Source organism: Abrus precatorius, unplaced genomic scaffold, assembly GCF_003935025.1.
Source record: "Abrus precatorius isolate BTA unplaced genomic scaffold, Abrus_2018 Scaffold153, whole genome shotgun sequence".
NCBI lineage: Eukaryota > Viridiplantae > Streptophyta > Magnoliopsida > Fabales > Fabaceae > Abrus > Abrus precatorius.
Genome location: NW_020874351.1, coordinates 1521052 through 1592215, shown reverse-complemented (window position 1 = coordinate 1592215; position 71164 = coordinate 1521052). Strand labels below are relative to the sequence as shown.

Here is a 71164-nt window from a genome sequence, read left to right as displayed (position 1 = left end):
AGTTCATTGATTAGCCTATCACTTACAAATCCCTAGTGAGATTTGAGCTGCACTCTTCTTTTCATGTGTGATTGATCATATTTTGCTACATTCTCTAGAACTTGCCCTTGTTCTTAATTGAATATGCATGTTTACAGTTTTCACACACATGATGGAGGCCATGTTTGATATACTTAGTGACCTATATGCCTTCCCTTATGCTTGAATGCCCTAGTTCACCCCTAAACCCTAAACCTCATTACAAGTCATGCTGAAAAACCAATTTTGCCATTCAATTAATCAGTGGCATAGTGAGTCTAATCAAGAATGAGCTTTAAAACTAAGTTTAGGGTAGCATCCATGTTGTACTTGCTTGAGGACAAGCAAATTTCTAAGTTTGGGGTAGAGGAATAGCAAGCTATATGTACTGCAAAAAAATAAAAATTATGCAGAAAAAAATTGTGAAAAGAGTAAAACATGAGTTCAAAAACAGAATTTGAGTTGAAAAAAGCAAAATGGAGATAAAAAAAAAAGAAATTCGCAGTAAACTGTTGCAGAGAAAGAGAAAAAGAAATTCAAGGAAAAGAAAAGAGTAAATGAAAGCAAGAGAAGAAAAAGGAAAATAAAAATGTTGCTACACAAAAACTTGTTTGATGCATAATTGAGGGATTTAATGAGAATTGATGCAAAACCAAACTAGTTTTAAAGTCATTCACTCAAAATGCCTCTGATCTTTTGAAATTGCAAATTGTTTCTTATTTTGTTCAGTATCTACCTTATCCTAAGTCTTGTTATAACCGGCAAAAAGCCCTCTGAATGTGTGATTAACTGTACTAAGCAGAGGAGATGGAGAAATTGGGCAAGCATATGGTAGAGTGTAGTTGAATTGATAATTAAAGAGACAAAATGATACCTAAACACTATATAGCAATGAGGGAAACACTGTCTAGTGAGAAGTGATTATGCTTTTTAATGTTTCTCACATGAACTTAGCTGATATATATTCACTTAGATAGCAATTCTTGCTTAAAATTTGATGAATACATTGTGATTGCCATGATGAGTCATTGGATGAACATCTCAATTGAAAACTTATGCAGAAAATACAGAATTGAAAATTGGAAAATCTGAGAAAAACAGTTTCTTAATTCAATTTGAAATTGGAGGAAATGACCTTTGGTTTCATTTGATTTGCTTGAGGACAAGCAAAAATTCAAGTTTGGGGTAGTGATGAATCCATATTTTTACATATATTTTAGCGTAATTCTAACACATTTGATAAGAAAAATATATGAAGAAAGCAGAAAAACTCATAAAAGAGAATGAATTGAAGTATTCTTTAAAATTGTAATTATCTTAGTAATTGTGAAATTTTTGTTTAGGAATTAAGTTTTTAATCTTGTTTTTGAAGGAATAATTCGAGCAAGGTTCATGAAAATGGAGGCTTGATGACAAGGAAGAGGAAAGAAGCAAATCTGGACTCCAAAAACTCAAGAACAAGAAAATGCAGACTGGGCGTGATCACTATTGTCAGTGAAAGTGATCACTCTAGAGCTCAAAGAAGAAGTGAAGCATGGGCGTTACCACTTTTATCATTAAAAGTGAGCGTTCCAGAGAGGCAAAATATCAGGAAAGCTCTGCGTAACCACTATTTTCATCGAAAGTGAACGTTCTAGAGAGCCTTCAACTGGGCGAGTTGCGCGTAATCACTTTTATTCATAAGAGTGATCACGCACAACCACTTGAGCTCTGCGTTGTCACTTTTATCAGCAAGAGTGATAGTTCCAGAGAGCTCTCAATATCAAGAAAGTTGCGCGTGGCCACTTTTTCTTATAGAAGTGTTAACACGCAACCATAAACCTTCTGCGTAGCTACTATTTTTCATAAAAGTGATAACGCGCAAATTTGGGAATTTCTATAAATACCAAAGCGCCCAGATTTTCGGTGCGCAGTTTTATTTTTCCATTTTTCTGTTAGATTGTCGTTGAGATAGATTGAGAGAGAAGATTGGGGTCAAGTCTTGAAGCTTTCACAAAGAGGAATCGAATTAGAGCTTCTGGCCATGGCTTCTTGGAGTTCTTCTTCTTCTTTCTCTTTCTCTTCTCCCATGTCTGAGTAGTTTTCTTGTAGTTAGGAGTTTATGGAACTCAAATTGATGTATTGATTTGATTCTTGCTTTTGAATTTTGAGTTCTTGGATTAATTGAATTGTGAATTCTGCTTTTCTTGCAATCTATGAATGGAAATTCGTATGGTTTATCAAAAAGGAACATTTACCAATGGAAGTTGGATTTGATTCTCTTATCTGAGTTTGCAATCAGAATTTAGGGATTTCTTAGGGATAAGGAGACCTAATTCTGCAATCTTAAGGTTCTAAGTCTTAATGCAACTTGAAATTGAACTTCACCTAAGGGATTAGGGTGGTTTAGTTGCTTGTTAGGGTCAATGAGTTAAGGGATTAACCTTCGGCTATTGAAATGTGAAACTGATTGTTAATTAACCAAATTCTTGAATTTTTAGAAGCAAAATTTAATTAATGTTGACATTCTTGTGAAGTAAATTCCTAACTACTTTTCAATCCATTTCTAATCTCACATTGCATTCATTGATCTATTTTCTGCACGTTTTCTTTACTTTTAATTGTTTTGGTTTATTGCTTTTGTATGTTACAATCTCCTTCAAAATTCGTATGGCTCAAATAGTTACAATTTTGTGAATTGATACTTGAAATCTAAATTCCATGTGGAGACGATATCCTGTTCTTAAAAATTACTCATTACTTGTTGCAATACTAGTGCACTTGCTAGTGTTTAGATTGTGAACAACAAGGTCCCAGATCCGTTTTCCGCAAAACCAGACTCTAGAGTGAAGCCCCTAACGAGATCTTCAAAATGAATCAAGAATCGGCTCAAAACTTGTCCCGCAGCTCGAGATATCCCAGAAATAGTAAAACGGTGCTGAAAGTGCGGCCATGTGAAACAAGTTGCGAAGGCCAAAGCTTTCATCTGTGAGCTCCGTTTTCTGCAAAATCGGAGTCCATAGTGAAGCCCCAAAAAAGAGCTTCGCAACCCGTAGCTCGAGATATTATCGAAACAGTAAACGTTGCTCGAAAATGCTCAGAATCTGGATGAGTGCACTCAGTCGGAACAAACTACAAAGGCTATATCTTTCAGGTCCGAGATCCGTTTTCTGCAAAACCAGACTCCAGAGTGAAGCTCCTGATGAGATCTTCAAAATGAATCAGGAACTTGCTCAAAACTCGTCCTGCAGCACGAAATATCGCCAAAACAAAGAAATGGGGCTGAAAGTGCAGCCATGCGAAACAAGTTGTCAAGGCCATAGCTTTCATCCGTGAGCTCCATTTTCTGCAAAATCGGAGTCCATAGTGAAGTCTTAGAAAAAATTTTCGCAACCCGTAGCTCGAGATATCGTTGAAATAGAAAATGTTGCCCGTAAACGCTCAGAATCTAGAGGGGTGCAGCCAGTCACAACAAACTATGAAGGCCATATATTTCAGGTCTGAGATCTGTTTTCCACAAAACCAGACTCTAGAGTGAAGTCCCTGACGAGATCTTCAAAATGAATCAGGAACTGACTCAAAACTCCTCCCACAGCTAGAGATATCACCCAAAGAGTAAAACGCGACTGAAAGTGCAGCTGTGTGAAACAAGTTACGAAGGTCATAGCTTTCATCTGCGAGCTCCGTTTTCTGTAAAAGCAGACTCTATTGTGAAGCCCCATTAAAGACCTTCGCAACAAAAAAAGAATCGTCTAGAAACTCGACCCGTAGCTCAAGATATTGTCGAAACAGTAAACGTTGCCCAGAAACGCTCAAAATCTAGAAGGGTGCAGCCAGTCGGAACAAATTGCAAAAGCCATATATCTCAGGTCTGAGATCCGTTTTCTGCAAAACCAACCTCCAGGGTGAAGTCCGTGACGAGATCTTCAAAATGAATCAGGAATCGGCTCAAAACTCGTCGCGTAGCTCGAGTCATTGCCCAAACCTTAAAACGCTGCTGAAAGTGCTGCCGTGTGGAACATGTTTCGAAGGCCACAGCTTTCATCTACGAACTCCATTTTCGGTAAAACTGGACTCCGTAGTGTATCCCTAGAAAAGAGCTTTGCAACAAAAAAAGAATCGTCTCGAAATTCAGCCCGTAGCTGGAGTTATCGTTGAAAGAGTAAACGTTACCCGGAACGCTCAGAATCTAGAGGGGTGCAGCCACTCGGAACAAACTACAAAGGCCATATACTTCAGGTTCGAGATCCGTTTCTACAAAACCAGACTCCAGAGTGAAGCTTGTGACGAGATCTTCAAAATGAATCAAGAACCGGGTCAAAATTCGTCCTGCAGCTGAGATATTGCCAAAACAGTAAACGTTGCCCGAAAATGCTCAAAATCTGGAAGGGTGCAGCCAGTCGAGACAAACTACGAAGGCCATATATTTCAGGTCCCAGATTCGTTTTCTGCAAAACCAAACTCTAGAGTGAAGCCCCTGACGAGATCTTTAAAATGAATTAGGAACCAGCTTAAAACTTGTGCCGCAGCTCGAGATATCACCGAAAGTGCAGCCGTGTGAAACAAGTTGCAAAGGCCATAGCTTTCATCTGTGAGCTCCGCTCAAAGTCCATAGTGAAGCCCCAGAAAAGAGCTTCGCAACCCGTAGCTCAAGATATCATTGAAATAGTAAACATTGCCCAGAAAAGCTCAGAATTTGGAGGGCTTCAGCCAGTCAGAACAAACTACAAAGGTCATATCTTTCAGGTTTGAGATCTGTTTTCTACAAAACTAGACTCCAGAGTGAAGCCCCTGACGAGATATTCGAAATAAATCAGAAATCGACTCAAAACTCATCCCACAGCTCGAGATATCCCCCAAAGAGTAATATAAGGCTGAAAGTGCAGTTGTGTGGAACAAGTTACGAAGGTCATAGCTTTCATCTGCAAGCTCTGTTTTCTGTAAAGGCGGACTCTATTGTGAAGCCCTATAAAAGAGTTTCCTAACAAAAAAAGAATCGTCTTGAAACTCGGCCCGTAGCTCGAGATATTGTCGAAATAGTAAACGTTGCCCGAAAATGCTCAATATCTGGAGGGGTGCAGCCAGTCAACAAACTGCGAAGGCCATATATTTCAGGTCCAAGATCCATTTTCTGCAAAATCAGACTCCAAAGTGAAGCCCCTAACGTGATCTTCAAAATGAATCATGAACCAGCTTAAAACTCGTGTCGTAGCTCGAGATATCGCCGAAATAGTAAAACTAGGCTGATAGTGCAGCCGTGTGAAACAAGTTGCAAAGGTCATAGCTTTCATCTGCGAGCTCTATTTTCTGCAACACTAGAGTCCATAGTGAAGCCCCCGAAAAGAGCTTCGCAACAAAAAAAGAATCATCTCGAAACACAGCCCATAGCTCGAGATATCATCGAAACTGTAAACGTTGCCCGTAAACGATCAGAATCTGGAGGGGTGCAGCTAGTCGGAACAAACTGTGATGGCCATACCTTTCAGGTTCAAGATCTGTTTTCTGTAAAACCAGACTCTAAAGTGAAGCCCTTAACAAGATCTTTGAAATGAATCAGGAACCAGCTCAAAACTCGTCCTGCAGCTCGAGATATCGCCGAAATAGTAAAACTAGGTTGATAGTGCAGCCGTGTGAAACAAGTTGCGAAGGCCATAGCATTCATCTGCGAGCTCCATTTTCTACAAAACTGGAGTCTATAGTGAAGCCCCAGAAAAGAGCTTTGTAAAAAAAAGAATCATCTCGAAACTTGACCCGCAGCTCGAGATGTCTTTGAAACAGTAAACATTACCCGGAAACGCTCAGAATCTGGAGGGGTGCAACTAATTGAAACAAACTGCGAAGGCCATATCTTTCAGGTCTGATATCTATTTTTTGAAATACTAGACTCTATAGTGAAGCCCGTGACGAGATCTTTGAAATGAATTAGAAATCGGCTCAAAACTCGTCCCGCAGCTCGAGATATCGCCAAAACAGTAAAATAGGGCTAAAAGTGCAGTCATGTGGAACAAGTTGCAATGGCCATAACTTTCATCTAAGAGCTTCGTTTTCTGCAAAACTGGACTCCATAGTGAAGCCCCAGAAAAGAGCTTCACAACAAAACAAGAATCGTCTCGAAACTCAGCCCGTAGCTCGAGATATCGTCGAACCAGCAAACGGTGCCCAGAAACGCTCAGAATCCGGAGGGGTGCAGCCGCTTGGAACAAACTGCGAAAGTCATATCTTTCAAGTCTGAGACCTGTTTTCTGCAAAACCAGACTCCAGAGTAAAGCCCATAACAAGATCTTTGAAATGAATTAGGAACCGACTCAAAACTCATCTCACAACTCGAGTCATCGCTCAAACCTTAAAACGCAGCTGAAAGTGCTATCATAGCTTTCATCTACGAGCTCCGTTTTCTGCAAAACTGGACTCCATAGTGTAGCCCCAGAAAAGAGCTTTGCAACAAAAAAAGAATCATCTCGAAACTCAGCCCATAGCTCAAGTTATTGTTGAAAGAGTAAATGTTGCCCGGAAACGCTCAGAATCTGGAGGGGTGCAGCCACTCGAAACAAACTGCGAAGGCCATATCTGTCAGGTCCGAGATCCATTTTCTCCAAAACTAGACTCCAGAGTGAACCCCATGACGAGATCTTCAAAATGAATCAGGAATCGGCTTAAAACTCATCCCGCAGCTCGAGACATCCCTCGAACAGTAAAACGCGGCTGAAAGTGCAGCCGTGTGGAACAAGTTGCGATGGCCATAGCTTTCATCTGCGAGCTCTATTTTCTGCAAGACTGGATTCCATAGTGAAGCCCCAGAAAAGAGCTTCGCAACAAAAAAAAAGGAATCATCTCGAAACTCGACCTGCAGCTCGAGATATAGTTGAAACAGTAAACATTGCTTAGAAACACTCAGAACCTAGAGGGGTGCAGCCACTCGGAACAAACTGTGAAGGCTATATCTTTCACGTTTGAGATCTGTTTTCTCCAAAACCAGACTCCAGAGTGAAGCCCCTAGCGAGATCTTCGAAATGAATTAGGAACCGGCTCAAACCTCGGCCCACAGCTTGAGATATCACTCAAACAGTAAAATGGAGCTGAAAGTGCAGTTGTGTGAAACAAGTTACAAAGGTCATATCTTTCAGGTCGAAGATCCGTTTTTTGGAAAATCGGACTCTAGAGTGAAGCCCCTGATGAGAGCTTCGAAATGAATCAAGAGGACTTCTATTGCTATTACTAGCCATATAAAATGTTGGAAACCCAAATCGTGCAAGGAAGGAACCTAATAATGGAAGCAAGACACCCTAATAATAGAAGAAAGGAAGAAACCCAAGTAACTCAATCAAAACCAAGAACCCTAACCCTAATAGTGAAAGACTAGAAACGCATAACACATGCTGATATGTTTAGGCAAAGAGGTCCTTGGATCAGAATGTCATCGCTTCACTAGTAGAGGTGTCTCGCCAGCTTTCAAAAACGATGTCGTTTCTGCCAAGTAGAATTATGATGTAGCACTTAACATGACAACTCAGTCTTCTGTCACAATTTCTTAACGGAGTCTGATGTTATGGACTAAAATAAATGACGGAGAAGGAAGTTGGGGACTAACGTTATATTTTAAAAGTCTCAGGGACTAAAATGTTAGACTCAAACTCTCTCAAAGACTAAAGTGAGCCTTTAGTCCTTTTCTTCTCAAAATAAAATAAGCTAATATTTTCTTGCATATATTTTACCGGTCACAATATAGCGAGTTGTTATAAATTTCATGTTATATACTTCAAGAACTTATTACCTATTACACATTTATTTATTCAATGAGAAATCAAGCATATAAATACATAAAATAAAACTAAAAGTGGGTTATCAAACATATAATTTAACACAAGTATATATTATTCATTTATTTTATTTTTAGAAAAATTTAAAATGTTTTATGTGTAAAACTAAATATATCAAAAGATATTTATGACTTATAGTTTAAAAACTTTTTAATGTGAAAAAAATATAAATTAGTATAAAAGTTTAATAAACATTTTTTTAATTATACAATAAATCTAGTAAGAATAAGCTTTTATATTATGAAGTCAAAATTAGTATTTTCATTCTCTAACTTAAGGGTAAATTTGATTTCATTCTTTAATTTTATTTTGATTTATTTTTGTTCTTATATTTTTTAAAACGTTTCAAATAAGTTTTTTTTTGTTAGAAGCTTAATATTTTTTAATCTTTTTATACCATAAGTATTGTTTTGCACTATTTATAATCTTCTTTTTCAAGTTCATACATTGTTCATCACAATTATTCATAAAGCTTGTTTCTTCTATCGCAAAATATAATGACTATAACAACTATTTATATACATATAACAATGCACTACTATAAGTCAACTCCACTTAAATCCAAACATTTTCACATAAGCGATAGAGTCAAACAACTTTATATTAAAGTCTAATACCACAAAAATATAAAAAAACAAAAATTCTTAAATAATAAAAAGAAAAAAAAACTTCAAAAACATATATTGAAATCCAAAACATTCAAGGAATATGATCACATTCTCATGGATATAAATATAACTAGTGTCAATAAAAGAAGAAAAGATAAATTGGAGAAAGAAAAGCCCTAATTAAAATGTGAATACTAAAATTACCTTCAAATGAGACATTGTGGGACTTGAAATCACCAGAGTAGGATGCATGTAGCATCACTTGATGTCAATCCAAATCAAAGAAAAAAGTAGCTAAATCAAACTCAAAGAGGAAAAGACCTTGCAAGATAGTGTTCATGCAATGCACCAAGCATAACTTTGACTTTTAGACCTTGTGAGACAACATCCCTCCATTGCTTACTCCTTCCATCATCATCTAACTCACAATTTCAATCCATGAACAACAATGATGATGAATTACAAATCCTAAGTGCATTACATTAAGGAAAAAAAATGATAAAAAATGCATAAGGATGATAAAGTGCAAAATAGTTCAAGTGACATAAAAAAAAAAAAATATTAACAAAATTAATGCTTTTAAAAGAAAAAAATTATTTAAAATATTTTTAAAAGTTTAAAATTAAAATGAATCAAAATAAAATTAAATAAACACTAATTTTTCCTATTATGAATTATATTCAAAAAAATTTACATTGTCATACAAATATAAGTACTAATAAATAATAATTATTTTATGTGTAACTAGTTATTATTAATGCAAATATAAAATCATATTACAAATTAATATTCAAATGTATATAATTTAATTAAGAGTTTAAATTTATAATATTTTTATAGTATAATATATACAAAATAAATTTACAATGGAGATATTTTAAATATTTATTTGGAAGTATTTTTTTAAAAATTCGTCATAGCATTATTTTAAAAAATTTTAAAGTACAAATTCAAAATATCATAAGTTCTTTTTTTCTTTTAGGCTATGTTTGGGAGTTGAATTTAAGAAGGGAGGAGGGGGAAGGGAGGGGTTACAAGGGGTTAACTCTCATTTGCGAGTTATTTAATTAGGAGACGGTGGTTTTATAAGATTTTCTAAATTCTCTAAAACTTTCTTAGTTTTTTAAATTCCTTTAATTTGAAGTTTTTTAAAGATTTTTTCTCTCTTAGTCTCTCATACTCTTTCCTAATTAGAATTATAACTTTTTTTAAAATATAAATTTTTTAAGTGAGAATTTTTTTAAAAAATTATAAAAAATAAAAATATTAATTTTAAAATTATTAATTTTTTGAGAAAGAAAAATATTTAATATTTTATTTTTTGTAAAAAAAAATATAAATAAAAGATAAAATATAATAATATCATTTATATAATTAAACTTTCTATTATAATCATTATTTGAGAGTTGTTTAACTAGGAATAGAAAGTTTTGAAAAAAAATTTAAACTTTGCTGACCCTTATTTTTTGAATTCTTTTATTTTAAAATTTTAGAATATCATAATATTTTTTCTATAAAATATCATAATATTTTAAGAGATGAAACAGATAAATTAATATTATAAAAAATATCTTCTATATGTTAAATTTGATTCACCTTTATACAAGTCCTCAAATTAAAAATTAACATTCAAATCAACCCGTAACAAAATAGAAAAAAAAATGATAATAAAGATTTTTTAATTTTATATTCAACCTTAATCTTAAAAAAGATTGGGCCTAAGCTCCGTAACTGAAATCATTCTAGGTTTGTGCTATAGATCAATATCTCTTTCGATTCCGCCTTTCTCATGGTTTCATCGCTTTTATGATTTATTTATCCATTTTATCGATTCATTTTGTTTCCGTTATTATAGTTCATTCGTGACAAATTTTCCGCACGTGCCTTTGGTTGGAGACGGTGTCACCGACCTTTCTCATTCTCCACGGCAAAAGCATCGCGAATCCTCGTCGGCGTGGTCGTCGATAATTTGGGGGTTCCATTCCGATTCCATATTGCGACATCGAATTCGTGTTTGACTCTCTACTCGATCATTCACCGTTTTAGGTTTGTCGTAACTCATTAATCTATTAGGGTTTCCGTGTTCCTTAACACGTATTTACGGATTTGATTCCGTATCTAGGGTTTTTTGCAGTTCTTATGTTTGATTGATTTTGTATGATATTATTTTAATCTTTCAGTTTCAATCACAAGCTGAAAGGGGATCCGCTTAGCGTGATTTCTTAGACGGCTTTTTTTTTTTTAAAGAGTTTAGCAAAATTGATAAAGATTGCTTGCATTCCATCTTTTGCCTTTTTCCTTTAAGGTTTTATATCTACTGATAACATAGGCTTCTTCCCACTTCTTTTCCTTCGTGCCACTGATGGAATTGTTGACTGTTGATTTACATCCAAATGGATTTGGACATTGAATTCTCATATCATCGGGGTGTTTGCTTTGTACGGCAATTACAGGGGTCTGGTACGGATGGAGTGTTAGCACATGGTGATGGCTGGATCATGAAACATTTTAAGTTATGTGAAGAATAAAGAAAAGAGATGAAACTACAAGCACATATTCCGGGGCAGATGTCAGGACAGGTACCAAATCAAGCAGGGTCTCAATTGCCTGGACTGACCCAACTAAATGGGAATGCGCTCCCTCATCAAATGCCACCTTTAGGTGGTGTACCGCGTGCAACAATTAATATGGACCCAGAATTTCTTAGAGCACGCTCATTTATTGAAGAGAAGATGTAAGTTGTTTTTTGTTTGTTTAACTGCATTCATTCGGGGGATAAATTAACTACATTGATTCTTAGGAGGAAGTTTATCTATTGGTGTAAGAAGTGGAGATGGATATTGTTAAAACTAAGCACCATCATTCTAGTGTAAACTTAATCGAGAATAAATTACACTCCCTTCCTTGAGAGATGATTAAATTACATTTCTCTTTCCTCTTATTTTAGAATATACACCATCTGCTCCCAAGAAATGAATATCAGTTATACTTTAATCCTTTTCAATATAAACAAATATTTATACAGCGGTGAATAATTATGTGTCTCCCATTGATATTATGGGGATGTTTTGATGAGTTTACAAGCAGCTTATAAATATAGTTTATGACTCTCATTAGGTTATTTTATCTTATTTCAATAAGTTATTTGATGTAGCTAATGAAAATAAGCTCTTTTTAGGTTATTCTAATAAGTTTCACTGTTAAATTTATGACATAAGCTCTCATAGAAAAAGAGCTTTTTGATTAAGTTATGTACCCAAACGTATCATTTGTCTTTTTCTACAACTCTTAATGTTACGAGCAGATAATATTAAATGCCTTGTTATTAATTTTTTTATTTTAGAAAGGAAAATTAAGTTTTAAATAACTTTATATTGAGTTTAAACTTTTACTTGAAATCTTTTTTTCATCTTCTCAGGTCATAGAATTGGTATTAGAAGCACCAAACTAGCTATTAATTATGTTGAGAATCACCACACAAGAAGAGATCTCTAAAGTTAAACTGTTCATTTACATTAAAGTGAGCTCAAATGGAATGCATACTTATCTTTTAAGGGAGGAGAGTGTAATTGAAGAATCTCTTAGGAGAAGAATATAACTTACTCTAACTTAATCATGAAAGCTAGTATATGTTATAGATAGGTTCATAAACAAAATCAGTAGTTGGACATATCTAGAATCAAAAGGGAAAGGAAACTATTTTTCTTTTACTCTTGATCTTTATTATATATTTCCTTTTATGTCCCAATATGTGCTTTGTGGCTCACTTGTATACCTAGTTGAATGTTTAGGCTAGGATGCGGTTATTTGCTGTAATATTCTTCATAATTCAGATTTAATGATCTGCAGTGTGTGAAACAGTATTTGCAACTTGCTTGACAGCATTGAGTCACGCAGTTATGCTTTGTTATCTTCCACTGTATAATTTATGGCTTAACTTTGTATAGCTTGATCATTATATCAAAGTTGTTGATGAGGGATCCCTGCAGTGTAGATGCCATTATCTCTCTGTCTCTTGTAGTGTTATGTGTCAGTTGGTCCCACCTGCATTGGATTTTTTACTTAAAAATAGTGTAATATGCACATGAGATAACTATGAACTTTTTTCGTTCCTGTCAGTTTTAATTAACAGCAAAAGGTATTTTGCTTTTTACCTTCCAGCTATGATATGTTATTGCAACGACAACAGCCAGCAGCTACAGAAGTAGTTAGAAGGAAGCTTAAGGATCTTGCAAAACGCTTGGAGGGGGGCATGTTAAAAGCTGCTCGCTCGAAGGTTTTTACTGGGCCTGTAGCTATTTTTCTTTTGTAGTTTCCACTGGTTGCAAGGATCTAAATCTTCATCCTTAATTTAGATACTTGAGATTTCTGATTGTGGAAGTAACAACATGGAACTGTCATACTTCCTTAATTTTCAATACTATTTTTGTGTTGACAATGTCTTTGACTCATCTTTTAGGAGGATTACATGAACTTGGATACACTAGAGAGTCGTTTATCGAATTTCCTCAGACGAGCACCTATGAATAATCATAACCAACAATATCCACAGCCTGTTAGCTCCTCTCCAATTGGTACAATGATACCAACCCCTGGTATGTCACATGTTCCCAATTCAAGCATGGTGGTTGCATCTTCTATGGATGCCTCAATGATTTCTTCCCGCGGATGTAATAACATAGTATCAACTTCTTTCAATAGTGTAAACATGTTACCAGCTGGTGACATGCTTGACAGTTCCTTAAATAGATTTGATGGTAATATTAGGTGTAATTTTCTGCCAATCTTCTTGTTTTTCTTTTCTCGTCCTTCATTCTAGAGTCTATTTGTTGCAGGCTTGTCTAATGGTTATCAGCAGTCTTCTGCCAGCTTTTCTGTTGCTTCAGGGGGGAACATATCATCAGTAGGGGCACAGAGAATTGCTAGCCAGATGATCCCCACTCCTGGATTTACTGCCAGCAGTAATCATTCACACATGAATATAGATTCTTCCACTAATGGTGGTGCCTTTTCTAGTGTAGAGTCTACTATGGTACCACAGTCACAGATGCAGCAGCAGAAGCTGCATGTTAGTGGCCCAAATAATCATGTGTTGCAGAACCTCAGCAGCCAAATGGGTAGTGGAATGCGACCTGCTTTACGACACAAGCCATTTGCAAACTCAAATGGTGCTGTAAACAATGGGCCAGGCTTGATTGGAAACAATATACCGCTTGCAAATGAACCTGGCACTTCTGACAGCTTTGCTTCAACTTATGCTACTTCCCCTATGCACTTGCAACAGCACTTCGATCAAAATCAGAAACCAGTAGTGCAGGGTAATCTTCCTTACTCCTTTTTCTTTATTTTATGAAGAAATAAGCCTAAAACCTTTACTTTCACCCCAGCACCTGTGCTAACTTGCATAACCTTTTTCGCTATATTATGTTTGGTGAGTTTTTGTTTTCCGTGTCTGCATACATGTTCCATATTTCCAACTTAGAAATGGACTTATATCAGAAAGAATGACAAGTTTATTATCAGGTGATGGATATGGATTGAATAATGTCGACACTTTTGCTTCTGGAAACTTTTATGCATCTGCACCAGGCTCTGGTTCTGTAGGGAACACTCAGAACAGTAATTCAGTAAAATTATCATCAATACCCAAAACTAGCTCAATGATAAGTGGTCAGTCAAATTTCCATGGTATGCAGCAGGCAGCTCATATAAAGTCTCAAGCAATTAATCAGTTTGAAAAGTTGAATTTTCAGTCTTCATTGACTTCAAGAGATGGCTTTATGCATTCTCAACAGCAATATCAGCACAGGCCACAACAATTTCAACAGCCAGATCAGTATGTGCAGCAGCAATTTCAATCAATGCAAAGTCAACAGCCTCAGCATGTGGTCAACACTGATGCTTTCAGTCAATCTCAGCTGTCTTCTTCCAATCTGGAAAACCGAGTGAAGTCTGAGCCTGGAATTGAGCACCATAAAGAAGTGATCAATTCTCAGGTCTCTGAACAGTTCCAAATGTCTGAGATGCAGAATCAGTTCCAGCAGAACCCTTCAGAAGATTGCTCTAGGGGTGCTCAACATCTTTCATTCCCATCTGGTCACCAAGATTTATCATCATCAGCGCCTCAAAATTCACAACAAATGTTGCACCCACATCAATTGATTTCAGAGTCTCAAAATAATTTTAGCTGTCTTACAGTTGGGGCACAAACCAAATCAGTAGTTTTAAACCAATGGCCTCAATCACAAGATGGTAACCACACAGCTGACAATATTTCACATGACCAGCATCTCCACATGGATTTTCATCAAAGAATATCTGGACAAGATATAGCACAGTGCAATAATTTATCATCAAATGGATCTATTATTGGTCAAGCTGTGGCTTCTGGAGGCTCAGCTGAGCTGCTGGACTCAGGAAGTGCTATAAAAAAGGCTCACAGGAATCAACAAAGGTGGCTTTTATTTCTACTTCATGCCCGACGATGTTCTGCCCCCGAAGGACTATGCAAAGAACGCTTTTGTTCTATTGCACAAAAGTTATGTAAGCACATAGATGGATGCACTCTGCGCCATTGTCCATATCCTCGCTGTCATCATACTAGGGTGTTGCTTCATCATTTCATAAACTGCAAAGATCCATGTTGTCCTGTTTGTGTTTTTGTAAGAAATTATCGACGTGCATTTCAGCTCAAAACTCAGATTCGGCCAGAACCTGAATCAAACTTGCCTACTACAGTGAATGGATCCTGTAAATCTTACAATATTGTAGGCACATCACCTAGATTGATCTCAAAGCCTCCATTAGTTGTTGAAATTTCAGAAGACTTGCACCCATCTCCAAAACGAATAAAGATTGAGCATCGCTCCCAGTCCATTAATCCTGAAAATGACCATTCTGCGTCATCTTTTTCTGCAAATTGTGAATCTGTTGTATCCAGGGAGGCTCAGTCCCAACCCTATCCCAATGCTGATAAGTCTTCCTTGGTAAAATCTGAGCTTACAGAGGTTAAGGATGAAGTTCCAACACATGTGGTACATGAAAAGCTTACTAAGATGAAAATGGATAACAATAATGCAGAGGATAAAATGCATGGTGGTGAACCTGTCAAATATGATGAACCTGCTAATTTAGCTAGGCCAGATAATATCAAAACTGAGAAAGAAACTGGACAAGACAGGCAAGAAAATGTTGTGCAGCCATCTGAAAATCCAGCTGGAACCAAGTCAGGTAAACCAAAAATAAAGGGAGTCTCACTAACAGAATTATTTACCCCGGAGCAAGTCAGGGAACATATCACTGGCCTCAGGCAATGGGTTGGCCAAGTAAGTCTTTGCTATGTTGATCCATCTTTTCACAGGAAAGTTATAATTTAATTCATTAGTTGAGTGATACTTTTTCTGTAGTATAAACTAGTTCCATTGTAATTTAAATCTAAAAAATCCCCTTATGTTTTTTTTTACATATGTTATTTCTATCAATACTTTGTGACTTTCTGTTTGTTAATTGAAATATGATTTCAAATTTACGTAATTATGTTTTAACAAACGTGATTCATCAGTGACCTCAAGTTACTTCAAGACACCAGTAACTGGGAAAGTCACAAGTTCAAAGAATCCTTTTAGTTGTAGTGGTGTCTAACACACTAAATCAACTCAAGTTAAGATAGAATGAGAATGCTGAATAGACCACATGCTGTCATTTTTTGGTAACACAACAATGGACAACTTATTTTAATAATTTATAGGAGGAAAATTTATTAGAATGAGGAAATGAGAACAAAAAGAATTCATGGTAGAACTACTTTTGTTCAAAAACTGAATGGGATTCTTTGAAAGTAAGCATGTGCTGAAACCTGGACTGATAGCAATTAGTCTAGGGATGATTATTTTCCTTTGTCAATTTAGGCATTTTGCCCCAGCCAAAGACAAAGCATATTGCCACAACAATATGCCCTCCTTTCTCTGACCAAAGCCTGTGAATGTACTAAGAGAGAATACTCCAATCTTTTGAGTACATTTCCTAGATTCACCTGATGTAGTCCTAGTCAAATGTATCAGTAAGACAAAATTGTGCTTAACATGCTAATGAAGAACTTGGGTTCCTTAGTAACAATTATTGCATTCTTTTCAATGCTCTTAGCTATTGTTGTCTCGTAAATAGCCATTTTTATGGTCTCCTAAAGGTTTTTTTTTTTATAATCCAGATAAGATGTCTGTCATGTATTTCTTTGTTTAAAATGTTTTATTCATCTCATCTGGTTGTTTTTGTAGAAATGTGATTTCGTATACATGTCCTAGAGGGTAGAGGCTTGATTTACATAATGCATTCAGCTTCATAAAACACCATAACATACTGCATACAACAAATCAGAAAGACTAATTCAGCTATTATACTTTTTTAGCCCAAATGTGGGGATAACTTGGTAGGTCCAAATATATGGTCCTGAGATACACATCCAAAATAATATTTCCTTTGACCTCATTATTTAACATCCTAGGTTGTTATTTCCTGATGCTGAAGTTGTAAATATTCTAAGGTTTGGCTAAGCATTATATTATATTTTTTAATTGTTCATTTGCTATATTTCACGCATAATATTTCTCTAATTCTCTTTGGTATCCACATGTTACCGTGGTGCATCATTTTCTTGTGACAGAGTAAGTCAAAAGCTGAGAAGAATCAAGCAATGGAGCATTCAATGAGTGAGAACTCCTGTCAATTGTGTGCTGTAGAGAAGCTTACTTTTGAACCACCGCCTATTTATTGCACAACTTGTGGGGTTCGCATTAAACGAAATAATATGTATTATACCACGGGTACTGGAGATACACGGCATTATTTTTGTATTCCATGCTATAATGATGCTCGTACAGAGAACATCATTGTTGATGGGACTCCTATTGCCAAGTCAAGATTGGAAAAGAAGAAGAATGATGAGGAAACTGAGGAATGGGTGTGTAATGTGTGCCATACATGTCATTTTGTTGCTTAGTAGTTTATTTGTTTTATTAACAGTTTATTTTTGTGTGCAGTGGGTTCAATGCGATAAATGTGAAGCATGGCAACATCAAATTTGTGCTTTATTTAATGGTAGAAGAAATGATGGTGGACAAGCTGAATATACTTGCCCTAATTGCTATATTCAGGAGGTAGAAAGAGGAGAGCGCAAGCCTTTACCCCAAAGTGCTGTTCTTGGGGCCAAGGATTTGCCAAGAACTATTCTTAGTGATCACATAGAACAGCGGTTATTTAGACGTTTAAAGCAAGAAAGACAAGAGAGGGCAAGGCTTCAAGGGAAAAGTTATGATGAGGTGGTTGGCAGAAATATGTTTGGTTCATTTTTTTTATTTCGTCATTAATTTTTTGTATATTTTTGTTCTTTCATCATTATTTTAGGATATGTATGAAGGGTTCCAACTAGTGTGAGAACAAAAGGTGGGGCCACAGCAGATTTTCTCAAAACTGTAGGATTATATCAAGGGTCAACTCTAAGCCCAATTCTTTTTACCTTGGTCTTGGATCTCTTATGTTAAGCATACCCAAGAGCCAGTGCCATGATGCATGTTTTTTCCGGAGGATATAGTCCCTAGTTTTAGATGCAATAAATGGGAAGTAAGAAATGTGGAGACAAGCTTTGGAAGTGCAAGGCTTTCATTTAAGTAGAAGAAAGATGGAATAAATATAATATAAGTTTAGCTGCAGACATAACATTCCTATCTTAGAGGTGAAATTGGGAAGCATATCTTACTACATGTTGTATGGTTTAAGTATTTTGGATCCATCATACAAAACCATAATATTGATATAGAGAAGTGTCTCAGGTGTTCTTTGTGACAAAATGCTTAAGGCAACTATAAGCATGGTAGTCCAAATATCCATTTGGATTTTGGGATTGCATGAACCTACCATTTTCCCAATTCCAAACAATCCAAATCTGTTGTTTTGATCAATGAGATTGCACAATCTTTGGCATAAATTCGGTGGAATCATACAATCATGTTGTGCCAAGGAAAAGCCTCTTTTCTTGAAAGAGAGAGAAATAGTGACAGGATTCTCACTAGTGCCTTTAGTGAACTTCTTTGTACATTTTGATACTACCATAAATGTTTTTCTGTCATCTTTTTTTACTTTAAGTGCTTTAATATTCTTGTGTATAAAATCATTTCTTATTCTATCTTTTTTTTTATGTGACTATTCATTCATTCATTCATTCATCTTAGCATTCTAATTTTTGAAATTCTTACTTTTTTTCTTGTATTGATTGTCCTTTAAGATAGCTAGGTAGCCTAGTTGTATAACAATATGATAAATATTTTCTTTTAGCTTGATAAGTACTTTATTATCACAAATAACTTTTGATGTCTTTCTTCACTTTAACCATCTAGCTATGAGTAACCTCTTTATTAATTTCTTTATCATTTTGTAAAATCAATTCCAAGTATTTAAATTTGCAGACTTAGTAGCTAAAGTTGAGGTAGAACTTATTGTGGAAGAAGTGATAGAATCTTGCCTTAGGTGGTTTGGGCATGTATGGGGAAGACTTGTAGAAGCCCTAATAAGGAGGCTAAGGAAAAATTTAGAGCTTAAATGGTTTACCTATAAATAGGTAGTTGACTCTACCTAGTGGGAAAGGATTGCTTGTGGTTAATATTTTTCTTCTTGGCTAATAATACTGTGCTCCAAGATGAGTTTGGAGCATAGATTCACTTTTGTTTAATGACTTGTTAGCTGAGGAATTTTTTTTAACCAGTTTTTATATGTTTGGAGCATAGATTCATTTGCACTTCACCATTTTTCACTTCTACACTAGCTTCACCATGTGTCAGCTACCCTTGTTTTAGCTTGTATATAGTTGCTAAGGCAGAAGCAACAACAGTGACTGCGTGAAGGAACTGATGATGGCCATCTGTTGGTTTAACTCGGAATCATTTTCACCAGCTCTTGTTGTGGCTGTTGAATACAATTGATATGTGAAATCAACATATCAAAAATGTTGGAGTTACAATTTTCATGCTTCACCCACAAAAGTTACTCCAACAGCAATAGGCATCCTCATAGACTATTTGCTGAAAACCAATAGACCAAAAGGGTTTATTCAAAGTGCATTGTTATCATAATAGACAATCCCGGATAGCAGCGGAGCAGCCAATCCCCAAAACACTAGCAGATAGTGGAATGACTGTTATTACACCAAATATAGGTTGTGCTACACATATATATATGCTGAAGATTTCAAATTTCAATTGTGTGGAGATTTTCTTAGAAGTCGAAACAAAACACAGAAGAAAAAAAGAGAACGAAACAAAGTAGTCTCCCCAGAAAAAGCCCCCAATGTAGATGGTCTAGCTGGAAAATGTGTGGGTCTTGCTGGAAATGAAGATGACTATAACTTGCTGGATATGGTGAACAGAAGCTTGTTGGACGAAGCAGAAGTTGCTGAAGATGGTGAATGGGAGAACTTAGGGTTCAAGAGTACTGAATTTGAATGATATGACAACTTACAGAAATTGACAATGTAAAGGGAAAGCAAAATCCTAAAATTACCCCCCCTTAAAAGCCTTCTAATGTTAAGAAAACAAGGGTAAATTTGAGATTTCTGTTGTGCATCAAATAGCAGCCACTATGGCCATGATTTGCAATTTTGGCTGCAATTTGCGCCGCTCCAGTGCTACATTGAACTGTGACGCTGTGCACTTGGAATAATGATAGGGAGCTGCTCCACTCTGCCATGCTGTGATAGCAGCCACTATAGCCACGATTGACCACCATGACTGCTATCATTATCAATTTCATCTAGACAATTTTTTTTATCAGATTTGTCTACTCCCTTGGGCTTAACTATTGATAGCTAGGCTGAAGTGTTGGTGTTGTAAAAAATTATTAAGAGTTAAAATTTAGATAAATCACAGGGTTTGAAAATGCTAAAATTGTTTTGAGGGGTATTCGAGACTAACCAAATGGAATGCTAAGTGATGGTGTCAAAAAAAGTTGAGAATAATTAAATTTAAGATACTAAAATATAAAATTTTAAAATTTATCAAGTTACCTGTTTAGGTGATCACAGGTAAAAAAATCATAACCAATTTTTTTTTTTGTGTTTGAATTCACTGAAAAAATAGATTATTTCAATATTTGATTATATCTACGGTTGATTATTGTGATAATGCTTGGATGTGTTAAGTGAGAAGTGATTTTAAGATAATCATTATGTTTAGGTTGATAAAAGAATCACTTTTTTAAGTGAAATTACAAAAAAGGGTATGATATTATGTGTAATAGTTAGTTTTGTATTTAAAATAAATAATTATTAAGGATAAAATGGGAAAATAAAAGTTAATAGAGATTATAAGCTAATATTTTAAGAGAAACCAAACAAGATTGAATAGTATTCTTTTTTCAGTTTTTTTCAAATAATCAACCAAAATAATTCAATCCAGACACGTACTTAATTCGTTATGAAGGGTTAATACAACATAGGGAATAGATACACCCATTCTACTAGGAAGTATGGTAGAACTTGTCTTAGTTCTTTTATCTTTGTTTACACGTGTCTTTTATGTTTCTTGGATATTGATGATTACACTCCTTGCTAGCGTATCCTGGTTTTTTATGGACTATTAAGTCCATTTTCACTTGGATGTTACCAGGTTCCAGGAGCAGAAGCTCTTGTTGTAAGAGTTGTGTCATCTGTTGACAAAAAGTTAGAAGTGAAACCACGGTTTTTGGAGATTTTTCAGGAAGAGAATTACCCAACAGAATTTCCTTATAAATCGAAGGTAACAGGAAAGTTGCTTTTATAGATCTGATTGTTGTTGAATCATTACCATGAACATTCATGCCCTTAACTTTCTATTCCAGGTAATTTTGTTGTTTCAAAAGATTGAAGGTGTGGAAGTATGCCTATTTGGCATGTATGTTCAAGAATTTGGATCTGAATGTCAATTTCCCAATCAGCGCCGGGTATACCTTTCATATTTGGACTCTGTGAAGTATTTTAGGCCTGAGGTTAAAGCAGTGACGGGAGAGGCTCTTCGGACATTTGTTTACCATGAAATTCTGGTAAATTTACGCACTTAATAGTCTTGCTTTGTAACTGTTTCTCGGTGATGTTCTAGTTCCGTGTTGTTAGTATCTTCTCTTGTAAATTATATTCAATAATAAGTGAATATCTTTTTACAATTTATTCCTTTGTAGATTGGATACCTTGAATATTGCAAGAAACGTGGTTTCACAAGCTGCTATATATGGGCATGTCCCCCATTAAAGGGTGAAGATTATATTTTATATTGTCATCCAGAAATTCAGAAAACACCAAAATCTGATAAGCTACGGGAATGGTGAGCCTTTAGACCTTCAGTATAGGCAAAATGAGAAATAGTCTTTTTATTTTCCTTGTACATGTCATATATTTATTCTTCTCTAACAACATTTGGGAACATGTTTCTTCAGGTATCTATCCATGTTAAGAAAAGCTTCCAAGGAGAATATTGTGGTTGATCTCACCAACTTGTACGATCATTTCTTTGTGTATACTGGACCAGAATGTAGAGCTAAGGTTACAGCTGCAAGACTCCCATATTTTGATGGTGACTACTGGCCTGGTGCTGCAGAGGATTTGATATATCAGCTTCGTCAAGAGGAAGATGGAAGAAAACAAAATAAAAAGGGAACAACTAAAAAGACTATAACAAAAAGGGCTTTGAAAGCATCCGGTCAGTCAGATCTTTCAGGAAATGCCTCAAAAGATCTGCTCCTTATGCACAAAGTAATTCATTACTATACATATACAACACAAATAGTTTTGTTCTCCTCAACCAATGAGATTACTTGCAAATAATTTTTAAATTCTTTGGATATATTATGTAGCGATGATATTTTTATTAATATCATTATTAGTTTTCAAACATTAATATAATCTCCTTACTTAACTGCTTTTAATATTATGTAGCGATGATATATTATGTTGGACTCCACATGTGAAATAATATTCTTATGAAGTTCTTGATTTTTCTCCAGCTTGGTGAAACCATTTGCCCAATGAAGGAAGATTTTATTATGGTTCATTTGCAGCATGCATGCACTAGCTGTTGTATTCTAATGGTGTCTGGAAACCGTTGGGTTTGCAATCAGTGCAAGAATTTTCAGATTTGTGATAAGTATGGATTCTTTTATCTTATCTCCATGTTTTGTCATGTAACACGTTAACTACTATGCACTATCAAAAACTGTGTCTTCTTCTGAACTGATGTATATGAAGCACAAACACATATACCAACCGGATTAGCCAATCTCAGATAGCAGTGCATAGCAGCCAATCCTAAAAATGATATGGAAGGTAGCGGGATGGCTGCTACTCTGAAGATTTGAAATCCACCTAATATTTAAAAGGGGTGGGGGTGTTCAAAGAAGAAAAACAGAAAAGAACTTAGAAGAAAAACAAAAAACAGAGTGGTCTGTTACCCAAAAAAAGGCTCTCTCAGCAGAAAACGTGTGGAGCTTAGCTGGAAACAGTAAACATAATAGAGGTGTGACATATTATTGGGATTTGTATAAATTAGTGAAGAAAATATAAAAAATTTTAAATAAAATTAATAAATAAAATGTATAAATATAATTAAAGTCTTTTTAATTTTATTTAATTATTTCATTTTTTTTCTTTGCAAATTTCTATAAATTAATTATACACTGCATCTTTGTTATACTCTTGTTAATTATTAGATAAAAGTTCGGGTGTGAGACTTTATTTGAACAATTAGAAAATGATGAGTACTAAATATGAGCAATTAAATCTAGCAGAACTAATATCACACATATGTTCTGCAATATGTGAACTAAAAGTTCAATAATTGCCTTTATGTTATGCTAGTCTTGTAATATATTTTACTGGTTTTTAACATGGTTGCCATGCATCTGCTACTTTCTACAACACTATCCGCCATAATGACATGGATAATTTATAGCTTGCTGCCACCCATCATTCATAACACACTTCTATTATAAAAAGAAGTTTTACTTCAGATTTGAACAAAATTTTGAAACTAGTAGACTGTTGAGGATATTGGCCAAGTTTGGATTAGCTTTTAGCTTATGACCGATTTTTCTGAGACAAATATTTTATTCTTTACTTACAAAAAAGTCCTTATAAGTTGTAGTGCATAAGTTTATTTTAGCTTATGTAAGAAGTTTAATTCATTTTACTTCTTTAAATTATTTTATTTTCTTCTCCTATCGGTGTGTATCAAGAAGTTTATTCTAACTGGGTCTTTGGCTCAGAACTGAATTTTTTTTGTATCTTGACATCATATTAGTCTTATGATTTTATTAGTATTGATTGTTAACATCCCTTTTTATGATCCATCTCTTTTATCCCTTGCTAACTGAATGCTTCCAAACTCAATGAATCAATTTTGCTAATCACACTCATCTGTCTTGCCTTCTCTTAGGTGTTATGAAGCAGAACTCAAACGAGAAGAGAGAGAAAGGCATCCTATTAATCAGAGGGAGATACATACTCTTTATCAGGTAAGTAGCTTTAATTTTGATATACAATGAGTGCTTCTGTACTATTTCATCTCTTCTGTACTTTTGTATGAGGTATTAGCCCTTTACTGTTGATCATCTTAGTGTCTGCCTAATTCCTGCTATGAAGAACTAAGTTAAAAAAACAAATTATGTAGTTCTAATTTTTAACCAATATGTCTTTCTCAAGCATTTTTACTTTTGGCTTTTCCAAAAGCAAAATAAGCTATTCAACTACACCCACATGATCATGCAATAGCCTCGGTTGTGAAAAGCACACAATAGCGCTGCTGCAGCAATCTCACATTGCATTGCTGTGGCCTGCCAGCTGCTATTTCAAGCTCACCGCAAGGTAGTTAAAATCGGGATTTTACTTTAAATCGTAAAGGAGAGTGAAAATCGTAAATCGTAAAATCGTAAATTGAATCGTAAGATTTTATAAAATTCATATATATGATATAAATTCATATTATTCATATAAAATATCATAAATTAAGGGAAAAAAGCTTCAAATCAGTAAAAGTATTTAAACAACGTAGTACTTACAAATCATAATTTATTCCATAAGAATGTAATGCATTTACATGAATAAAAAATAGACCAGAATAGAAAAGATGCAAGAACAACAACAATAAATTTAGTTGCAGACCAGGTTGCACGCACTAGGAGGACTGTTGAATGTTGACAACAATGTTAGGGTTTAAAGCTGCTAGAGGCAAATTAGATTCCATAAAAAGGAGATATATGAAAGAGGCGTACGATAGGGTTCAACAAAATAGACTTTGCTAGAAATTTTCAAAATCGAAGTGAAATCGTAAAATCTCACAATTTGAGGGATTTTATGATTCAAATCGGGATTTTACAAAGATTTTACTCAATTAGGATTTTATCCACGATTTAAATCGGCGAGACTTCCAAAATCGTAAAATCGTAAGATTTTAAGATTCAAATCGGGATTTTAACTACCTTGGCTCACCGTGTTGCTCTTCTTGTGGCTGTTGTGGATATAGTGGTGGAAATTGTGGCTTTTCACGTGTCTTGGCCACTACTGTCAAATTCTTTTAAAACCCAAAAGTGCCCTAAATTTTAATGTTGCAGAACCATGTATGGGGGTATTTTGGGCCAAAATAAAAAAAGGCTTTAAATGGATTTTGAAAAACCAATTGTACCTCTTTCCAGTTTTGCACCCTCTTCTCTCTGACCCTTCATTACTGTGTAACCCCTCACATCAACCCACTGCTCTCTGGTGACTTTGTGGTGAGCTCCTGGTGTTTTCCAGCCAGTTTCTGGTGTTTTGGGCAAACTACTGTTTTCTGCTCATTGTTCTGCATTTTGTGCTCTTGTTTTACCCTTTGTTACCCACAAATTGTTCTCTCACTGACTTCTCTTTTTTCCCCCTCATCTTTTTGTTTTATTGGGTTTTGGCTGTTTTGTTCTTTGATCTTTCTCTCTCTCTTTTTTTCGTCTGAATTCTCTCCTTATTCAGTTCTAGTTTTATTTGGTCTTTAATGTTTTGTTACTTTAAGCCATTGAGTTAGAGACTTAAACTTGTTTAATTTTTCCTAACTACTATATCATGAATTTTAGTATTTGTTTTAGAATTTTTTTACCATTTATATATACACTAGAAGTTATATACTTCATAAAAAATTTTAAAATAGCAGCTATCCCACTATTCACTATAGCGTTTTTAGAGTTGGCCGCTATGCACTACTATCCAAGATTGATATCTATGGCAATAGCACTGATTACAATTGAATTTGCAATTTTTTAAAATCCATCTTGCAGGTTGAAATTACTGATGTGCCATCTGATACGAAGGACAAAGATGATATTCTTGAGAGTGAATTCTTTGACACTAGACAAGCATTTTTGAGTCTCTGCCAGGGGAATCATTACCAATATGATACACTAAGGCGGGCCAAGCATTCCTCAATGATGGTTCTATATCATCTTCATAATCCAACAGCTCCTGCGTTTGTTACAACTTGTAATATATGCTATCTTGACATAGAAACTGGTCAAGGTTGGCGCTGTGAAGTTTGCCCTGAGTATGATGTGTGCAATGCTTGTTATCAAAAGGAAGGAAGTGTTGATCATCCTCATAAGTTGACAAATCATCCATCAATGGTAGATCGTGATGCTCAAAATAAAGAAGCAAGGCAACTTCGAGTATTGCAGGTGTTGTATAGGATTTTGTTTTGCTCCTGTGAATTGTCTTGTGAGAATGGATCCTCTCATGTCAAATTTTAACATGACAAGCTCATGCATGAAATCTTGTGACGTGACATTAGAAAGGGAGAGAGATAGACACAAGATTTGAACAATACCTGTCAAATAAAACCACCATATTCACATGTGATGAAATTTGAGCATGAATAGGAGTTGTTTCTTTCATTTAGTATAACAAGTAGAACATATAAAAACTGTAAATTAAATGAATTTGACCATAAAATTAAAAATTTTCTTGAAGATGTTTGATGATTTTCAATAAACATTGACCCAAAAAAAGGAAATATCAATGACATGATGATTCTAATATATTGCACACTTAAAAGAGTGAAGTCCCAAATTCTTTATTGTGTTATTACATTATTTATTGAGTCCAGTCCCATATTTTAGTGTGTGGTCACACTAATATTTCCATCATTAATTATTCAATTTGTTATAGATGTATATAAAGGTAAAAATGTGAAAATGTCTATATGCTTCTTTGTGCACTGATATAAATGTATCCTGTAATTACAGCTACGGAAAATGCTCGATCTCCTTGTACATGCATCCCAATGTCGTTCCGCACATTGCCAATATCCAAATTGTCGCAAGGTGAAGGGGCTTTTCCGTCATGGGATGCACTGCAAAACTCGTGCTTCTGGAGGTTGTGTTCTTTGCAAGAAAATGTGGTATTTGCTACAACTTCATGCTCGTGCTTGCAAAGAATCTGAATGCCATGTGCCACGATGCAGGTTCGTGAAGCAGGCATTACCATTATACTCATGTTTACTCTTTATCATACAGATTTTGGATGTATTAACAATTTTGTGCCTTTTCGTGGTTGAATCAGAGATTTAAAAGAACATTTAAGGAGGTTGCAGCAACAGTCTGATTCGCGGCGTAGAGCTGCTGTAATGGAAATGATGAGGCAGAGAGCTGCAGAAGTTGCCAACAATGCTGGATGAGCAATTTGTGCATGTAAATATGACATATGTGGCGCTTTGGAGAAATGCTGTAGACAGGAGGTAGTCATTAGTTTCACCTATGATTCGACAGCAGTGATTGTTTCTGTGAATGGAATACATAGGGTACATGTAACCTTGCAGGTTCACTTATCCATGTCAACGTGATTGTCCAGAGAAGATCTAAGTTCAGGCATTCAGTGATGCTGGCCCTCTTCTGCACGGACTAACCAGGTCCGGCAGGTTATTAGGTGGTGTTTCTGTTTTTGTGGGCCGATTTGGTAATTCTTTCATTTTGTCAAGTTACTTGTTTTATGTCAAATGCCATCCTTGGGTGGCGGGTGTACTATAGTCCTAATTAGGTATCAAATTTCTTTGTGGGAGGGAGGATGAAATCAAGTCGTTTTTAGGTTGGCCCTTTTTAAGGTTCAGTGCATTTTGTAGAATCTCTATTTGAAGATAAAAGTAAATAATTTAGAATCTTCGCCATATACAGTAATTCATTATTAGTTCTGCTTCCTTTATTGGCAGTATATCTTGTCACTTCGATATTCTACGATTTATTGCTATGAAAGCTATTATGTGAATTTTTTAAATGGCTATTTCTTTAAGCCATTAGGAAAATATATCTTCTTTAATTATTAGTAAATATATGATGTATAAAGTAAGAATCGTTCATGGTTCAGTTTAAATTAATCGAAAGCACATTTTAGAATATAAATTATTGAATCAATTTGAGTCCAGGGAGTAAAAGTTGTAAAATTATATTTGTCTTTACCGTTGATTAAATTTACAGGAGAACTATTTTGAAATCTTTTATGCAATGCTAGTATTTTTCTTTTGGGTTTTGTAGAGTACTAAAAGTATTTAATAAATATAGCATTAATTAAAATTATAATAATTTTAAATTTTAGTTTATTCAAACCATACATATCTTTAATTTAATAAAGGATATCAAGGTTGAAAACACAAAATAAAATAAAATAAACATTATTTAATAAAAATAAAATAAAATTCAAATACCAAATAAAAAAGGCATCGAAGAAAATTTTTTAAAGAAGTTTTAAAACAACGACGACAGATGAATTGCTAGAATTCAAGAATTTCTTCGTTCCAGCCCGGAAGAGAACAAGTCGCCTACGTGGAAGCACCATGTTCTCCATTTTCCTGGATGCAATCTAAAATTATGTGGTTGAAATTATTCTTTACGTGTCTGCCTTTTCACATTTGAGCATCATGGAAGTCCAGTTGCCAATACAGAAACACGGGCCACTCACATTTTCTGGTTTCGAAGCACAGCAAAGCCAAAACTCGTTGGCGTTTTTGCTGGCACTTACAAAGGCTTTTGGGAAACATTCACGACACTGCATTTTACTACATATGCGACTTTGTTTTTCAACAGCAACAGCCGAGTCATGAACTCCTCGGCGTCAGCAACGACTAATAGCATTGTTTACTGCAAGTGCAAACCTTCCTCGGATCTTCGAGGTTCCTTTTCTTTCTCAAAACTCAATCATTTTCTGTCCTTCAATGACGTTCCTCAACGCAACTCTTCTTGGGGATGGGGGCGGAAGTCTCAGTTGCTTCTAGCTCCAAGGGCTGCTGCTCCTGATACAGGCAAGGACAGCAAGAACGAAAATGTCGGTGACGATGAAAATCATGAGGCCCAAAAGCAGCGTGTGCTACAACCACCATCCGTGTCGCTTAGCCTGGACGACGTCAATCCTGTGGGACTAGGTCGAAGATCGCGGCAGTTATTCGATGAAGTTTGGAGAAAGTTCTCGGGATTGGGTCAGATTTCTAGGACAATCCGCACTGATGATACGGAGGCTCTTGATGCTCTTCTCGTCCGCGAAGGTCCCATGTGCGAGTTCGCAATCCCTGGCGCTCAGAATATTACTGTGCTGGTTGTTGGTGCCACCAGCCGTATCGGTCGCATCGTTGTTCGTAAGCTCATGCTCAGGGGTTACGCCGTGAAGGTGTCTGCGCCTTTTATCATTGCTTTTAAATCTGATAGATATACCCTTAATGGTTTAACAGACTCGGCAAGACTGTATAAAATTGATAGATACAACTTCTGTTATTCAAAAGCTTTTATATAATATAGGTGATTACACTATTACTTTTATTGGATGGACGGTATAAAGCTTTTAATTACTTCAATCCAAAATTAAGTAAATCTGAATAACTAGTTACTGAATGAATACAATAGGAAATAGTGGACGGAGATTTTGGTTCAGATGGATGTTTTCCTGATGTTATTGGATATTATACAATGCAATGATTAGGAATGCAGCTGTTACTGATTTTCTTAACACCTTCAATATTTGCTTTGAATGGCTGTTCAACATAAATTAGTCTAAAGATATTACATGATTTTTTTCTGCTGTAAAGGCTTTGGTCAGGAGGGCAGATCAGGAGGTGGTAGACCTGCTTCCAAGGTCAGTAGAGATAGTGATTGGGGATGTTGGTGATCCCACCACTGTCAAGTCTGCTGTAAAAGGTTGCAACAAAATAATATATTGTGCCACTGCACGCTCTGCTATTACCGGTGATCTCTTCAGGGTTGATCATCGAGGAGTTTATAATCTAACTAAAGCATTTCAGGTCTGCCTCTACACTTCAAACTAACCCCGCTCCCCTCCACACAGACACTTATAAAAAGACAACGGAAAGAAGAAAAAAAAGCTGTATGCATGCCTGCCTTCATGTCAAAAGAAGAAAATTACCAAGTTAAAATCCAGACAAATCCCATCCATCCTCAATTTTATATGTAGATAATACATCATTACATATTCATATCAATCCAAATGCTGCTTGTTAAAACTTAAATTTGACTTGAAATTTCAGGATCACAATAATAAACTGGCACAGTTGCGGGCTGGGAAAAGCAGTAAAAGTAAGCTCTTGATTGCCAAATTCAAATCTGCATCTTCATTGAATGGATGGGAAGTTCGTCAAGGGACTTACTTCCAAGATGTAGTTACCACAAAATATGATGGAGGGATGGATGCTAAATTTGAGTTCACTGAGAATGGAGATGCTGTTTTCTCAGGTATATCTGGTGGATATTAATGAACAATACCACCTTGTGTATGATATTTTTTGTTTATAGTTGAGAAGTCTACTTATTCTCTTTTACCCCGGTATTTCCATGTTGATTTCAGGGTATGTCTTCAATAGAGGAGGCTATGTAGAACTGTCAAAAAAGCTTTCTCTACCATTAGGTTGTACACTTGACAGGTATGAAATAGATAAATGACTTTTGTGGATAACCATCAAAATTGTTTTGTATATTTGTTTTTGCTAAAAGTATTATGTTCTATATACATTCAAGCATAATGAGTTGATCTGTAATGATAGGTATGAGGGTCTGGTTCTCTCTGTTGGTGGCAATGGAAGATCTTATGTATTAATTCTAGAAGCTGGTCCTTTGGGGGATCCAAGCCAGAGTAGAATGTATTTTGCAAGAATTAGTACAAAAGTGGGATTTTGTAGGGTAGGAATCTTTTTTTTTTTTTTGAAAAAAATTATGGTTTCTCCATTCTCTCTAGCCTGCTTTAAAGATTTTATTGTTGTTGGCATTGATGATAAATCAAAGTTATAACCTTCATGTTTCCTATTTGTATTACTATGACAGGTTAGAGTACCATTTTCATCATTCCGCCCAGTGAAACCAGATGATCAATTGTTAGACCCTTTTCTTGTACATACATTGACTATACGCTTTGAACCTAGAAGACAGGTTTGCTTCCTTATTGCTTCAAATTCACTTTCTAAAACTTGACTTGTATTTTCAAACCTTGAGTTTGTCTTTGTAATATAAATCCCCAACATCTTGCCCTGCTTTCTTTTGCTAATATCTGGAAAATGGGTGAGAAACCAAAAACAAAAAAACAAACTGCATAAATTCAATGCTCACGAGAGAACCCTAAAGAAATTACTGTAGCAATGTTTCAGTGCGAAAAAGGACTGGCAGTTTCCAAACTCCCATAACAAGCTTCCTGACCTGATTTGGGCTTTGAGCTTTATCAGGTTGGGCAAAAAAGCCTACATTTTATTTGGAATGTAAAATAAAAGTTCAAGCCCAACCAAAATCCACGTTTTATCCTTAAATAGATTGGGCTAACCTGAACCTAACCAAAGAAAAGTTCATATGGTCGGACATAAATAAACCAAAATTAATTCAAGTCTAAAGCCCAAGTCCTATGTCTTAGCGGGCTAAATTGATTTGACTTGTTTGGTTGGCCCCTTTTACCAGTTCTACATAATAGAAGGTTATTGAGTGTTGGTGTCTGATTAAAAGCCTAAACTTAAGAAGGAACGTTACTTTGCAAGATAATTTAGGGTTGTATTGTGAGTAGATGGGCTCAAAATGATTTTCAAAATGTTGAAATATTTATATTTTTATGAAATACCAATAATTAATTATAGTAAATGATTTGAAATTTCTCCCATTTGAAGCTTTCAAAACATCCATACTATGTGACCCAAAACATTTTGGAGTTAAATAACTTTATATAATAGTAGTTAACAAACTAAACAAATGCATAAATTATAGACAAAGAGGGTAACATGTAAGTTAAAATTAAGAGGGAGTCTGTGACTATCTTTCCAATTTTTTTCAAAGAGATTGAGATCATATTTAAATGTGAAGGTGAAGTGGGAAACATAGCCGGGATAGGAAAAGGAGAGTAGAAACCATAGACGAGGCAAATTTTTCAGCAAAATTTTGACACCAATAGACAGTGGACCTACTGTATGGCCATGGATTGAGGTTGCCTTTCCTTAGGCTCTAGGTATTATATTGAAAGAGAAGAAAAAAAAGACAGAGCATATGGATTAAATCCGTGTCTCAATCACTCAATGGGGCAAAATATATATACTGAGAGTAATAAATACCAGGAGTTATTGTTAATTACCGTTATTACATTATATCCCTAATTACCTAATTAACTTATAATTACTTTGGTTACCTTATTTCCAACAGTAATAACCTGCAACATGAATATATATAGTTGGTGGTCTCATCTTTCATCAATGATTTTCTATATTGACATACAACTAAAGAACGATATATGAAATTGAATTAATGAAACCTGTCTGAATTCATTAAACGATGCTCGATGATTAAAGGATAGCACCCCTTAAGCAAATCCCTTTTTTTTTTCTAACACTCCTTATCTATGACTACATTTTCAATAAACTTCCTATCCTTATTCTTTGCAAATTAACTAGATTGTCATTTCTTAGATGTGAACATATTTATCAAAGCTCTCTTGTTCTCATTCAAGCAAACAAAGTAAAGTAACATGTGACAAAACAAGTACTGGCGAGTTTAACAGAAGCAATGATTTACAAAGTTGTCCTATTTCCTTTTTTTTTTTTAACATAATTTTTTCCATTCTTTTCCCTATCAGGACTTCTAACTTTTTTATTTTTCAACAGTACACAATTGAAATGTGCTGATTCTATGTTCATTCTTGTTTCAGAGGCCTCTCGAAGCCAATGCAACAGTGAAGCAGGATTTGAGAAGCTTTAAGCTGATATTGGAATATATAAAAGCGCTTCCTGTAGGTGCTTCAATGCAATTTCTTTTTTATTGTGGCATAAACTACAATGTTGGTTATACACTTTATCGACTGTTCACCCTATGTCATAAAATCACTAGTTCAATTGAAGATTACTGTGGAAGTTGTTAGATGAATGAGAAATATAAAATAGATATACCATTTTTTTCTTTGAGATACTGAAGTGGTAGGATGCAATAATAGTATGGGCTGTTAAGGTTGACACACTTTTGAGATTGAGTTAAGCGTGGTTCATTTTCTAATAGAAAAGGGATGAATTTAAGCACAAGATAATGGGGCCTGTGCATTGTCCATGCTTCTAGACCAATGGGTACTGGATACGGATCCAGTGTAGTTAACGTGGGAACTGCACGTGCAATTTCATTTCCGCTTGAGCAAAAATACAGAAAACGAAAAAAAAATTTATATAAAATTGGCTTAAGCGAATTTTGCAGATTCGCTTAAGCGAATCTTGTTTAGCTTAAGTTAATCTTGTGCATTTGAGGATATGAAGGTTAGGTAAGGGAAGTAGAGAGAATTGAGAATAGATAGAAATAAGAAGATGGGTGGTATAAGGGTGGTGGTGAAGGGAGAGGAGGGTGGAGAGTTTGGGATGAAACAAAGAGAGAGATATAGGTATGAGGTAGAGAGAGAGTGAGAAGAAGAAGAAGAGAAGAGTTGGGCATGGGTGAAGGAAAGAGGGAGTTGGAAGAGGATCAAATGAGTTAGGTGAGAGAAGGAAGAAGGTTGAATATGGAGGTTAAAGAATGTTAAATATAAAGGTTGAGGAGAGAGTATTAGGCATGAGAAGCAGAAAAGAAGATTGAGAAAAAAAAACTCAAAATTTGCTTAAGCTAAACATGATTCGCATAAACCAAAAAAAATTTGCTTAAGCCAATTTTATATAAAAAATTTTGTCGTTTTCTGTATTTTTGCTTAAGCAAAAATAAAACTGCACGTGCAGTTTCCGCGTTAACTGCACTTGATCCGTATCCATGGGTACTTACATGTGTGGACATGTTAGAATATAATATTAAAACCATTGGTGTCTTAGCCTAATAGCTTAAGCTTTTGAGTGAAGCCACATGAATTGTTTTATATTATATTTCTAGCTTTGTATTTCATAATGCTCTCTGAATTATGTTTTCTGCTTTTTTATCTCTCTCTCTCTCTCTCTCATAAACACTATATTTCCTTATCAAAATTGTTTATCTTATTCACTTGGAGGAGATTGACATACTAAAATTTTTTGTGCTGGTAGTTTTCAATTTAAAATACTAGGGTCTGGCAGCTTTCTAATTTTTGGCATTTGTTTGTCCAAGTGCTAACAACTTGAATCTGCTTTTGTTGAAACTGGCCCTTCCCCTCCCCCATCATTATTATTAATTATACCTCTCTTTCTTGTAGGATTGTAGGTAAATTGATATTCTAGAGCAAGTCATGAAGGGAACTATTGTCATCTTCTTTATTCAAATAATTTATTCCAAGAATGCTATTGTCTCGTGTATTTTTACTTGACAGTGCGAAAAGCATTTGTACTGCATACATTTCATTGCTCTCTTGCAGATCTTGTTCTGCGTGGTGCCTATATTGTGAAATAACTAAAACAAAAATGACTGCCTTACAAGGCATCTGGATGGTATATGTTCTGCACTACTGTTAATCTTAATAATACTTGTCATCCTTATGTAAATTTTGCATGTGAATGTACTGCAGACTGGGCAAGAAACGGATTTTGTCTTAGTTTCATGTTCTGGACTAGGAATTGAACCTTCCAGGCGAGAGCAAGTTCTTAAAGCAAAGAGGGTTGGTTTCATTATTTGTTTTGTTTCTTTTACTTAGTTGAAAACTGGTATTTCCGTTCCTTTAATATGGGCTTGTGTGTGATCATGTTAATGTTGAATTCCCCAGGCAGGTGAAGATTCCTTAAGAAGATCCGGCCTTGGATACACAATAGTTCGTCCTGGTCCATTGCAGGTAAAGTTCCTATTGCAGCTTGTAGGTTGAACACGTGCCTGATTTTGTAGCACAAATAAGTGCTTCTGTGACATTTGAATGTGAGGGAGAAAATGAAAAGTGAAATTAGTGAGTGATTTCCTTGAAACCTGTTGTGAAGCCAAATGTCATTGGGAGCCACACGGCCCTACCAACATCACTGACATTTTGCTCTAGATTTTATGGAGCTTAGATCATTACCCTTACCGTATTTTTTTAAATTGCCTTGTGCTGTTTGTCAATATTTGTGTGACTAATTTGGACCAATTTTTAAAATAATTGTCCTACACAAGTCCATATTAAGTTTTTTTTTTTAAAGGACTAAACAACATAATTTTAAATGCTATATCATGTTTCAACTTTTATATTTCTAGGGTGAATCATATGAACTTACAAATGTTTATTCGTTGAGCTTGAATAAGTTGTTATATTTATTGTGAATGCATGTTACTTTCTCAATATGTTAGTTTATTACTTTATTGTTTGATACAATATATAAAATTAAAATATGTATGCTTAATTATCACTTCTTTGACAACAATAATACCAATGAATCGTGTAATAATGCCTTCATCGGTTAAATGCCTGGTTCGACTTTAAAAATATGAATAAATTATTCACATTTCTTAAAAGAAGAACATGGGTTATACTTCGATCAGTTTTTATTAAAATGTACTTCTTAGCGTTTTTTCCCTTGTAGGTGTAATTTTAAGCATCAATAGTTTGTTTTGCACCTCTATTATCAAGTTTATAAAGTAAAGATTTTGGATAAATTCTGAAGCCGATAGTTCACGTATGTAAAACTTCATTTCATCTTCATCTAAAGCCGTAAATCAATTTGTCCTCTGCATTCTAATTGTAGAAATATAATTTAGCGTTCTATTGTTAACTAACTAAACTGTTTTTGACAGGAAGAACCTGGTGGGCAGCGTGCTCTGATATTTGATCAAGGAAACAGAATATCTCAGGCTAGTCTATTCTATTCTATTCTGTACTATCACTATCATTCTGGATCCGACAGTTGCAATCAGATACACGCCTCTAAATTTTGAGCTACTATTTACTTGAGCATTTCAAATACCCGTAATCTACTTAGTATTATAGTAATAACCGATCTGATTAATGCCAATTGTTAAAATTGATTTTTAGGGCATTAGCTGTGCTGATGTAGCTGATATATGTGTGAAGGCATTACATGATACAACTGCAAGAAACAAAAGCTTTGATGTGAGTAAACCCTACCTGGTTATTAGATTGAACATAAATCCAAACGAAACTAAACCTCTTCAACCTTGTCTATACTCTATAGGTATGTTACGAGTATGTTGCTGAGGGTGGGAGAGAGCTCTATGAGCTGGTAAGGGAACAATGATTGATAGCATTTTCGTAAAGAGAAAAAAAAATTAGATAAAAATCTTACAATCGTGTCTGCATTCATGGAAACTGGTTATTTGTGTCTGCTTAGGTTGCACACTTGCCCGACAAAGCAAATAACTACTTGACACCGGCACTCTCTGTCTTGGAGAAGAATACCTGATCCCCCCTTGTTGAGACAAAACACTTCCCGGAAGATTTCATAAAAACTTCTACATGGCTGCCTCAAGTGATTTCATGTAACTATTTTTCCTGTATATATTCACCTGCAACCCAAATCTACGACTTGAGTAATTAAATATGTTTATAAATTTCTCCTTTGAAAATTGAAACTATACAGAAATATAGATTTCAATTGGAATACATCGTGCAATCAATGGTAAGGATATGTTTATCTTGCCTTTTATAGTGAAAGAATAACTTGAACATATTTTTGGTCACCATAAAACTTCTGACCTAACAGACCAGGCTGCTATAGACATGAATAACAAGATGTCTTTTAAGATTGGTTTGAGAGAGCGGTGAGAGCTAGCTCAGCAGCAATACTATGGATGGAAGGAAGGTAGTCAATCATTGACGACATGCCTTCAATAATAGAACTGAGTTATACGTTTCTACTCTTGGGTTGTATTCATGATGTAGTACCTTTTTTTAACCATTGTTTATCCATATTCCCATTTTTTCGGTTTGTGTTGGGATGGAAACTTATTAAACAAACAAGATTTTACCCCCAAGAAAATGTTATTTTAATTTGTAAGAGAGAACAATTGTTTAGTTTTTTTATATTATACAAATTGTAATATTTGAAACTTTTATTTGTGTAATTCATTTGACCCAAAGGTCTATACAAGTACACAAAAATCTATATTTTACATGGATTACACCATGATATTGAATTTTGGTTTAAAACTAAAATTTTAGTAATATTATTTATTAATAGATTTTTTTAATAATTTTCTTAAGGTTTTTCAAAAAATTTCTCTGTTTTATTTTGTTAAACTAAAAGTTATGTTATTCATTTTTTTAATTAGTGCTTCTAATGATGTTCCAGAATTATTATGTATACAATATTTTCTGTATAATCATTTATTCACTTAAAAAGAATTTTTAAGTTAACATTGACTACTAAATAGAATTCATGTACCATAAAATTTTTCTTTCAACTTGATATGTATTGTCCAATTACAAATAATTTTTTATATATTTTTTTTATATTTTTTTATTTTTATTTTTATTTTTATTTTTATTTTTATTTTTTTGTTAAACTTGTAATGGATACTTTATCTTACTTATGATCATGCAAATATCCTTGTATTCCAAAGTCTTCTTTCATAACTTAAGTTTAATATAAATATTTTTTTTAATTCTCAATTAATATTGTTCATTCTAATATTAATTATAAAATATTATCTAATAAAGATAATCTTGATATTATATTTCTAATTACTATATTTGCATATTAATGAGTCTAATCATGATATTTATATATTAATACTGCTCCTTGAGGTGGAGCATACATATCATATATATCAAACTTGTTATAAATATATTTCATTTAAATTTCCTTCAATAACTTGGTAAACAAATTAGTCAACTAATTATTAGCGTAAACAAAGTTTATTACGATTTCACTTAATTTCTAATAAAATGGCAATTTGTTATGTATAGTTTTTTGTTTTTTTTTTACTATTTTAGAATGGTCAAAGGTCTCTCCTTTAGTTTAGGCTTAAAATAAGTTTGCTTCTTTTATCTTCTCTTTGTTTATATGAGTGTGTTTGAGTGAAGACACCAATGAAAAAATATTGAGGTATTTAGGTGTATTTGGACTTTGGGATTTGAGTGAGACTATCATATAAATTATGCAAAAGTCAACTCTTGTCAACAACTAAAGGAAGCGTCAATCTAACATTGTCAACTAAATCACTAAAGAAAATTTTCTGATGAGAAATGTTAATATATTCTCGAAAACACTCTTTTTAGCACATTCTTAGTTATTGGCTAAAATATATTAAAAATTACAAAAATGGTATGTTACTCTTTTTTACTCCTAATTTAATTATTCACTCTTATATTTTTATAATTTTCAATAACTTTGAACTAGTAATTAAAATTGTGTTAAAAAAATATTTTAAAAAATGTATTCCTAACACTCCTCAATCACTTAATTATCCAAATCTATTTTTAGAGTATTATTTTGTGTTCCTTCCTGAAAAACAACTGTCTTCAAACCTCTGATCAGGCGTCCTTCTTGTTGATTCGCTGATAAGGAGAATACCTGCAAAAGGCACTCTGATGGTAAAGTCAGGATTCGGTTCTGAGCAATAAATATTATTTAATGATGGGAAGTCAACCCCTTACCTGTATTTCTTACCTTCTTTTTATAGACATTCTATTGGGCTAATGGGCCTGAGTCAGTTTTTATATTGAGGCCCATAGTATTTTGATTATCTTTAATTGGATTATTTACCTTTTGATCCTGACGAGGGGTACCCGGTTTAGTATGCCGAGTAGGTATTCGATCTCTTTTTCTTGAGGGTGGAACCGAGTTGATTCCTTTCCCAGTACATTTACCTTTTGATCCTGACGAGGGGTACCCGGTTTAGTATGCCGAGTAGGTATTCGGTCTCTTTTTCCTAAGGGTGGAACCGAGTTGATTCCTTTCCCAGTACATTTTGCAACTAACCAAACTTCGTAACTTTCAACGCTGCCATCAACATTTTATTTCCACGGGCAAGGTCAATACGTGAGAAGCCAAGTGTGGTTTTGGTTCTGAAGCATAAATTTCATGGTTCAATATTGTTTTCCAAGAGCATGTTTCAATGCTTGATTGTATGTTTTTGGTTCAGGAATATATAAAAAGTGAAAAAAGCAAAAGCTTAATAGGAATTAGAAAATTTTATGATATGATAGAAAATTGAAAAGATAGATATACAGTAACTAAGAAGTTGTTTGGGAAAGGAATTTTTTGAAGGAAGGGATAGGAATAACAAATTTTTTATTTTGAAATAATTTATTTAAAATTAAATTTTTTAAATAAAAATTATAAAATATATTAACATAAATTTAATTTATTAATTATGCATTTATTATCCTAAATAATATATAAGAGAGGTAGTAGATGAAGAAAGTGAAAAGTCAAGATAAGAGTTGGAATTTGAATTAAAAGTAGAAGGGAAGCTACAGAAAATTTGTCAATGAATCAACTATTTCGGGATTGTATAAAAGAAAAATGCTTTTAGAATAAATAATGTGTCTATTTAGGAAGAACTCTCTACCCTGCATGTTTAAAAATAACCCTTCTGAGATGAGGTTAAATTTCATCTATTAGCAATGAGAATTGAGAGTAAAGGTATAACGAGTACGTAATAAGTAAAATTAGTTTCTAAAATCATAAATATTAATTAATTAATTTAGGCTTTAACAAGATTAATTAAAAAAATATTAAGTGATAATTTTTTATGACAGTCAATTTTTTAAAATATTATTATTACTAGAAATAAAAATATTAAATTTAGAAAAATTAAAAGCAAAATGAAAATTTTTAAAAACTAAAATCAAAATCTCTTCCGAAAATAAAATTTTTTAACGTATAAATAATATAATGATATCAGTTGATAATAAGAACGAAGTGTTAAGACCTATTTTTATGTTTTTAGTTCCAGAAAAATTCTATTACATATGTAGTGAGTTGATATATTTAATATAGTATATTTAATATAGTATATTTGTAAGTGCTTAACATGTGAATTACTTTATAACTTTTGTTTCTAACTACAACATCTTTAACATGAAATTTTCTATGTCAGGTACATGAATGTCTATTGTCACTCTACTATGTTTATTATCATTCTTATTAAAATATTTTTTTTATCTAAAATATTTTTATTATTAATATAGTTATAAAAAAAAGTGAAAATATTTTGTAGACAAAAGATTACTTAAAATAAGAATGACAATAAATATATCGGAACGACAGTAGACATTTTCAAGAAACATTTGATCAAGTAAAAAAGTGCAATATTATTTTATACAAGTATATATAACAATAACGCATGCATTATTAAGAATAATTATACATTTTTTATGATCTTTATCTCATTAGCATGTTATCTTATGTTTCAATAAAATAATATTAAATTTTTTTTTTTGCATATTTAAAAATTATATGAATTCTACAAGATTACTATGCATTTTAGCAAGTTGATAAAGAAAGTAGTAATATTAATAATCAGCACTTTTTCATTTGACTTAAAAAAATCTATTAGATTTGTGTTAGATTGATATATTCGATATAATCTTATAATTATTTAAAAGGTATCCATAATATGTTATTTTATGTTTTTCTTTTCTAAATTCAATACATTTAATTTTTTTATTATATTTACAATGTCAAATGATATTCAAGTATTATAACAAATATTAATAAAACTCTTAACTAGATAGAACAGCATAATATTATTTGGTTCAAACATAATAACACATTGGTAAAGATATAAAAAAAAAACTATGATTTAAATCTCACTACTTATTGTTGATACAGGCAAGCAACTCCTCATCTGCTTGAAACTTTGACATGTCCTCCACATTTAAGCTAACATAAGCCTCTATGCCACCACCATTCTTGGTGTCTATGAACACAAGAAGATTTTTAAAAGTTAAAGCGGGTGAACCTACCCACGTTGGTTTTCCCCATCCAAAATCAGCGTCGTACAGAGGAAACCTACACAAACTAGTAATATTAAATGAGACTAATTCCCCCTTAACAAGGACTCTATAAGAACTATCCTTAAGGAAATCCAAATGCTCGTTTCCTTCTTGGAGTTTTGTGACATAATCATTGTCAATCTTCTTAATCTCATCTCTCACCTGTTTCACGCACTCCTCTCCAGTACTCAGCGACGGAATCGTCATAGTGATTCGGTAGTAATTCCCAAAGGAATCTGGAGGCAGTGGTGGTTGCATCTTTGGACGCAGGTTCACTGCGTGAATCATAGCATATGTTCTATGTGGACCATATTGCTCTCTTGTCACAGCCACATAACGACTCCAAATGAAAGCAGATAAGGCCTCCACTCGGGTAGGGCGCTTCTCGTTTTCCAAAGCATATCTTGCCCTAAGATTTTCTACAGTAGAAGCATCAAATACAAACATCTTGCAGACGATGTTCTCCTTCATGATCCCACTTCGAGGATCAAATCCAGATATATTTTTCGGTGGAAAGAGCTTAGCTGAAACAAACTGTGGATTTGGCAACACAGCTTCAGCTTCTCCCCTAGCAATGCCAGCCCAACAATTCAGGAAAGTGAAAAACGATAGACCGTCTGCAATCTGATGAGAAAGGCAAGCACCGATTGCAATACCACCGCAGTCAAAAACATTAAGTTGAACACCAAATGTTATATTGGTGATATCATCAAGTACAAATGGAACCAAATGGTTAAGATCTCCGGGAACTGGATTTTGAATAACATCCACAAGTTTGCCCATCACTTTTGCTTCTAAGTAGGGAACGCCCTTGTCGTTGCAGTCTATGAAACTGTTGGTATTCAGTCGGCCGGCAAGGGGGTAAAACCGGGTTAAAACATGAGACAGAGATTTCTTGAGCTTTTCGGATACGGAGGTTCTGTTGAAGTCAGCGATACCGTGGAAAGAGTAAAAGAGAACGACAGGGTTATACACCATGGGAGAGACTTGGTCGAGAAAAGAGAGTTGGTAATGACGGAGATGGTGTGGGGTTGGAGAAGAGGGTTTGATGATTTCTTTGGAGATTACCTTCACTTCTAACTTCATCCTTTTTCTTTGGAGAAGAGGGTTATGCAATTTCTCTGTTCTTTTACCTTGTGTTGTGTGCTTTCGGTGCCTGCAGCTACTACTAAATTACACTAAGCGGCGGATGACGACAATTTTTCAAACCCATCCCTCCATCCCGTCCTTTTCTCTCTCATTGTAAGTTTCGTGTAAGCTTTACGTCCATATTTCTATTTTTTATTTTTCTATAAATATTCTTTTTATTCAAAATTATTACTGTTTCAACTTTTTTTTATAATAAACTTTGTATAATCATATCACATATTATAACATTATAAATGTATGATCTTACAGCTGACATTTGTTTATACTTTTCAAAATATAATACACATTAAAATAAAAGTATTGCTGAAATATCAAATAATTTCTAAATTTTATAAACTTTTGTAAACATTATCTATTTTTTAGAATTCTTAAATCAACGTTTAAATTAATAAAATGTTATTAAATATAATAAATTAATTAGTACTTATTTTTAGAGGAAATGAATCATTTTTCATATATATTATGCAGGTTAGGTTAATGCGTACAGGTCATAAAGATATGTCCAGATCCGGTAATGTTTCTCATTCAAGCACGAAAATGGACCAAGTCCTTTTTCATTAATTTGTATGTTGTAGTTCGTGGGTTACCTCATTGATTCAAACTCGTGGTATGATTCAGATGCATGCAGACATTGTAATGTAATTAAGTAACAAAAAAGAAAAAAAGAAACTTGTGCAGTTTTTTTTAATCTTTTTATATCATCTTATTTAAAAAAAATGTGTTAAACTGAATTTTCTTATAAGTGTATAGAGAGATGGAAAGAAAAGTGTGGAAGTTGACATTCGGATCTTCTTGAAGAAAGATGTGACCATAGTTATTATTCATTAGCAATTTTTGCGTTACTGATCGGCAAATAATCCGTAAGATTGCATGGACTATTATTTACGGTCAAAATATCGGAAGTATAATTTGAACAGAAAAAATAGCATATCACTTGTGTAACACGGTGAGATTCAATTAAACAAGCTAAATATATTTTTATTCTCCACAGAAGTAACACTATTTATAATTAGTTCTTTAAAAAATTAAAATTAAAATTTAATTCCCCGTTAAATACTAAATAACATAATAGAATTTCAACTCATCTATTTTAAATATCGTATAATTAAAATATTAAATTTTGTAAAATAGTTCCTTAAATTAACTTTTTTTTTCGGCTTTCTCCTTCCTCTTTCCCTCATCTCCCTCAAACTCTCGAACCTCATACTCTTCGGCGAGCTCGTCGTCGCCCAGGCACCATCTCCACCCTTTCCCCAACCCAATCACACCATTCTTCCCACCCTCAACCCTCAAACCAACCTCTTTGACCTTCGCCTCAACCACGTCCACCTTCTTATCGGAAGTAAACCTCCTCCTCCCCTTATTCGACGTCGCCGAAAAATCCTCTTAAACATCGTTGGAATGTTTAAAGTCGTCGAACGGAAAGTGGCCAGCGAGGATCACGGAGAGGATGACGCTGCAGGACCACGCGTTAGCCTTACAACCATCGTAGCCGCATCAGCAGAGGATCTCTGGCACGGTGTATGCCAAAGTGCCGCACGCGGTCTGGAGAGGCCGTGTTTGACCTGTTCCGGCAGCGCCACGAGGCCGAAGTCGGAGACCTTGAGGTTGCCATCAGCGTCGAGGAGGAGATAGTGCATCAAATTCTCAATTGTATACCACAAGATCTACCAAAAACACCCTATTTCGCGAAAATCAACAACTCCAGCAAAAACTTCAGACCCAAGTCTAATAACCCACCAAAAGTTCAATACCCACAATTTTTCCAGAACAAAAAAAAAAAACCCACAATTAATTAAAAATCGAACTTTCAATCAATTAGATGAATTGATTATTAATTTTTAAAATAATATAATTTTTAAGATTTTTTTTAAACAATCAAATATAAAAAATAACCATAATATTAATGTAAGAAATAATCTTAAATATTTTTTAAAATATCAAAAATAAAATTTTAATACTTTTTTCCTAAAAAAATTTAAAAAGTGTTATTTTTATAAAATAAATTATTTTTATAAGAATAAAAATATAATTAAGTCATTTAATTGTATTTTTTTAAATTTAAAAGAAATGTTGATTATTATAAAAAAATTAATAAAATATTATCTAAAAATAATTATTTATAAATAAGTTACAACAAAAGAAAATAGTTTTTATCGACAACTTCTTCTTAAACAAATTCACAAACTAACACAATTTTTGTTCGTGATATTAGATGTCACAAGTTGATTTATTATTTGCTGTTTAAATTTGCTTTTAAAGAATTTGAAAGTGTCACAAATGTTTTTTAAAAGTTTTAATTTTTTTAAAATGAGTTTTATATTTTTTTTTTATCTCTTTGTTTTAATAATCATTTATAATTTTTTAATCTCTTTATTCTTACATCTTAAATTTTTCATTTTAAAACAATGACTTTTAATCTTTCTTAATTTTATTTTATCAATTTTGTTCTAGCTTTTTTTTTTTTTTCCTGATGGTTGGTTCTTAAAGTATAATTTTTATGTGATAATATGGTACAATAATAAATATTTTTATTTATTTTTCAAATTATATTTATCTTTCTATTTTTTTAAGTGTAACTCATCATCTAATTGAAATTAAGAGAGTTAAATTTAATTTATCATTCAAGTATTTTTATATAATATTAATATAATACTTTTTTTTAGCGATGAATTTAGAACATTGAGAGAAGATCAAACAATAAATTTATAACATTAAGCTATAAACATAGAAAAGATAACTACTAAAAATTGGGAAAATTAGTTTCTTCATCAAGTGAGTTGAATATTATTTAATGTTAAAATTTTAATTTAATTATTTGTTTGACATGATTTGTTAGTTAGGCCATAAATTTAATGCAAGATAAAATTAAAGACTGTTATAACTTTCAACTACAAAGATAGAAAAGTAGCAACTAAAGAATATACAAACTAATTTATTTATTCATGAGTTGAATAATAATTTAATATTAAAATTTTAATATAATTAAGGTAAGAGACATTTTTTACAAATTAAGGTAGAAAATCATTAATTATTTAGCTAAACACAAGGTTGACACATAAAGTTCATTAGTCCATAAAATTGCCTATAAAAGAAAAATAAAAAATATAGGTAAGTAATTGACTTTTGAATATTTAATAACATTTATTACTTAAATTATTATTGGAGTGCTTTTTGCAGGTACACCTCTCACGTCATATAAGTAGAAGTTAAAAATACTTGCAAAGATGTCGTATCATAGAAGATGAATTTTCAGAATACCCTTATATTCCTACTAGAAATAATAAGTGATAACATGTTAAAATTCAATCTTCATAAATGATTGCAAAAAGAGGAATTATTCATAATACTTTCAATATATGAAGGGAAATCCACAGCAAAATAGAATCATTATGTTCTAATATAATCTTTTTTTGAATTGTGCAATCAACCATGCTGTATATCTTATTAACATGCACTTATCCTCTCAATTATTTAATCAATCATATAGTCAAATCTTTTGTATGATTTTTCACTTGCTATTTAAGAGTTGAATGTATATATTATATTTCAACATTAGCAAATCAAAACAAGAAGTTAGATCCTCTCATCCCACTTTATATCCAAACATTATTTAATATATTAAATCAAAATTAAAGATTAATATTATATCGGTAGTCTTACAATTTCATGATCAAAACTGACAAATTATATAATAGGTTATTCTTCTTTTCTCAAAATTAAAAACCTTAATTTTTATTATCAATGTCTAATATCTTTGTCTTTATGACTTTGTCTCATTGTACCATTATTATGAAGTTATTTTTCAAGTTTACTTATTGAGGAACGTTGACTATGTCAGCTTTATAACCAGAACATGAAACAACTCTTCGATAGGAGTTTGGACATAAATATCTAAATATCCATATCGAATGTAATATTAAAGAGTTTCATTATTTTTACTTCACAATAGTTTTTATAATAAAGAGAGAAAGAGAGAGAGAGATAAATGCAAGATAAACGATATAATAGAAAAAAAAATCAAAGAAACATATATTATAAAAAAGGTATTTTAAAAATTATAAAATAGAAATAACATTATTCAAATAGAGTTGAGAGTAATTTCATCCCATCGTTAGAGAGAATATTTTAGGTATCTTTTAATATTTAAGATATATTTTTGACATATATTTATATAAAAAACATAACAAAACATAAATAATAATAGTAATAATAATAATAATAATAATAAACAGCAACAATATTGAATACTAGCTAAATAAGAAAAGTGAATTTCATAGAAACGAGGAGAAAGCAGGAGGAGCTCCGAACCCCCAAAAAAGAGGGAGAAGAGTCTTGGTCTTAGATAAAACTTAAACTTCAGGAGAGTACGCTCTTCGTCAACGATATGAACTCTCAAGGTCGAAAGTGGAATATAAATAAATATTTATACATAAAATAATCAAAAGGGACGAGTTTCAAATTCAACTCTATTTCTTCGAACCATCATCATCTCAATTTTGATTACTCTGAGAAGATCAGGGAGAAACAAAGGCAAGATCCAACTTCTCCAACATACCTTTCTCTCTTCCGAAAACAAAATGGTACAATTCAAATGATTTGATTTATCATCTTATTTTATCTCGTTCGATTTGTCATACGTAGATTGCAACCTTATTATCTGCATACACAATCGTATACCTGATTGCGACAAATATACACGACCATTATATTGATCGCAACAGTATTACCTGTCTCATTTTAATTTTTCCTTTTTGTTTTTGCTTGTTTTGTTTTGCTTTTGTTTTCCATATGAAATTGTAGACGGGAGCTGAAGGCCCAAGCTACACAGTAGATGATGCTCTTGTGGCTTTGGGTTTTGGAAACTTCCAAATTTTTGTGCTTGCCTATGCTGGCATTGGTTGGGTCTCAGAAGCAATGGAAATGATGCTACTCTCTTTTGTTGGCCCTGCAGTTCAAACTGCATGGAGTCTTTCTCCTCATGAAGAGAGCTTGATAACCAGTGCGGTTTTTGCTGGCATGCTAATTGGGGCATACTCATGGGGCATTGTTTCAGATAAACATGGAAGGAGGTAGGTTTCTCTTTTTCCACCAGTTTATTATTATTCTTCGCATCTTTTAGATGCTCTGACATTTGTCAAGTATTTCACAAAAAGGAGCGTGGGGGCAGTGGCCTGCTAACCAAATCTAGGATTAGTGGATTAGCTATGCCTTGTTTAAAATCTTCCAATGGATTTACATATCATTATGTTTACCTTCAGAATATATTAAATTGGTCCTAAGCATATTATGTTAAGGATGGTGCCACGCTAAGCCAACCATTAATTTCCAACTAATCAGGGTTTCTTCTTTAGTTATTTTGTGCCTCCTATTATTTCAAAAAGTAAAACCTATGTCTATTTCAATTTAAATGCTTTATTTTCTAGTATACTTAGCATAGTGAGTTCATTTAATATTATCTTTTTCTTTGGCTTACTTCAATAATTCAGGAAAGGATTCCTTATCACAGCAACAGTTACTGCTATGGCTGGTTTTCTTAGTGCATTTGCTCCTAACTATATATTATTAATTTTCTTTCGTTCTCTGGTTGGTGTTGGTTTGGGAGGTGGCCCTGTATTATCATCTTGGTTTCTAGAGTTTGTTCCAGCCCCCAATAGAGGTACCTGGATGGTTGTTTTTTCAGCATTTTGGACTCTTGGTACAATTTTTGAGGCCTCTCTTGCATGGGTAAATTTTGTTCATTTCCTTATAAATTTTCATTAATTATTATTGCAGTTTGCAAGAAAGTTCTTAAACTTTTGATGTCTTACTATATATATCAGCCTTTTCCCTCCTTCGATTCCAAAGTAGAAGGTTATGAAACTAAATTTTCAGTTTTTCTCAAAAACAGGGAAAGCATATTTATGTTTCTTTCCTAGCTTTGCAGTTAACCGTGAATCTAGATCATCAGTTTCACCCTCAGAACGGTGCATGGGTTTAGATTCACATGTCAAATTCTTTTAATTGATATTTAATGATTCACATCTCAGACATTTTGGAATTACTTAAACTTCTTTATTTGTTATGAGAGCTCCAAAATTAAAGGTTGCTTCAAGCCTACTTTTTAGAATTTTTTTAATTGACCCCAGATTCAAGAACTAACTAAGTGAATTGCAAATTCTATTTCTAATTTTATAAGATACAAGCCCCAGAGAAATGAGTACTTTCTTCGTTTAGCCTAGAAAGTGCTGCTGCTTTACCTCTCATTGTTAAGGAATGTACTTGACTAGTAATCTTGCAAATGATCTGGCAAATTTTTCAAGTTGGATATTATAGTTCTAGTTTCTATTCTTTCTGCATGACTGAAAAATTATAGAGCTGATGATTTCACCTGCTGCAACATTCCTTGTAGATTGTGATGCCAAAACTGGGTTGGAGATGGCTTCTTGCACTATCTTCTCTTCCCACATCTTTCCTTCTACTTTTCTACAAAGTAACTCCTGAGTCACCAAGATACCTATGTTTAAAAGGTAGAACCACTGATGCAATTAATGTTTTGGAGAAAATAGCAAGAGTAAATGGAAGAAAACTTCCTTCCGGTATCCTTGTTTCTGACCGGGAAATCGAGCTACACAAAATTGATAACACTTCAGAGGACACTTCCTTGCTCTCTCCAAGAAAAAATGAAGTTGAGCATTCTGAAGGAATGGTTTCCAATTTAGGTGGTATGTCATCATGGTCAATGCTTCTCTCACCAAGATTGGCCAGGTCAACCCTTCTATTATGGGCAGTATTCTTTGGTAATGCCTTTTCATATTATGGCCTTGTGTTGTTGACCTCTGAGTTGAGTGGACATAGTAAATGCATGCCACATAAATTGCAGACAGAGAAGTCCCAGGACCTTAGCTACAGAAGTGTTTTTATTGCTAGTTTTGCAGGTATTTTTATCAGTGATTTCAGAGTTTTCTTATTCACCCAATGCCAGATAATGCATGACTGATACATTACTTAATTTTGTGCAGAGCTTCCTGGGCTTCTCTTATCAGCTGTGGCAGTAGACAGATTTGGTCGTAAGCTCTCAATGTCAACCATGTTCTTTGTATGCTGTATTTTCCTTCTCCCACTAGTATTTTATCTGCCTGAAGACCTAAAAACAAGCCTTTTGTTTGGAGCTCGCATATGCATCACAACAACCTTCACAATTATGTATATATATGCACCCGAGGTAACGTATTTATTTATTGCTAATAATTTTGAACCATCTTTTTAAAATGGATAGTACTGGAGATAAACAATGTCTGTTTTCAATTTTGGTATATTGATTTAAACTATTGAATGTGATCAGAATGTATGTCTAAACTAATTTTAGCCACAGATTTCTCATTGAAACGTGACACTCTGGGAAATTGATTTTGACCATAAACAAAACAAGCATTTTCTGATGCAAAAATTACAAACCAATGACACCTATTTATACTGTTAAATACAAGTACAATTAGTCCAACCCAATAAGACTAAAATAATAAGGCTCCCTATTCAATGACAATGCTATTATTTTAATACTCTCTCTTAAACTGAAAATTGTTAAGCTTTATGCTTGTTACAGATAAGCATTGTTAAAAACAGTATCAAAGAGAGTAAGTTATATATACACTTTACCAGAGCAAACCTTATACTTGCTAATAATCACGCCCAACCACATTCTTACAAGAAAATTATTTAAGATTAATCTTATAATTTCTTCTTTACAAAATCCATTTAGCTTCTTAATGTAAAATTGAAAGTGATATAATTTGACAAATGATATGAAGAGGAGTGTAATTTATTTATTTCTAATTTTTCTCTAACAAATAATTGATAATCAATGTATGTTTTATTATTTGATTGTTGCTTCATTTTCAAACAGACTTCCAGATAATTAGTTCATTCCTTCAGCTGTATAAATTTTTTTGTATGGAATGCAGGTCAAGTAAAATTAACCATATTCTTACAGAAATCTTTCTGCCACCAATTCAATCAATTGTATGAAGTGCAATATTTATTCTCATAAATAATAGATGGTCATTGTGGTTTGATAGACAGGGTGTAAGACGATGATACTGATAGTTGAAGATGGTTTGACAACATTTTTTTGGTCTAGTACTTCTTTTATGCATGGCTGAAATTTAATATTTGGAAGAATTATTCGAACTGCAGATGTACCCAACATCAGTTAGAACAACTGGCGTTGGAATTGCAAGCTCGGTGGGCAGAATTGGTGGAATGCTATGTCCTTTGGTGGCTGTGGGTTTAGTACATGGTTGTCATCAAACTGCTGCTGTTCTTCTGTTTGAGATCGTAGCTCTTCTTTCGGGAATATGTGTTCTGTTCTTTCCCGTTGAGACCATGGGCCAAGAACTGCGAGATACGGTGCAAGTCTAAGCAGACAAACAACCCATAATGAGGTTTATACCTCGCTCCTTTAAATCTTTTTTTTTTTTTTGTCATTGCTCCTTTAAATCATGAAAACATTTAGACACCCTTTGAAGAAGGAGAAATCGGAGCAGGACGGCAGGAAGGAGCTGGAGAATTATGCGGACAGGTTTCTGCCTCCTAAAAAATACGCCCTTTCTACGTGTTTCTTATTTCATTATATTTGAACTATTTTAATTACGGACAAAATTTAAATATAATTCTTTTGGTATTTTTTGGGTTATTTTTCAATTAAAATTAGAATTTCGCTTCACCAAAAGGTGAGCATTTAATGTTATCACAAATTACTTGAGTAAAACTCCAATTTTTATTAAGAAACAATACTAAAGGTGAGACTAAGTTTGGTCCTTTAATTATTCATTTCCACAAATGTTGATCCTTCTTTTATTGTGTGGATGTATATTCTTTAATAAATTGTGAAGTGAATTGTTGATGAAAATTTAATAACATTATTTTGGCTTTTTTATATAAATAAAATAAAATGAATGGCATATTACATGGATTTTCAAATTAAATATGTTTACAAATATGTCTTTTTTTATATAATAAAAGTTGATTTTAGTCGACTTTTTTGTCATATAAAAATTAATTTTAATTATATTTTATTATTGTTTCTGTGCATATTATTATTTATTATAAAAGTTAATTATAGTACTTTTATTAGTGTACAAAATGTGTAAAGTTATAAGGAAAACCTAAGAAAGAAGTTTAAAAACAAAAAACCTTCCAAACATATGTGCATTATCCATCTTTGATCAAGAAATAGTTTTATTATATAGACGTCAATTTGTTATGGGATAGCAATATATTTGGCCAGTAGGTGCCATCTATTTTCTACTAATATATTTTTTCATATCTCCTTTCATCAAAACTTCTCTATCACTTTTATTCAACAACGTTGTAGAATAAATCTTTAAATAAGTACTTATAAAAAAATAATACTCTTCTAATAAATTAAAATTAATTTAATTTTTTTTAATTTAAACTTTCAAAAAAAAAGTTCATTTTAATTTATAAAAACAATTTATGCATGGTGGGATATGAAATTTGGGTAGAGAATAATAATGAGGATAATAATTGGATTTTTACATCTACACTTGACCCTTCATTTTCTAGGCAACTTATCCTCTTCTTTTTTCTTTTTTTTTAAAAAAAATTAATTATATCAGCTATTCAAAAGTTGATTAGAATTGATTTTTTTTTTTACATTTTTTTATATATTAATAAAAATTAATTTTAACCAATTAAAATTAATTTCTCTCTTAACTAAAGTTGATTAAAATTGATTTTTTTACGCTTTTTATACATTAAAAAAAGTTTATTATAATTAGGTTTTATGATAAATAACGACGTATACAGAAGCAACAATAAAAGTCGACTAAAATTAATTTACTTGTAACAAAAAATTTTTAACTAAAATTCATTTCTATTATATATAAAATAGAACATTTTTGTAAACATTATTTTGAGAATCTACATAATATGCTATTTTTTTAATTTTATTTTTATACAAAAATTTTATTATTTTAGTCTTTAAAATAAATAAATAAGCTATATAATTAGTAATTGTTAATCATTTTAATCTTTTTCCGTAAAAGTTTGTCTAATGTGACTAGTTAAATGTCAATGTAGTACTTATATAGTAATTTGTTAGGTTGTGTTGATTTATTAATTATAAAGTTATTATACATGTTTTGGATTTTTGTATCATAATAATGTATTTTTAAAATAATTTATTAAAATAATACTATTTAAAAAATAATTATCAAAATAAATAAATTCAATGAATTTATAAAGTATTGATTCAAAGAAATAAGTGTTAACAGCAGAAAAAAAAATAAATGTTATATACTAGAATGTACATATGTCACATATTTTTAGTTTGTTGTTTTTGTTCTTTTTTTTACAGATTAAAAATTGACATTTAACACGTTTTGCAATGTGTCACTTTTAGCGTTAGAGCTTAATTAAGAATTTAAATTTTAGTTTTTCTTTCACTTTATCAATTTTTAAAATTGAATTTGAATTTTAGTTTTTTAAATTTAAGTTTTAATTTCTTCTCATGATGTTTGAAATGTGAATTTGAAATTAAAATTTTAGTTTTTCTTTTACTTTAGCTAAAGTTTGAATTCAATTTTTTTCAAACTATTATTTTGAAAACTTGTAGCATATATTTTTATACATTATCACATTTATTTATACTTATTTATTTTTTAATTTTTTATACCACATTAATGCTAAAAAAAAATCATGCAGTGTCCTCCTACAATGACTACACTAACGATTGAAAACTATTTTCAAGAGAAAAAAAATAACTTGTTGCTAGCTTCCTAGTTTAGATGTTAATACATGACATGAGTTGATATTGGTTAGTGACACCTCTTTAAATATTTTGTTATTTATTTTAGTTGTTTTATTATAATAAAATAATTTTTTTAATTTCTTACTTTTCAGATTTACTTTAAATTTTACCTGACAAAAAAAATTATAAAATTTATAGAACTAGTTATTACTTTTCATCTTACGTTGACACAGATTTTTAAGGATTAAACGCGAATAGTTTATTTTTTATTAGAAACTAAATTTTTGTATTAAATATATAAGAATTTATCTACAAACAAGTTTTTTTTTTCACCTTGTAATATATTTTAGAGTTACTTGAATTTATCACTTTAAAATTTTGAAAAAAATTAAAATGAAAATTTTAAAAATAATCAAGATATCAAACACAAATGTTACAATTATAGGAAAAATGAGTTTTCATTGTTACTTGAATCGAGAAATGTACAAACAAATTGCGATATTTGATAAAACTAAAATTTTCTGTTTTTTTCTTCTTAAAAAAAATATTTACTTTATAATTATAATACTATGTCTATTAAATTTGATTAATGTGTCAGTAAACAATAAATCAAAATTCAAATATTTACTGGGATAAATATATTGAATGTTTATGACATTTATTATTATTAAATGTCTAGTTGACACGACTACTCTTTCATTTTTAGACAGTAATGTTTTGCTTGCTTTTTTTGTTCACTCGTCTCTCGTCATTCTTTTGCCAACTCCTTACCTATACATCACCCTATTTTATATCTCTAATTTCTTTTATGATAATGTCGTTGTAAATTTATAAAGATATTTTTTAAATATTAAATTTGAATATTTTTACATTTTAAAATTAACTATATTTAATGAGTATTATTAATCGATTAATTTTTCTTTAATTTTATTTTTTAATTAATTGATATTTTCTTTCTTAAAATATTTTATTGACATGTTTATTTATTTTATTAATTGTAATTTTTAATATTATAAATTATATTTAATTATATTGTTTTTAACATTTTAAATTACAACAACCTTGTTGGTTTAAAAAATTACGTAAAAATGAAGTATGAAAGAAATTATGAATAACATGTTATTTGATTTTTTTATTTATTTAAGATAAAAGTTATATAGTTAGAATATTAAAATATTTTTTATTATTGTTTAAATACAAATAATTTAATATAGAACTATTTCGTGTAGACAAAATAAATTTTTAGATTTTGTATAACTTTTAACTTGTTCTATTTTTTTTAGTTAATATAAAAAAAGTCTATTATATTCTATAGAAAAGATGTTCCATCTTAAGAATGTATTTTTACTATTCTATTTTATTTCTTTAAAGTTTAATATTGATAAATTTTTCTTTTAAATTTAGGATATCTTTAAAAATAGTTTATTTAAGTACTTAATCAATAGACTCTTTTTAAATAATAAACTGTCATAAATGTAGAAATAAAATTTATTAAGATAAGCTAATAAATATTTATTTTAATAAAATATATTAAAAAATATTAAAATAAGTTATATATAATTTATAAGAGTCATGAGTTACTTGATATAAGTATTTTATAAGATCCTCTAAATAGACTTTAGTGAAGTAATATTTTATAAGCTTATTATTTAAATTTTATTTTTTTACATGTTATTGTTTATTATCTAGTTTTTGTATTTTATATTTAAATAATGAGTTTAAATAAAAAAATGAATGCAAAATAAAAAATTTAATTTTTTTAGTGAAGTTATAAAATAAATTTTTATAAAATTAATTGAGTTATTATATATGACAATATGTAACATATTTTGAATAGATATAGTAATGCTAGGTTAGGTTACATGATGAGATTCCCCCCTCCCCCTCTATATTACAGGTATGCTTATGTTCAAAACATTTACATATGATGACACTAGTTCTTTTAATAATGTTTTTATATACATAAGATTGAATATAAAACCTTACATAAAAAGAATCAAATATATCACCTAAACTGATTTCTATTAGTAGGACGAGAAATTTTATTTTATTTTTGCTAAATTAGTTTTAATTATATTTCTTTTACAGTATCAACATACTGTACTAAATATTTAATTAATTTAGACTTAATTAAATAAGACTATTCTAAGTAACAAATTCTATCCATTGAATATTTAACATAATTTTATTGTAAGGGCTTGATCATATTAAAAATTAAAAATAGACAACTTTTTTTAAAAATTAATCAAATTTAATCTTCGTTCAAAGAAAGTTCATAACAAGTTGACAAAGTAAAAGAAAAATAAAAAATTATTTCTCATAATTTATATCTAATTTAAATAATTGAAGTAATTAAAAAAATTCAAAAAATTGCTTAAGTGAATTGTTCTAAAATAACTTTTTATTTCGATAACTTTTTTTTAGTCTTAGAATGGAATATCACTTTCTCTCCTAAAATTCTTGTACTAAAAATATACTTAACTAATTAAACTAATTCAAAGACATTAAATTTAATATATTTTAAAACTAAATTAATTAGACGATAATTTATAAAAATTAGTCAAATAAATAAGTTTTTTTTTTTTTTTCAAAATCGATCTAGTCTAACTTATTAACATTCCTAAATAAATTTTCTCCTCAAAACCTAAGCAATGGAATCGGCAAAACACCCTAATTATTAGCAATTCTATTGAACATATTGAAATTGAAATAATTTACATGTATTAAGAACGTGGTACTAAACTACAAGGTGAATAGATAGGTTCTGTTCCTAATTTGTATTTTGGTGAGATTCTTGTGCGGGTTTTGAAGATCCTTCCTCTTCAGATTCATGGCGGCAACCCAACCACCACAGGGTCCGGATCGTACCACCGGTACGTGAACATCGTTCAACTCCTTTGATATTGTTACAATTATAATTGCATAGAATTTTGACCTTCCTCAAATTTCTCTTTTGATGAAGTCAATGATTAAATTGAGAAAATTTTATAATTGTTCTCGAATTCGATAAAAAAAAAATGTTTATTTGGTTCTAGCTGTTGTTTCGATGTTCGTTATTTTATCTTCTTTGCTTTTTTTTAATCTTGGATCTGGGTGCGGTAAGAATTGTTGGTGTTGATCTGGGTATTTTGATTTTCTGTGAATGAATGACATCATCACAAGTTCGGGTATCAGAAAGAAAAGAAGAATTGTGGACCCTCGCTGTATTCCCTGGTGGGAAAATTCTGTTTGCCATACTTGATAACTCAGCCGTAATAATTCAGCTACTCACTATTTTATCTGCGTGCTAAGTATAGTGTGGGGAAAGTACAAGAGATGAAATATCCCGCTCTAAGTCAAGCATCCCCGTCTTATTGATTTCATAGTTGTGGCCTAATTTGTCATCGGCCGGGAGAGACTATAACCAGAAGGGTATCTCACTTCATTTTTGTGGGATATGTGACCCTTCGTTTATGCTTCCATTCCTTTCAAGCAATACCGTTTTACTGTGAGCTTATTCACATGTTTGCTTTCGATTTGAAAGTATAGTCACGATCTTTATCTATTATGTGTGAATAGGTTTGTATGTGTGGATTTATGTGCATGTAGTTACTTATTCAAGTTTTTCTATCTGCAAATTTAGCTTTGTCTGGTCAATAATTTTACTGCTACTGCCTGTGTTTCTACGACCATACTATGTCACTGAACATATTGATCATGCATGCAGAAGAGATACCAGCTGAACCAGACAACATGAAAGATCAGGTAGCGGTAAATCCCTAACCTGTGTGCATGTGTCTGTGTGTGCGCATGTGTGATGAAAAAGCTCTTTTCATGTGAGAATAAAAGTTACTGTGACATTTTTAAAGTCACGTGACTTTTAAATTTGATTATGTGGCTTCAATTAATTTGTAATCTTGATCATTAATGTATGGTTGTAAACCCTGGCTTTATTTCTTTTATTCTCATATAAAAATAGTACATATGTACGTACATATATATATGTATGTTGTAGATGTTATATATTCTGTTTTTCAGCTTTGTTCATCAATACCTGAAAGTTCAATATCTTCTAACTCTGCTCAGGGTACAGCAACTATAGGTCATTCCAGGGAGACCCCAAGTCAATCAGGATCTTTTGGTTCAGGTGGAGATTGTCCTCTGTACCCACCTAATGTGTTTGCACCCCAGGCCCAGGCTTTCTACTATAGAGGTTAGTCCTTATTTCTTCATTTTTACAATTCCTTTTTTATTCTTTGAAAGAATTCTCACTCTATATTATTAATCTAGCAGACCATCATGGAATTTTGGCTATAGATGGCCTTCTTTTTTTATATGCATGGGCAATGCTATTGTTAACTTTACAATTATGTGTTACTGTCTTGACATTTTGAACCAATTCACCATTCTTACACTATCAATCTATTGTCTATATTGCCCATCTTGCCCATAATTTTACGTTCATTGTTATCCATCCCAATGCACATTTCATGGCACACAACTTTTGGGAATCTATGCAGCCTTGTTAAATTTTAATTATTTATGGACATCATTATGTAGTTTGTATATTTTGATAATCAGTTTGAGTTTGCAAAAGTGTGAGATTTTAAATAATTTTTTAATGCCTTTGAAGTGAAGAGAGGCACTCTCTTTTTTTGGTACGAATTTTAGTAACATACTTTTGGACAATTTTGTTCAATTATTGTTGATTCCCCCCCCTCACCAGCAACACGTATTTTTCATCAGAGGATTTTTCAAATTGCAAAGTGGAAATTGACCATCAAAATTTTGACTGTCTTTTGGTTCTCTTTGTGCAATGGTTATTTGGTTATTGGCGTTGCTATTGCCATTTTCTAATTTTTGGTGAATCTGACTCCAGGTTTTGACAATAGCAATGGTGAATGGGATGAATATTCTTCATATGTCAATTCTGAGGGATTAGAAATTGGATCTCCTGTAAGTATTTGGCATCTCTTTCTTATTTATATACAATTTCTGTTTGTATTGTACAAAATAATATATATTCTTTTAAACTTTTTATATTAGGGCGTCTACAATGAAAATCCATCTCTTATTTTCCATTCTGGATATGGCTTCAACCCTCAAATGCCTTATGGACCATATTCCCCGGTTACTACACCTTTACCTTCTGTTGGTGCAGATACACAGTTATACTCCCCTCAGCAGTTTCCATACACTGGACCACCTTATTATCATCAACTGGTTCCTCCTAGCTTACCATATCTTAATTCACCTACACCAATTTCACAGCCAGAGCTCACCAACCTGGTAGGTATTGACCAACAAATTGATAGCATGTTTTTTGGACCAAGAGCAGGCTATCCATCAGTGGGATCTTTGGGTAGAGGTACCTTTCCCGTAGCACCTGGTTCCTTTGGCTTTCATGAATCCCAACAAGGATTTGAGGGACCTAGATCTGGTGGAATCTGGTCAGATTGCTCAAAACCCTCAGAAAGGCAGAGATCTATGATGCCTCTATCACCATCTGTTTCTCCACAGCCAATTGGCTCGATTGGGTCATTTGGGCTCAGTGTTGGAATGGTTTGTTCTTCTACTTGTGCATAAGCATTCAGAATGTTTCATTTTTCAATCAATAAGTTTATTAATCTTAAAAGAAAGAGATGAACCCAAAAATGAAGACCTATGGAATGAGTCTTGTTCATACACTATGCTATGAATTTTGTGGCTTTGTTTTCAGCTGTAAAAAATATAAAATAATAACAATATGTCTAAATTGTGGTCTTAAATGAGCCATTGCATATCACCCATGCATTACAAAGTATTACCAATAGCAACAATGTGAAACTAGAGAAGTTGCCAGAGAACAACAAATATATTCGTTGACACATAGTGTTAAGTGTTAACTGTCCTTTTCTGTGCAGGCTTCTCATCAACAGCAATCATTGTATGGGTTTGGTTCTGGTTCAAACTACTATGGTAGAGGCTACCTACCTAGCCAGGGTTCTAGCTTTGGAAGCACTTCCATTTCCAATTTTAATATTAATGATAGGAGCTTTGCTACTCTTGAAAATAACAGACGGCAAGGCAGGTCAACTGCTTCTCTTTGCAATTGTAATGGTACTCTTGATATCCTTAGTGAGCAGAACCGAGGACCAAGGGCATCAAAGCTGAAAAATCAAATTTCAGCTGAAAATAATTCTGTTGATAAGAGTAAAAATAGCGCATCCACTGCCAAGTTCCAAAATGAATCACTCAATCGGCCAGATTTTGCTACAGATTACCAGGATGCCAAATTTTTTGTCATCAAATCTTATAGTGAAGATAATGTTCACAAGAGCATTAAATATGGTGTCTGGGCTAGTACACCAAATGGAAATAGAAAGTTAGATGCTGCTTATCGCCAAGCAATGGAGAAGCATGATGCCTGTCCTATATTTCTTTTTTTCTCGGTAATCATCTGATATTTGTATATTTTATAAGCACAAATATTGCATTACCTTTTTCATCATACAGTAGCTATAGGTTTCTCTTATCCTGTGTCATTGATACAAATCTTGGTTCAGAGTTTTTCCTTTTTTTAATTTTGTTCCTTTCCACCAAAAACATGAGAGCTTTTGGGAGTTTAATGAGATAGCTTTTTGAATAAAAGGTGGTTTTTTCTCAAAAGAAACATCTCTGAAGGTTCAGTTGTATAGTGCTTGGCCTTATATTTATGGCACTGTATTGCTTTAGCTACATTTTTATTGGGTTATATCTCAAGGTTGATACTAAATATAAAATTAGCAGTGAAGTATTAAAATTAATTTATATAGTTTTTCATTTATTTGTTTTGTTTCCTTGCTATTGTGTTTCTCTCACACAACTGTCATGAAAATATGTATTACGACATACAACTATTTCCAGGTAAATGCTAGTGCTCAGTTCTGTGGGGTAGCTGAAATGGTTGGACCTGTCAATTTTGATAAGAGTGTGGACTTCTGGCAACAAGATAAGTGGAGTGGGCAGTTTCCTGTGAAGTGGCGCATAATTAAAGATGTTCCGAACAGTCAGTTTCGTCACATTGTTCTTGAAAATAATGATAACAAGCCTGTGACCAACAGTCGAGATACTCAGGAGGTAGGAATCTGTGGGTCTTTCACTGTCTCCATATTTATGAGTCATGCTAACAGTTATTGTTTTTACTCAAGTTTCATAATGATGGGTGCTGGTATCACTATATGAAAGATGAGAAAATTCAGAGGACAAAACTAATTACAATGGCAAAACAGTTATCGGACAGACAGTGTCTACTGTGCTCTGTTGCATCTGCCACCCCCACAATTATCAAAATGATTGCCTAACCTCTCCACCTCCTTCCATTACCTTGCATTCATGTCCCCCTGGACTGATTCCAAAATCTCCTACTCCTCTTTCTACTGCTGCTGCGTGTCTAGTTTGCTAGGATTCAGCACAACAGACTCCTCTCCCTACCCCTTACCATTAACCACATCATTTCCCATCTTACCCTTGCTCCTTTTCTCCTTTCTACAGTATGTCGTCAATGCTGAGGCCCATCACATAACATGTCAGATTTTGGGAGGAAGACAAGTGAACATGATTGCTGCTGAATAGACTTCTGACAATTGAATGTTGAGCTCCCTATTGTCTTGACTCTTGAGAAACCTCAAACTTTTATTCAACCTAAAACTAAAACCTAAAAAGTATTTATTGTCCTGTCTTTTGAAGTAGTTTACCTTGGTGTTTGAAGTTACAGTTGAGACCTTTATTTGGGTCATCTACCATGTTTGTTAGCCTGATTTGTCTTTTAATTAATTTTCATACGATTTTGATTCTACAGGGGGTGAATGACCAGTTAGGTCAATTTAGTTATGCTTTACAGTTGAATAGAATTGATTTTAAATCTCTGAATGCTGTTGGGATGTGTACCCAAGTTAATCTGAGCCATAGACTTTGTACTAGAATGTGTGCTATTAAGTAAAACAAACAGGCCCCTAGTCTTCTATCCTAGCTATCACTTTCTTCTATAAGCTTGCAAAAATGGATTGTAAAAATCTGTTTATCATGGGCTTTTAGAATTGCATGATTACAAACTGCTAATTTTGTGCTCCTTTCTGAATTTTAAACATTTCAGGTGAAACTGCTACAGGGGATTGAAATGTTGAGCATTTTTAAAAACTATGAAACTGATGTGTCCATCCTGGATGATTTTGATTTCTACGAAGACCGGCAGAAGGCTATGCAAGAACGGAAGGCAAGGCAGCAAAACAGCATGATGGCTACTGGATTGGTTGGAGAAAGTGAACATAGGAGTTCTGCTAACAGTACTGGTGATTTCATCAAGCAGATGTCAAAGAGCTTTGCTCTAGTTGTTGGCTTAGATGAGAATAACGACGACGTTGTTGCTGCTGATAGAGGTAATTTAGCTTCTCATGGTCCCATCGGTAATGTAGTTAAAGCTGATGATGGCCTTTCGGTGACCGCCTCTTCAACTCAAACCAAAACCAATTAGGAAGACGTACAAATTCTGCCAAGCATGTTGATCATTTGGCGACGAATTTGGTGATTGAAAATTGGAATCGTCCTTGCTTTATCTCATTAATTTTTCCAAACAAGGTAGTGTTGCTGATGTTATTCAAGTCATTGGAGTCTCTGGGTTTCTAAATGAGGTGGTTTTACCTAAAAGAATGGGTTTCGTGTATAAAATGTTTCCTAGAGTGCGTCAACTAAAATTGTCGTTTGTTACCCCATCCCCCCCATCTCTTCTGCTATTTTAGTAGCTTAGATTCTAATATCCTTCCTTTTGTTTTGTTCTGTTTTTTTAATAATTTGGGGTTAGGATTGTTTGTTAGGTATCTTATTTGTAAAATTTTCTCATATTTACGAACGTTTTAATAAAGGCAGCAAATCACCTTGAAAATAGTCATTCTTTTATGCATACGGTTAGATTATAACTTCCCGTTCAAATTAATTTTTTTTATAAATTATACAAAGGGTAGTATTTACATTTAGTGAAATATTTGTAGTTTATTTTTTAAAAAAGGATAAAATTCTCAATTTAATGTAATTTTAAATTATTTATACTTATTTCAAATCATAGGTTTCAAATGCAAGTAATCTGGAATGTTGAGAAATTTCTTTTGTAGCCCTCGGAGGACCTTTTAGGTGTTCTTTAATAATTACTCTTCTTTTTTATAAGAAACAAAATGGAATATTTTTTTGATTTTTATTATAAAAAAAAAATGATAAAGTTAAGATATATTAATTGTTAAATTTTTTTATACTTTTTTTTATTAGTATAATTAAATATACAAATTATTAACTATACTATTTAATATCACGGGTATTTTTGAAATAAAATTTATATTTATAAAAAATATTACAAAATTAATTATTTTTCTTGATATGGTGATTTAGTCTTTTATTTTTAATAAAAAAGACCGAAAGAAGTATAATGTATTATTGGTCACTTGTTAAAATTATCTTATTTCGTCGAGCATAATTGTAGGTAAGCTATTCAAGCTAATCTCAATAAAAAAATTTAGATAAAAATCTATAATTTTAATAAACTTTAAACTTAATTTTGTTGACAAGAAGTTTCAAAATTTAACAAGAATTAATTAAGATTTTCAAATATTTTGTAAACAATACTTTGAAAAATCTTATAAAGTTGTATTTTGAAAGTTTAATTTTTATACATTATTAATATAATTTTTTTACACAATATTTAATACGTGTAATTTAAACTTAATAGTCAACATTTTTTTTTTTGTAAATAACAGTGTAATTTTATTTTTTGTTTGCTAATATGGTAATTTATTATTAGATGCTGAATGTGAGTACATTTTAATTAAATTCATATTTTGAAATGATTTTAAACATTCATACTATGTAATTTTATATATAATATTTGCTTATATTTTTACAAATACATCAGTATATATTAAATAAAGTTGTTTGACAAAGTATTAAATAATTTTTAAAGTTTATAAAATTCTATAGACTTAATCTACTTATTAAAAAATTTAAAAGCAATAATTAGATTAATGAAATATAATGTTTATTAAAAAATTATTAGGGCAAATAAATAGTCAATACTCTAGTCATGGAGTAAGGGAATTGATAAAATTCTTTTAGTTTATTGTCTTAAAACAATTTATATATGCATATCATAAATAAAATAAAGAAGAAACGTGTTAAATTGGCCTCTCAACTATGAAAGTGCTACCAAACAACTAAATTAATTATTTTAAAACGTTAAATCCTTAGCACATTAGTTCCTTAATATAACTACTATTTAATTTTTCAAGTAGTCTAAATTAAATTTTTCACACCATAATTTATTTAAAATTAATAAAAATATGACATTATTGATTTATATAAATTAGTTATATATGTAATAGAAAATAATAAATAAACTAGTTTTTATTAAATTTGATTATATATAAAATAAAATAAAAACCATTTTATTTATTATTTTATTATTATAAATTTTATATATTTTTAATAATTTATTTTGTGATAACAGACTAAATTTAAACAATTAAAAAAATATATAAAATAAATATTATCAATCAAAATTAAAAATATAAAAAACATTCATAAACTAAATATAGAGTAAATCTTAAGCTATGTTTGGTGAATGTAGCTGAGAGTTTATTAACTTATAAAGCTTATTGGCAAATAAAAGATGAAATGAGTATTACAGCATTTGAAAATTAGTTTTTCAAAAACTATTTAATGTAGTATTTAGTTTTCAGAAACTAATTACCAATTTTTTTATTATATTTATCTTTTATTTAAAAAAAAAAAACTTGTTACACAATTAAAAAAACAAACCTCACATTGGTATGCTAATTTTTCATTATCTTTTGTCATTTTCAAGTTTACAATAATCTCATTTTTTTTCTTTTATTTATTTATTTTTTAATTTTTTAAAAATATATTTTATATTAAAAAGTATATAATGTAAATATTTTATGTTTAAATATATATGAAGAGAAATTTTATTTTTTATATAATTATTTAGTTAATTAATTGTAAATAAATAAAATAAATAAAAACTAATTTTAATATTATATTTTTTAAAGTTATTTATCACAAATAAATCGGTTATCTAACTAATTTATCAAATATTTTAAATTTTATAAACTATTTATTTAATTATAAAGTTTTAACTACAAATTTAAGGATTATTTTTTAATATATAATATTTAGAAATTATATATACTGAAATATAGTATTTTTTGAAAAATTATAAAAATATAAAATTTAAAAATTGTGAACAGTAATTTTTGGTATAAATAAAAAAGTTCAAAGATAAAAGATTAAAATCGTACCTATTTCTTCGAAAGCTAATTCACAACTAAAAGGTCGTTTATATCCTTAGTTTTATTTAGAAAAAACAGGGATAAGAAATTAAGAGGTGTACTCGGGAATGAAAGAAATAGGTATGAGGAGAAGGATGAGGGATAATTGAGTGGACGAGTCGAGGAGGTGCCAAGAATATGAATAAGATGGTGGCGATGATGACGACGACGAGTGTATTAAACATCTATGTCGGTTGGGGCATTCTTGTGACTGTTGTTGTGTTCCTTCTACTATTATTACTTTGGCAGCGTCACAGATTTTTCTCTGCTTCTTCATCCTCATCCTCTTCCGTTTTTCTCTCCGATTCTATCAATTCAAGCTCGAGGTCTATTCCACTTCCTTCCTTTTGCTTAAGAAATCCATTGTATTCGATTATGCTGTCGCTGTATGTTGATACTTTCATTTTATGGTAAGTTCTTCAGTTTACAGTCTAAGTTAGTTCACAGTGATTGTTTGGTCTGACAAAACGTATAGTGAAATTGAGGCTTTTTGGGGCTTTGAATGGTATCAGCGAAATTAGGTATTTAGAATTATGGGGTTTTGTAGCCTTGCACTTTCGGCAAATTCAAGCTACCAGAAATGATGGTTTTGAAAAAATGTTATATTATTTTTGTTTTAAATATCTGTAGCCGACCTTAAGTTGCTAATAACATCACAATTAACAGACCTTAGGCTGAGATCTTAGGTTTTGACAAACTGTCCAATATAGGATGGTATTAGTGAGTGGAGCTGTTGCTTGTGCTCAGCCAAGGGGAAAGGAAGTTATGCATCGGCTTAAATAGAATTAACAGAATCCTTACCCTAGACTTACACACGAGATCCATTAATACCAAAATAACACAAACACAGGCACAAATACAGCCTGTGGTTGTGAATATTATTCAAAATCCTATACCGCTTGGTAGGAATACATTTTATGTAACATCATAATATTGTTGAAGCTCTTCTTCTGATTTTTAGTTTTTTCCATACAGTTTTTACATGGTAAGAGAGAAATTCCATCCAGCATGACCCATGTCCTGTCTTGTCTCTCCCATCGAGTTCCCAAAATATGGAACTTCTTTGTTAGACTCCTCTGTCTCTCTTGGTGGCTGTATTCACTTTCCCAGCCACTAGTATTTGTCATTTTTCTCTCATCGTCTATTTTTTCTTGGTTGTATCAAACTCTGATTCATTCCAACCAACTTTAGCGGCTACATGTGTCCTTCCCTTTCCTTGCCAGTTTCTGATTGATTTGCAAGACTATGAGGTTTCAGGTCCATTGGCTCATCTTTGTTTGGCTCTGTTTGTCCTGTTTTTTGTGTCTTTGGTTGGTTCTTTTCTTGCATAGTGTGTTCTCTATAGATAGTGCAGTTCAAGTTTTTTCTTGCTGGCTGAAGCCATTTTTCAGCCCAATTCAGTTTCTTTCTTATTCCAAACATTTTTTTCAATGCTTTTGGGGTCTTCTGAATTCTTTTTTAAGCTTGCATTTGCCGTTTGAAACTTCCAAATACTGCTTTTTGATAATTTGGAATAGTTTGGGTCTTATTGCCATTTAATTTATGCCATCATTGCCATGAAATTGCTTACACTCTGTATTTCTAGTGGTGTCTTTTTCTTTTGTTATGCTTCTTTCCAACAGTGGTTCTTCTCTTGGCCATGCAACATTCCAACCAGCTTTTCTGGTTGTGCATCATTCACACCTTCTCTTGCAAGTGCACATTTTGTTGTTTCTCTTGTCATTAGCAATGTTTGGGATGACCTCAGTTTGCTATGTTATATCTATCACCTCAACATTTTGAGATTCCGTTTATACTCTAAGGTTTATGGAGCTCAATATATTTCTTAGAATTTGAAGAATTTGAGGGAAATAAATGTTCTTCCTTACTAAACTGATGGTACAGCAATGGGTTATAAACACATATAGGAAATAAATGTGAGTGGATCCCACAGTAGAAGTATAGGATTGTAGTGTGGAGTTTATAAGGTCTTAGGCTTTCTAACTACAACGGCTAGATTTTGTGATATGATTCTCCCAGACACCCTAATACTTTGAATCATATTCATAGTTATCTCTTTGCTGTATTTAACTAGCATTCAGTCAAGTGCATAATAAGTAAGATGCTTTGACAATCTTAAAGTTTTTTGTGTACTCTTGCAGAGCCACAAATTTTGTGACACATGCTGATTTGAAGTTCTTAATGGAGATTTTGGATGTGAAGCTCAATGAAAGTGATAAATGGGAGGATGTTATAGATAAAAGAAACCATCATCTATGCTACACTGCAAAATGCTGCAAGCCTAAGGTTATTGATTTTACGTTGGAACTGGAGTGAAGACATGAATTGATTGTAGTTTATTCTGGGAATGTGAACTCAACTTTTTTGCTGCAACTATAAATCTATAATAAAATGTTGCTTTCATAAATGTTCTGTGTCTGTTGTCTGAAGTTTGTTAAGCTTGAATTGTTATATAATGAGGCAAACCATCCTCTGGTGCTCTCTATCCTCAAATCAGTTTACTCTTCTGTAGTTCAGTAGCAACTTATCGTGTCCAAGTTAAGGGAAAATAGTAATTTTTAGGTGATAATCTTCAATGCCAAGTCATTTTTTCTGTCAAATGATAATAAGGTCAGGAGGTTATTCAGTGTGTAAACTTAAATTTGATATTGTCTTATTTGGTTACATATGCATATAAAAACAGAATGGTTTTTAAAATGATTTATAAACTATATAGTTGTTTCTCCATTGATGTTGCAGAATGGTCCCCTGAGATATTTGAGCAAGACTGTGTTTAATGATATTTCATCTGAGATGCTAAGAAACTTCTACATGGACAATGATTACAGAAAGCAGTGGGATAAAACACTGGTTGAGCATAATCAACTGCAGCTAGACAAATCTGATGGTACTGAAGTTGGTCATACAGTTAAAAAGTTCCCTCTTTTGAGGCCTAGAGAATATGTGCTAGCTTGGAAGTTGTGGGAGGGGAGGGATAAAACATTTTACTGTTTCATGAAGGTAAATACACCCAATTGTGGTTTTTCTATAAAAATAATGCAAATAATTTCTTTTAGCTACTGATTAGCATTAATGCACATTGTTATGTCTCATATATTTATGATTTCGTACTTGAATGTTTCATCAACAGCTCTCCTTCCCTCTGCCTCTTCATCTTATTCCTTGTTACCTGTCATTTAATAGGAAGATCTATGTAGGAGAAAACAAAAATAGAGTTAGAAAATTTGTCACTTCTGAAATTAGAGATTCAGATTATAACTTAGAAGAGACTATTGTTTATATGTAATACTGTCCAGTAGCACTAGTAACTTGTAATTATAAATATTTTTGCTGTTTTTTTTTTTTTTTTTTTTGTGTCTATTTGAAGATTCATTTGTTGGGGTTTATACACTATATACTGAAATGTTTGCACGTCAAATTATTCAGGTTTCTAATTGTATACATATTTAGATAGAAGCTGTTAACCATTGCAAGCCCTTCATACTTAGTTTGGTAGAACTTTTATATATCTTGTTGATATTGGCACGCAGTTGTTCTGCATGTGTGAAGCAGAGCTATTCTCCATTCCTTTCACCTGTCTGTTCATAATATCCCTCTTGATATCTTTCAGACGGTATGTGTATATTTAGACAATAGGCTGGATCCTATCTTGAGCTTTTTGCTTTTGTTAATGATACTTTCAAGGGAAATGCAGTGACAGAGCATATTGAAAATTGATAGAAAACACAACCTTTATATGTGGAAGAATGCAGTAATTGTGAGATTTCTTACTATTGTATCTGAGGATGCATGCAAAGAATTGCTTTTTCTTAGCGTTCTCTTTTATATGCAATGAATTCTTGATTATTTTCTTTCCATTTTTGGTTATGAACCTTGTTAGGAGTGTGAACATCCTTTGGCACTGCGGCAAAGAAAATATGTACGAGTTGAGTTTTTTAGATCTGGCTGGCGAATAAGAGAAGGTAGGTCCTTGGCTTTTTCCAAGTTTTTTCATTAAACAATGAGACTGAGGCGGGGGTAGGGGAATCCACTAGAAAATTGAAACTACATAATAAAACTAATTGACTTTTAAAGTTGCCTGGATTTGTTATGCCTGAAGACATAGAGTTGAAACTATTGGCCTGATTTCTTGTATTGATTTTTCTGTTTAATTATTGTCTGTATAGATCTGCAGTTTTGAGTATGTTTTTCACTCAAGCAATTCCCCCCAATACTTTCTTAGTTATTTTCTCCTTCCTTAAATCTTAAGTTGGTATCAGAGCACGTTAATCCCATCTCTGCTGTGCATCCATCCAGCCTCTGCTGAGGCTGAATGACAATGGCTTGTTTATTGTTCCTTGGACTTGGCCCCTTTGTTGTCTACCAAAGGAATTTTCTGGGCAGATTTCAAATTCTTGTTGCCAAAATTCATCATTGCCATTTAGTATTTGGTCTAAACAGCTTTGTTGTGGAAGTATTGTTCACGAACATTGTTCAACTTTAACAGTTCATGTAGTAAAGTTCTTAGGATTTTTTGTCCTGTTCTCTGCTTGCTCTTTGCTATTCTACTTGGATGGTGGGTCAAGTCTATATTGATTGTTTAAGTATTGGCCATTTTTTGCCTCTGCACATTTTGTAAGCCCATATTTTGGCTCCAACTGTAAAATTCATCCTAATGGCTTCTATACAACCTTCGAATCCTCCAACCTTCTGTCAGTTAAAAGAAAAGAAGGAATACCTTCCAACTTAAATAGCCCTGTCAGTATCATCTTCAGTTGTTGTAGTCCACTCTGGTAATTCTACAACCTGTCTCTCTCATTCTCCTGGATAGTCTTGTGCTTCCTTTTATTTTATATTTCATTGTGTCAACAATGAGCAAATGAATTCTACTTATGAGAGGATTGTTTTATGACTTGCATTTATAAAATTACAGTACCAGGGAGAAATGCATGTGAAATCACAATGTTTCATCAAGAAGATGCTGGTTTAAATATGGAGATGGCTAAGCTGGCTTTTCGCAAGGGCATATGGAGCTATGTATGCAGGATGGATAATGCACTTAGAAGATACTCTGTTATAAGCTATCATTTATCAAGTTCCGTTACCACTTCAGTCAATTTAATGCAGAAGGTTAGTGCTGTTAGTTTCACATATCATTTAATTTATTTCCTGGTTGGTTTGTTGACGCCTTTTGACATAATTACTGGAATGTGGCTTGCTTTAGACTTCAAAAGGAAATGTTCTTGATGGCTAGTTTTAACACCGTTAACCTATCAACCAACTGATGGTTTAGTTTTGAATAAACTCTAGTTGGCCACAGGACAAAAATGAGAAGTTTTATAAAAACCAGCACGTATTCGTGAGACGATGAAGTATTTTTTTTCAGGTGTTAAAGTGAATTTTTGGATAATAGGATTGTTCGTGGTACTCTTGTCATTTTAGTGGTATTGTTTGTGGGTTTTAGTGGTATTGTTCTCTTTCTTACAAACAGTTTTGTTATATGCTCTTACAAATCTTAATAATCTTTTTACTGCTTAATAAAGTAAATATTAAATAACGAAATATATGCATATATTATTTTGAAAATATGAAAAACATTTAATAATTTTCTTGATAATTTGAAGAATTTGTAGGCATAAGAAGTAGAAGGGTTTATAATTATTCTTATAGATATATTCGTTGTGGAATTCAAACTAGGCAAGTGTTGGCTAATAGTTCCTTGTGTGTAGGTACCGGCTTGCTTGGACCCTATTAGTATTACAAGCAAGATATCTCCAGCAGATCCTGCTGTCTTCCATGAGCAAGTCAATGATGAATCTCAAGTGCGAACGATCCCTAGAAGGCCATCAAGAAAGTTGCTAGCCAATAGTTTGCTGCTTCTTGGGGGTGTAATATGCCTCTCTCGTGGTCACTCTAGCCTAGGTGCTAAAGTTGCCATGGCATACATCTTAACAAAACTTAGTAAGCGTGGTGCTAGATCAAAGCAAAGCAAACTAAGTTGAGTGTAAATTTGATTTTATTTTAGTAGATATTTACACAAATTTTAAATAGTATATTACGAGTGTATTTGGCAAGAAATAGATAATAAGTTAACGCAAAGGTAAAAAATTTTGGTTGAATAATCTGTTGTGTATTTGGGTTCACATTTGAATAATCATAGATCCGCGTTTATTTTAACTTTTTCAATTGTAACTTTTGTGTAAAACTTACGCATACATGTTATAAAATATAGACTTATTAGTGGAGTTATGGATACTTTCATTTTACCTATCTACACTTTCTAATAATAAATTATAACTTCTACGTAATACTCTTATAATTTTATCCAACTTATCAGTTAAAATATAATGTGCAAGTAGTTCTTTGATATGTAATATTTAACAATTATCAATTTTTAAAAATAAAATATCAAATCACTAACTCCACAATTTTAATATCATATAATTAAATGTGTATAAAAAAGAAGAGATTGTATAAAAAGAGATATTAATATAACATTTTTATATTTTTATATAATTTACTAATTAAAAAGTATTGTGTAAATTTTAGTATTTTAATTTTTTTTTTTTATAAATAAGATATCAAATCATATAAATAAGTATATTTCTATAAAAAGACATAAGACTTATATTTAAAAAAACAAATAAAAAAAAGTTTAAAACCTTAAATATTTTTAATAAATTATATATTTTTATTTATTACTTTCAAATTATATATTTAATTTAAATAAATAAATTATTAAACATAAAATAAACACAAATGAATATCAGAATTATGTATACAAATAGATTAAGCAATAGTAATGCAAAATTTTTTAGTAAATGACGTTTTCTTTCTTAAAAAATACGTAGTAGGATTAAGGTTTTTAATTGAAATTGAAATTTTAATTTATTTAATATAATATTATATTATAATTTTTATATAAATTATTTAATATAAAAATTATTTAAATAGAATATTCTATTATATTTATTAAGATTTTTCTTAAACTTAAATCTAACATATTCAGTTAATTAAGTATTTTAAAAAAATTAATTAAATTTATTATTTAAATAGATCACGCCATGTCATGAACCATCTTTAGCTGGGATGGGTGACTCTCCAACGAAGAAGGTTTAAAGTAGTGGTTGATAGTGATTCTTAGTAGTGAGGGCTTGGAGGTGTTCAAACACTCAAATTAAAGAAAATTTGGT

The 71164-nt window shown here is 32.3% G+C and overlaps 6 protein-coding genes across 9 annotated transcripts; 5 read left to right on the top strand and 1 right to left on the bottom strand.

Annotated features, from left to right (window-relative positions):
* Positions 1–10193: 10193 nt before the first annotated feature.
* On the top strand, positions 10194–27737 carry LOC113857039 (histone acetyltransferase HAC1-like). Its single transcript, XM_027488708.1, has 17 exons — positions 10194–10462; positions 10874–11156; positions 12584–12698; positions 12882–13179; positions 13258–13740; positions 13946–15747; positions 17082–17378; positions 17458–17736; positions 21073–21201; positions 21284–21484; positions 21620–21762; positions 21875–22190; positions 22442–22581; positions 23869–23947; positions 25733–26125; positions 26693–26910; positions 27009–27737. The coding sequence occupies exons 2-17, from the start codon at positions 10960–10962 to the stop codon at positions 27121–27123; spliced, it is 5205 nt and encodes a 1734-aa protein (XP_027344509.1). The 5' UTR covers positions 10194–10462; positions 10874–10959; the 3' UTR covers positions 27124–27737.
* A 604-nt stretch (positions 27738–28341) lies between these two features.
* Positions 28342–36666, top strand: LOC113857040. Its single transcript, XM_027488709.1, has 15 exons — positions 28342–29099; positions 29515–29727; positions 29971–30175; positions 30288–30363; positions 30484–30619; positions 30761–30865; positions 32613–32693; positions 34098–34105; positions 34257–34329; positions 34407–34496; positions 34602–34667; positions 35597–35653; positions 35835–35912; positions 35995–36042; positions 36151–36666. Exons 1-15 carry the CDS (start codon positions 28536–28538, stop codon positions 36220–36222), a joined length of 1872 nt encoding a protein of 623 aa, XP_027344510.1. The 5' UTR covers positions 28342–28535; the 3' UTR covers positions 36223–36666.
* A 3914-nt stretch (positions 36667–40580) lies between these two features.
* Positions 40581–41849, bottom strand: LOC113857245 (vinorine synthase). Its single transcript, XM_027489043.1, has one exon. The coding sequence runs from the start codon at positions 41847–41849 to the stop codon at positions 40581–40583; it is 1269 nt and encodes a 422-aa protein (XP_027344844.1).
* A 4339-nt stretch (positions 41850–46188) lies between these two features.
* LOC113857186 (organic cation/carnitine transporter 7) lies at positions 46189–50712 on the top strand. Its single transcript, XM_027488972.1, has 6 exons — positions 46189–46495; positions 46716–46984; positions 47402–47639; positions 48304–48829; positions 48914–49116; positions 50088–50712. The coding sequence occupies exons 1-6, from the start codon at positions 46493–46495 to the stop codon at positions 50310–50312; spliced, it is 1464 nt and encodes a 487-aa protein (XP_027344773.1). The 5' UTR covers positions 46189–46492; the 3' UTR covers positions 50313–50712.
* Positions 50713–55322: 4610 nt separating this feature from the next.
* LOC113857080 (YTH domain-containing protein ECT4) lies at positions 55323–61545 on the top strand. 2 transcript variants are annotated; one of them, XM_027488797.1, is made up of 8 exons: positions 55323–55538; positions 56372–56409; positions 56731–56857; positions 57524–57600; positions 57691–58206; positions 58548–59075; positions 59530–59742; positions 60758–61545. In XM_027488797.1, the coding sequence occupies exons 1-8, from the start codon at positions 55496–55498 to the stop codon at positions 61133–61135; spliced, it is 1920 nt and encodes a 639-aa protein (XP_027344598.1). In that variant the 5' UTR covers positions 55323–55495; the 3' UTR covers positions 61136–61545. The 2 variants fall into 2 exon arrangements, with proteins under 2 accessions (XP_027344598.1, XP_027344597.1); XM_027488796.1 differs by having other exon boundaries at positions 56372–56415.
* A 2484-nt stretch (positions 61546–64029) lies between these two features.
* On the top strand, positions 64030–70214 carry LOC113857082 (phosphatidylcholine transfer protein). Of its 3 annotated transcripts, XM_027488799.1 has the most exons (7): positions 64073–64318; positions 64416–64513; positions 66134–66278; positions 66732–66992; positions 67873–67954; positions 68905–69101; positions 69701–70105. In XM_027488799.1, the coding sequence occupies exons 3-7, from the start codon at positions 66174–66176 to the stop codon at positions 69971–69973; spliced, it is 918 nt and encodes a 305-aa protein (XP_027344600.1). In that variant the 5' UTR covers positions 64073–64318; positions 64416–64513; positions 66134–66173; the 3' UTR covers positions 69974–70105. The 3 variants fall into 3 exon arrangements, with proteins under 3 accessions (XP_027344599.1, XP_027344600.1, XP_027344601.1); XM_027488798.1 differs by lacking the exon at positions 64416–64513 and having other exon boundaries at positions 64030–64318; positions 69701–70214; XM_027488800.1 differs by lacking the exon at positions 64416–64513 and having other exon boundaries at positions 64073–64402.
* The last annotated feature ends 950 nt before the right edge of the window (positions 70215–71164 follow it).

What these genes read in the sequence shown, in the direction of transcription:
- LOC113857039 (XM_027488708.1), top strand. Translation starts at nt 10,960, where the DNA reads ATGAAACTACAAGCACATATTCCGGGGCAGATGTCAGGACAGGTACCA. An exon ending in TCATTTATTGAAGAGAAGAT is followed by an intron (nt 11,157 to 12,583) that starts GTAAGTTGTTTT and finishes TTTACCTTCCAG; the next exon opens with CTATGATATGTTATTGCAAC. An exon ending in TCAGGCAATGGGTTGGCCAA is followed by an intron (nt 15,748 to 17,081) that starts GTAAGTCTTTGC and finishes TTCTTGTGACAG; the next exon opens with AGTAAGTCAAAAGCTGAGAA.
- LOC113857040 (XM_027488709.1), top strand. Translation starts at nt 28,536, where the DNA reads ATGAACTCCTCGGCGTCAGCAACGACTAATAGCATTGTTTACTGCAAG. An exon ending in TCAGGGGTTACGCCGTGAAG is followed by an intron (nt 29,100 to 29,514) that starts GTGTCTGCGCCT and finishes TCTGCTGTAAAG; the next exon opens with GCTTTGGTCAGGAGGGCAGA. An exon ending in GCTTTGAACCTAGAAGACAG is followed by an intron (nt 30,866 to 32,612) that starts GTTTGCTTCCTT and finishes TTCTTGTTTCAG; the next exon opens with AGGCCTCTCGAAGCCAATGC.
- LOC113857245 (XM_027489043.1), bottom strand. Translation starts at nt 41,849, where the DNA reads ATGAAGTTAGAAGTGAAGGTAATCTCCAAAGAAATCATCAAACCCTCT.
- LOC113857186 (XM_027488972.1), top strand. An exon ending in TCAGATAAACATGGAAGGAG is followed by an intron (nt 46,985 to 47,401) that starts GTAGGTTTCTCT and finishes TCAATAATTCAG; the next exon opens with GAAAGGATTCCTTATCACAG. An exon ending in TTTTATTGCTAGTTTTGCAG is followed by an intron (nt 48,830 to 48,913) that starts GTATTTTTATCA and finishes AATTTTGTGCAG; the next exon opens with AGCTTCCTGGGCTTCTCTTA.
- LOC113857080 (XM_027488796.1), top strand. Translation starts at nt 55,496, where the DNA reads ATGGCGGCAACCCAACCACCACAGGGTCCGGATCGTACCACCG. An exon ending in GATTAGAAATTGGATCTCCT is followed by an intron (nt 57,601 to 57,690) that starts GTAAGTATTTGG and finishes TTTTTATATTAG; the next exon opens with GGCGTCTACAATGAAAATCC. An exon ending in CTATATTTCTTTTTTTCTCG is followed by an intron (nt 59,076 to 59,529) that starts GTAATCATCTGA and finishes AACTATTTCCAG; the next exon opens with GTAAATGCTAGTGCTCAGTT.
- LOC113857082 (XM_027488798.1), top strand. Translation starts at nt 64,131, where the DNA reads ATGAATAAGATGGTGGCGATGATGACGACGACGAGTGTATTAAACATC. An exon ending in TGGCTGGCGAATAAGAGAAG is followed by an intron (nt 67,955 to 68,904) that starts GTAGGTCCTTGG and finishes ATAAAATTACAG; the next exon opens with TACCAGGGAGAAATGCATGT. An exon ending in CAGTCAATTTAATGCAGAAG is followed by an intron (nt 69,102 to 69,700) that starts GTTAGTGCTGTT and finishes CCTTGTGTGTAG; the next exon opens with GTACCGGCTTGCTTGGACCC.